Source organism: Tachysurus vachellii, chromosome 8, assembly GCF_030014155.1.
Source record: "Tachysurus vachellii isolate PV-2020 chromosome 8, HZAU_Pvac_v1, whole genome shotgun sequence".
NCBI classification, from domain to species: Eukaryota; Metazoa; Chordata; class Actinopteri; order Siluriformes; family Bagridae; genus Tachysurus; species Tachysurus vachellii.
The window spans coordinates 10,386,985-10,459,073 of record NC_083467.1 but is presented as its reverse complement, the minus strand read 5'-3'; the positions used below and the strand labels follow the sequence as shown (position 1 = coordinate 10,459,073).

General features: G+C 37.9%; 3 protein-coding genes across 11 annotated transcripts; 2 read left to right on the top strand and 1 right to left on the bottom strand.

Moving 5' to 3' along the window:
- Positions 1-13,654: 13,654 nt before the first annotated feature.
- On the bottom strand, positions 13,655-34,117 carry arhgef7a (Rho guanine nucleotide exchange factor (GEF) 7a). Of its 4 annotated transcripts, XM_060876211.1 has the most exons (22): positions 33,647-34,117; positions 30,980-31,063; positions 26,574-26,658; positions 26,200-26,333; positions 25,604-25,805; positions 25,405-25,493; positions 24,228-24,322; positions 24,018-24,113; positions 23,280-23,402; positions 23,048-23,186; positions 22,900-22,959; positions 21,927-22,073; positions 19,686-19,772; positions 19,509-19,587; positions 19,265-19,404; positions 18,483-18,704; positions 17,910-18,003; positions 17,737-17,826; positions 17,171-17,341; positions 15,562-15,661; positions 15,367-15,421; positions 13,655-15,271 (listed from the first exon to the last, which is right to left on the bottom strand). In XM_060876211.1, the coding sequence occupies exons 1-22, from the start codon at positions 33,809-33,811 to the stop codon at positions 15,149-15,151; spliced, it is 2,580 nt and encodes an 859-aa protein (XP_060732194.1). In that variant the 5' UTR covers positions 33,812-34,117; the 3' UTR covers positions 13,655-15,148. The 4 variants fall into 4 exon arrangements, 3 of the variants coding, with proteins under 3 accessions (XP_060732194.1, XP_060732192.1, XP_060732193.1); XM_060876209.1 differs by lacking the exon at positions 17,171-17,341 and having other exon boundaries at positions 33,647-34,116; XM_060876210.1 differs by lacking the exon at positions 17,171-17,341 and having other exon boundaries at positions 25,610-25,805; positions 33,647-34,116.
- Positions 34,118-37,292: 3,175 nt separating this feature from the next.
- On the top strand, positions 37,293-54,011 carry aff3 (AF4/FMR2 family, member 3). 3 transcript variants are annotated; one of them, XM_060876208.1, is made up of 19 exons: positions 37,293-37,427; positions 37,851-38,099; positions 43,271-43,348; positions 43,470-43,503; positions 43,675-43,723; positions 44,665-44,716; positions 45,897-45,934; positions 46,196-46,379; positions 47,950-49,917; positions 50,009-50,130; positions 50,447-50,582; positions 51,046-51,176; positions 51,290-51,353; positions 51,493-51,629; positions 51,729-51,800; positions 52,063-52,156; positions 52,320-52,369; positions 52,496-52,692; positions 53,263-54,011. In XM_060876208.1, exons 3-19 carry the CDS (start codon positions 43,274-43,276, stop codon positions 53,382-53,384), a joined length of 3,525 nt encoding a protein of 1,174 aa, XP_060732191.1. In that variant the 5' UTR covers positions 37,293-37,427; positions 37,851-38,099; positions 43,271-43,273; the 3' UTR covers positions 53,385-54,011. The 3 variants fall into 3 exon arrangements, with proteins under 3 accessions (XP_060732191.1, XP_060732189.1, XP_060732190.1); XM_060876206.1 differs by lacking the exon at positions 37,851-38,099 and having other exon boundaries at positions 37,358-37,427; XM_060876207.1 differs by lacking the exon at positions 37,293-37,427 and having other exon boundaries at positions 37,612-38,099.
- Positions 54,012-54,723: 712 nt separating this feature from the next.
- On the top strand, positions 54,724-68,108 carry mphosph8 (M-phase phosphoprotein 8). 4 transcript variants are annotated; one of them, XM_060876205.1, is made up of 14 exons: positions 54,729-54,938; positions 56,824-56,973; positions 57,142-58,173; positions 58,263-58,338; positions 60,350-60,796; positions 61,526-61,648; positions 61,763-61,851; positions 65,912-66,052; positions 66,207-66,293; positions 66,454-66,608; positions 66,709-66,866; positions 67,277-67,401; positions 67,541-67,624; positions 67,721-68,108. In XM_060876205.1, exons 1-14 carry the CDS (start codon positions 54,837-54,839, stop codon positions 67,760-67,762), a joined length of 2,811 nt encoding a protein of 936 aa, XP_060732188.1. In that variant the 5' UTR covers positions 54,729-54,836; the 3' UTR covers positions 67,763-68,108. The 4 variants fall into 4 exon arrangements, with proteins under 4 accessions (XP_060732186.1, XP_060732185.1, XP_060732188.1 ...); XM_060876204.1 differs by having other exon boundaries at positions 57,139-58,173; XM_060876203.1 differs by lacking the exons at positions 66,207-66,293; positions 66,454-66,608; positions 66,709-66,866; ... (1 more) ...; positions 67,541-67,624; positions 67,721-68,108 and adding an exon at positions 62,799-64,043 and having other exon boundaries at positions 54,724-54,938; positions 64,157-66,049.
- Positions 68,109-72,089: the final 3,981 nt, after the last annotated feature.

The window sequence follows — 72,089 nt, the reverse complement described above, 5'->3', positions numbered from 1 at the left end:
GCACTACCTCATGACAGGTAAGAAAAGAAAAGAGAGAAAAAGCAGGAGGGGAGACAGGGAAATTGATGCACCACATAGGATAATTATATCACTACAGAGCAGTTACACAGCATGGGGTGAATTTTTTTTAAATGGAAGACAGTCATAGAAAAAGCTAATGCATGTGGTAGGACGTGTAAACAAATATTTACATATTTATAATTAGGTAAAATAAAAGGTTTTATATTCATTAACTTTGCTGGAAGCCCAGATACAAATATGTATTCATGTATGCACAGATATCTTGAACAGAGACATGTATATAATATATAACATTTACTATTATGATATTTTAATACTTATAACATTATTCATTTTAGTCATCTTTTCTTTTAACAATTTCACTGTAAATTGTTTTTTTATTTTGCTGGCATATAATTTTGGTCATATAAAGCATTTAATTCAAGCAAAGAAAATACAAAAATTTCTGGCAACAGATCATAAACATTCCAAGCTTCAAATAAATACAAAAAAATAAGAAATAACATAATCTATAACCTATAAACTACATGCTTAATAATGTTCTATTTGTTTAGCCTTATTATTTTATAATGACATCTTTTTTTTTGCAGTGTACAGGTCAAACATAGACATGAAAATATCGACATGAATATATGCCAAAAATATCGTACAACTATATGACAGATTATATGTTCCATAATATATAAACTGCAAGCAAAACATTAAATTAATTGAAACGGAGTTTAGTGATACTTTAAACTCTATAAAAATAAAAATGAATACTTTTTAATCTTTAACATCAACTCAGCTGATTCAAATCAGATTTTTAGCATTATAAAAGTAAGAGTTTACTATACACACTGCACACATACACATTTAAAAAAAAAAGTTTAAATCTTCATTCTTTCTTGGCATATTCACTATTTACAGAGATTCGAACTAAACCCACCTGTACAGTATGCAGATCAGTCTGCAACTTCTTAGGGCAAATGAGTTTAAATACGTTACACCCTTTAAATGATTCATCTTGGTATTAAGAGTAAACCACATTTCACAGAGTCTCTAGTCTGAACACACTATTTCCATACTAAAAGTATGCAAAGTATTGCCAGTTTTAAGCATTAAGTTAGATTTGACATATTGCTGAACTTTTTCTCAATCTTCTAATGAAGTAGAGAAAGAGGCTTTAAACTAATAGGTGCACATCATGTAGCAGTGTGAGGAGAGGAGGAGAACACAGCCGCACAGCCTGTTTGCTTTTCCTGATTATTCTCATGTCATATTGACATCTGAAATGACAACTTCACGGGTTGACATAGATAGACAGGCAGCTCTGACAGCACTACAACTTTCAACAGATGTCGAGTTCCCTCAGTCCTTTGAAACCAACATGACTGACAGGCAACAAGTAGCAATGTGTTGTTCCATTCACAGAACTTACAAAGGAACAGGAACAATAGGATAAAACTGTCAGAACCCAAAAAGCTCCCCCAAAAAAGGAAAACATCTAGGGGTAGTAATCAAGGTAGCAAATGAGACAAAGGCAACAGCATATTTCGACAAGGCTACAGAAAGTGTTTATTATCGGTCCAAACGGGCAAGACACTTTTCTATAGTTAAAGATTTGTAGTTCTAGATAATGAGTTCTAAAAGACAAGATAGAAGGCTGCTGACCCCTGGATGACCTGTATTTCTTACATTTGAACAGAGATGTGGTCAATGCAAATACCACTCCCATGAGCTGTAACTCAAATGCTGACAGATAGACAGACAGACAGGCAGAGAACACAAGAGAGAGAGAGAGGAGAGAGAGAGAGAGAGAGAGAGCAGTATAAGAGGACAACATAATGTCTCAACCACAAACATACACCAGCATACACAAAAACATCAGCATGACCACAAGCTGAGTGACAAACCATTAAAAAGGAGGAAGATGTAGAACACAATCTCTAGTGTAATAAGGAAATAAGGTCTGTATGTGTAGAAGGATGAAGGACAGAGTGGCAGGGATCACTGAAGTGAGTAAGTGGGGGTACAGAGGACAAGAAAGCAGAGACAATTAACTTCCGATAAGAAAAGACAGGTGTGTTGGGGAAAACAGAATTCAATATGAAGGTGACGGTGGGAAAAGATGGATAAAAGAGGGAGTTGTGGGATTGAGAGATAGAGCTGATTTAAATGAAGATGGCCATGACTGTAAATGAGAGGCTCCTCTTGGGATTCCAACTAATTAAAGTGTCCTCTCTTGGAGAGACAGAGATCACATTGACAGGCAGCTGTTGGTAAATGCTCAGTGTCAGAGGGAATGTCCCACAATGCATTGCTTTCAGAGGGGCTCCGATCAGACCACTAATTACAGTCTGGCCCTGTCAATGTCATTTAGATTTGCTGCCACCGAAGCTGTAATGTGGCGTCAAAACCTCACAAGCAAGCAGGCACACGTACACACACACACACACACACACACACACACACACACACACACACACTCACACTATTCTGAATACAGGCACATTGACAGTAGTGTAGTGTACACAAGCGTTGTTCACCATGTTATGATTCTTCATCTTATTTTGCTGACCTTTGCATGGAGTGGGTTCAAAAGGACCTGCACACAATCTAGCCCAATCTCGCAGTGCTGCGCCAAGGGGGGAATTGGATCACCTCTGCACTGACCCAACCACACTGACGCCCCGCTCTCCGTGGCCTCTGGTGTTGGGGTGAGCGTTCGGGACGTCCAAACCTGACCCTGCATTTCACCCCACTCCTCTCGGCTGTCTCCTAAATTTCCATAAGTCCCTGTCACAGCCCATCTTTCTCTCTCTTACAAATACAAATAAAGATGACAGGCTACACCGTTATCTGTCTGCCTCAAATAAATGTTTGGGTAATTTGTAATATGTAGATGTGTATTTACTTGTGCATTACAGCCTTTTTACATTTCTTTTTACTTACAAAGCAGCTTAGTTTTTTTTTTAGCATCAAAAACTGTATTTCCCATGCTTTCCATTTATTCAGCTGTAATTAATTTTAGAAAATGAATTATAGATAAATATAGGGATAACATATAAGAAAGCAGGTCAGGTTTTTTTTTTGTTTTTTTTTACAGAATGGTGCATTTTAGAAGGCACGCCGCTGAGATGTTCATGCTTAAAGCACAGAGACAGAAATGACTGATCACACAGTCCTCGTTCAGTTTTCACTCAGTCTAAGAGTGATACTCCCCCATAACTACCAACAGAAAGAACCATCATACACACAGAAATAATTCTGTAATATTTATTTTGAATAGCGAGGACAGAATAAAGCAGCATGTGGTACAGGCAATACAGTAACCTTGGAGGTCAGAACACTGTTTTATTCTATATAAACAGCAAACCTTCCAGAATAACAGTGACCTAGAGAGAGAGGGAGAAAGAAGGGGTGGATGGGGAGACAAAGAGACACATCTTGAGTTAGGTATTCATTTAAATGCCTATGAATACAAGCTATTGATGAGAAATAGGCATCATTTTAAAAAGCCTGGCTAAAACCAATTCTATTTTAAAAACAATTACAGCTTTGAATTCATGTCCCATGTCTGAGGTTGTAGATGCTGTTCACCTCTCCATGGTTACTGTCCGGGAGTGTGGGGAGTAATTATGGGCCGTTTTAGGCGAGACCCCTGTATTTGTGTAGCAGGCCACAGTCTGTGCATCTGCATGCTACCATGGCTACCCCGGTGGTTTTGTCTTACCATGACCTGTATAATGAGTGTCACATTAGCAACACAACAAATCAAAACGCACAGCTGTCGGCCATATCGTGTCATCCGATTTTAATTAATATGATAAGTAATGCTTATTAGACAAGCCTGCTTCTCTATCACTTTTCAATTTGCAAAAATTTAGGCTGGGATAAATAAAAAGCTATGGGGGGTTTCTGTGAATAAAAATGAATATGAACTGATGTCACACACCATCCATTAAGCTTTATAAATAACGAACACATGCCAACATTAGCTCACATTCAGACCTTCCAGTCAAGTGAATCTTCCCGTTTCCTGTAAATCGGGAATTTTTGTTCATGGAGCAGGAAAAGTTTCTGCCGTTAATCGCTGCTCAATTTTTCTGGCTGACATCCTCACTTCTTTGAGGCAACGGAAATGCAATCACTGGCCTGTTTCACCTCCACATTGCCACCCAAACCTTGCCCTCTTGTAGTTGAGTAGAGAGTGAACCCCTACTGACTGAGGCATATGAGCTTATGAGACTCTTTCATTAAGCTAACATTGCTAATCAATGGAACATTCAGTGGGTTTCCTGTACCACCGCTTTTTCCCTGCTAGGTCTTAATTGGCCTATTCTCTGGTAACTAATATGAGTTCACTTCAGCAATTGCCAAAATCGTCTATATCATACATACAAAAAACATACAAACAGATGTGTTTCTCCATTCACATGTGTACACACACACACACACACACACACACACACACACACACACACACACATACAAGAGAAGAAACAGAGAGAGGAAAGAAAAAGGGAGTGCACAGCGGAAAAAAGCTTCTTATAAAACGGCATATTTTCTTAAACGACCTAATTGAATTTGATTGACTTAAAGAAACTGAGGGCCAGTGAAAATAACTACATCTGCACAAACAATAGAGAGAATATATGATCCAGAATAAGGACAAAAAAACCTTGAATCAAATTAAGGCCTCCTCAAAATTCGATTTCATTTGGTTGAGGGTTAGATTATGTTCTATAATAGAGGTAATTGTAAATGTGTTTTCAAGCTCCAGTGAATACCACCTATACACAAAAAAGAGAAATGCCTAGCAATGCCTACTTGAACACTGCTGAATGGAGAGAATAAACTTTAAGCCAGGTAGTGCAACAGATATCTACAGTAGCTGCTGATATCATGATATGATCTATAGAAGGCAGGTGTTATAAAAAACTAAACCGACAACATACATTTTTAAATAAAGCATCTGGTTCAAGTTATGTCCAGTTTACAACCACTAGACCATGCAAAAACAAATAAACAGCCAAATCCTGTAAATCATGATGACCGTGTCCTGGGGACAGTGATGACACATTTGTAAGTGTCATTCAATTGAGAAGAGCAGCACTTCTGCCGAAATAGACGCCATTACCAGCCTCTCCATGTAGCACTACTGACTTGGAGCATCCTCTCTGACAGGGCTGTGTGTGTGTGTGTGTGTTTTCTCTGACAGGTAGAGTGATAGCAGCACACACCTCCACCCCCTCTGTCAACAACACTCAGCACTCAAGAGCACACTAAAACACCACTGCAGATAAAGTACATAAATATTAGTGTAGCATAATGTGTGTGTGTGTGTGTGTGTGTGTGTGTGTGCGTGCGTGTGTGTGTGTGTGTGAGGTCCTAAATATGCTTGTGTGTAAAGGTGTGATATGGATGTTCTACAGAAAACCAGAACAAAACACATTCACTAAAATACAGCAGCACCTCGTTTCACTGTACTTAAGGTAACATACACACTCAATTGTTCACGTCTTTGACTGTGACACATCAGAGGATTGTCAAGAACGGCTTAGTTTTACGACAACCGAAACAGCATGTAATATCAGCACCTCTGTTACTGAAAAGTAGGTTTTGAATGCTTGTATTTATTTTGCATTCATTAGAAAAAATCAAAAATACAAATCTTTGCGACTATTGCAACACAGCTTTATAAATATATCAACCTTAGTTCCGATCACTATGACTTTCTCCACTCTTAATGCGTTCACAGTAAAGGTACACCTTTACCACGTATATCCAATCAGCCAATCGTGTAGCAGCAGCAAAATGCAACAAATCATGCAGATACAGTTCATGAGCTTCAGTTAATGTTCACTTTAAACATCAGAATGGGGAAATGGTTTGACTTTAACCCTGGTGTGGTTATTGGTACTAGACAGGTGGGTCTGAGTATTTCAGAAAATGATGACCTATGATTTTCACACACAACAGTCTCCAGAGTTTACACAAAATTGTAAAAAGTTAAACCTTGGGACCTTTGGACCATGATTTGGAGCTATGAATCCCTGTGGGTAGCTTCATCAGAGCCACTGACTGGCTTCAACAATCATCAGCATCATTAGAAATAAATAATTTTCTGTTATTTAAAATCAATTAAAAAGCAGATCACAGAAGTACATTTTACCGTAAAGAAAATATTTATTCAAATAAACTAATAGTTTTTCATTTCAAAATGAAATTCATAAAAAAAATTCATACTATCTAATTTTTTCCCTTCTCAGTAGTTTTAACACTATTTCCGAAAAGGAGAACACATTATGATAGCAAAAAACACAATTATTAATGTACTGGAATAATAATAGTGATGTTCCCCTCTTGATCTCTTGCAGACTGTCCTTGTAAGAAACAGTAATATAGTAATATTTTGGCATATTATGCGTATACATAATTATTCAGAATTCCTGTTTTGAGTTGCTCTGTAATATTTAAAAAAGCCCCAAAAATTACAATATATAATGCAGACTGAAATGAAAATATCATGAGATGAATTATAAATAGGTATGTACTACAATTGACAGTAACAGACACATCAGCATTAGATGCTCTCACTAAAGCATTCTAACATCAACATTTTCCTTGAAATACACACCAGCTACGATATTGAGTAAAACTCACAGAAAAAAATTCACAGAAAAAAAAAAGATCAGCAATCTCTCTGCCCCGCACGAACACACAAGGACAGTAGGTCTTGTCACTAATCACTAGAATTAGATAAAACAATGGAGGTTAATGGTCCATGTGGCCCAGCAGCACATGAAGAATCAAGATAAGAGTCAGGGCTCTGTATCATGGCCCTCAACAGAGCCATTACTCTCTCTTCCTATGAAAGAGAACAGAAGGGAATAGCAGTGGGACAATCGATGCAAAAGAGAAGCACTCCCTCACAGTTAAAGCTGCAAAACTTATTATAAAGTCGAAGGAAGAAAGGGCAAGGGTCTCGTTCTAAAACACAACCTTTTGTATCGCTGTCACCTTCTCCCTTGATGTATAATGGTCTATTACAAAAGTGTGAGGCCAATCTCTATTCAATTAGCCTATCAAATTCTTAATGGCCGGATCATGAATGGGTTATCAGCAATAGAGATAAAATGAATTTATAACCCTAATAATGATTCACAACAAAAGGGCTTGTTTGTGCTGAATGTCACAGTTTCTTTCATTGCAGTTAGGACTTTTACTTTAACGCAGAGCAAAAAATACAATGAAAACAAAATGTATTTATTTTATTGTAGACTGCTTCTTTCTTTGGTGGAGGTGGTTTGGAAACTAAGATCCAGCCTAGATTTGATTTAGCACCTGTGTGAGTTTAGTGTATCACACACATCCATTACATTTTAAATTCTGAATCTCAAAACACCAAGTACAGCTTTTCCCTGCTGAATAGGCTCAGAGTAAGAACAGGAAGGAATTTTTAAATAACAAGCCAAACTCTTCAGACTATGCATTAGAGCACATATGCATTATACCTAAGTAGACAAATGGATACTGGCATGCAAGCAAGCATACAAACAAAGCTAGAATTAAAATTCATATTCAGGCCACAGAACAGGATGTCCAAATTCTAAATGACAAATAGACTGTGACGACTAGAAAATAGCACGCAATTTCCTTTTCACTAAAGCAGCCAATACAATGTCTCAAAGATCGATACAAATGCACTGTGAGACTCTGACCATTACTCTGATTGAATCTCTGCTGTGATGCCCTCATATGACAGAAAACCAGGTACAGCACTCTACTCTATAGGCTGCGCAGATGGATTAATACAGTCTTAAAGCTAAAACTGATGGCCTGCCATCTCTGCCATTGGCCTCAATAGAGAGCGCCTGTCGCTGGAAATGTGTATTAGTTCTAAAAGAGCACTGGATAAGTAAATGAATAAGCAAGTAATCAAGTCAGAGATAAAGTGAAAGAGAGAAGACTGGCACGAACACACACTAAAACACATGATTGGTCCGAGGTCCTCCAGTAGACACGGAAAGTGAAAGGAAGTGGACAAAGAGGTGAATAAAGAATGCTTACTTAAAGGTGACATCTGGGCACCTGTCAATCAAGTACTCAATGGCGGAGCCTGAGAAAGGGCAAGGGGAGGGTGGGGTGTCATCATGGATACAGCTCAAGAAAAAAATTTAAAGCACAGCTTAAACTCAGATATTAACTTATTTAGAGGGTTGTTCTAGATGCCTAGTCAGCACTCCTGTGCATCACAGATTCCCAACCCATGTCTTGAAGTACCCCTGTCCTGCACATTTCAGTGTTTTCCCTGCTCTCTATATCTCTACACACATGCACGGTGTAATACAAGCACCACTTGTTGTAGAGCATGATAACAACATTTCTTCAGCTAACGAGGAAATGGTGAAGCTGGACAGCAAAGCACATAACCTTGGTTGCAGGAACACCCACAGGAGCTTTACTCTTACTCATCTTAAACTAGAGAAACAGAATTCAAACACACTCTTACACAATCAAGGACAATGGATTATGTGAAAACTGATAATGCTATTTATGTTTTTAAAGTACACTCAATTCCTGAAAGTGTTCCTGATTGGCCTTCTCTTCCTCTCGGACAGTGTATGCAATTTGCATTTACCTGAATTATTTTAAATGCTTTTTAATTATTTAAAATTGATTTACCTGTTATTGTGTCTATAGAATATTATCCAATGTTAGGACATATTTAATTTAATATTTAACCCAGTAAATGTGAGAGTGCAGACAAAGTCGATGTTAAACCCATTCTTAGGCATCATTTACAGAAAGCTTAGTAACCTTAACTAACAAACCCACTCAACAGTTTAGCAAATCATTTTTAAGCAAATCTTTCACATTACTGTAATTATTATTATATGAAAAAAAGGCAATCAATATGCCAAAGACAATCACCAGAATTTTGTCACCTCCATGAGCTTCATTCATACTTAAATCTACACAGTGGCATCAGCCAAAACGTAGGGCAAGTGGTAGCCTAGTGGTAAAGGTGTTGGGCTACCAACTGGAAGGTTGTGAGTTTGATCCCACCGTGCTGCCACTGTTGAGCCCCTGAGCAAGGCCCTTAATCCTATAATATCTCATAGTATAAATATTAGATAATGTAAGTAACTCTGGATAAGGGAAATGCTGGAAATGTAAAATGAACCGAGTCATTTAAAGGCAGAAGGTATGAAGTATACAAGATACAAAAAAAAGTTTACATAAGACAACTGCTATGTTTCCAATGCAAATGGATTTGCTGTAACACAGAGGGTTATCAGTATGGCCTGTGAGTTTTAGCTACACTTTTATTTTACTACGAGTTCAAAAGCGTCTTCAAATGAACAGCACTGTCCTATTGGTATGTACCAAAACTGGAAAAAATGTTTCAAGAGCGCCATCTAGTGTTCACTGTGCTCCAAGTAAACTTTATAGCAGAGGAAGTGATTAGTGGTACCGTTACTCACTTGTTACTGTTAAACGTTTCTTTCTGTCAGATTGTTAGGAAAATATGGGAAACACACATATTTCGTAGTTATGAGAAATGTTATTTAAAAAAGCTGCAAATTAATCACTTCTCAGTCTGTGAATATCTGCGTTTTTTTTTTGCAATAGTTGCCCGACGTTATATCCCCAGTACAACTCCGCCCTCTGCTGTCCAAATGTTAACACTACAACAAGTTTTCATTTTCTGCTTTGTGCCTCAAGTGTGTAATATAACACACACCCCCTTCAGATTATTTTTTCACAAGACACTTTTTAAGAAATTTCAGAGCCCTGATAAATCCATCTAAATAATCCGTCTGATCAGCTGCAATAACACTGGACTGTGGTTAAACAGGTAGACAATACATACTGAAAAAAAAGATCTCATAGGAATTGTAACGTTTCCCACTACAAATACCATAACAAAACATGAGCTGTTCCAGCAAAACCATTACTCAGTTTGTTTGTGGTATGATGCATTTTATAATGTGTTTGTGCACATCATTATATATTTATCATCAACCTCAAGAAACTACTGTAGAAACTTATAATAGGTCTAGATGTTTAAAGAAAGCCTAATGGTTGCCAAAGTTGCTTAATGTGTTTTAATCATCCTTAATGGTATGCACTGTTAATAACATGCTGACAACAGAATACATATAATCCCATTGTAGCCAATAAAACAATTACAAAATTATGGAGGATTACTGTTGTTTGATTGTTAGTTTTTCAGCAGGGGTTTTTGCTGGTTGGTAAGTTATTTTCTAACTCCCATATTACCTGTTTTAACTTGACAAAAGAAGCATTAAATGCTTGAGGATTTACTTAAGTTTTGTGTAATGCTACACAACACTAAGGTAATCCACTTTGGCCACCTATAATCTGCCAAAGGAAGATTAGAAGATTACAGCAAGGAATCTAGTAGATCATCTTCAGCAGCTGGTTAGTGCTTGTTGAAAGGACCGACTTTCCAAATTATAACTACTAGCATTAAAAATGCCCAAAGTGGATTTTTCAGCATGGAGAGCATCTTCAAGACTGGTCGACACATTGAGAAGAAGTAAGTGGAGTCTGTAGGTTTATTAGAACATCTTAGCCAGCATTAACTAAACTGCATTCAAGTATTTGAATCAATCCTAAATGAACAGAAAGATAATTATGCCAGGCTTCTGACTACAAAATGACAAAATTCTTTTCTTTAGCAGTACAGTCTGAGAATCCTGACTCGTATGTAAAAACACATGAAAAATAAATTTCTTTTAACTGGAAAATCAGTTGTAGTCCCTGTCGACCCCTGGTGTAGGTTATGAACAACGTGCAAACAATATTTCTGTGATTCAAAACTGACCACCTCAGTCATATAGACATATTATCAGTTACCGACTGACAGAAACCGCCATAAAAAAAAGTGAATGGTTCACAAGAATTATTAGCAAATGTCCATTACAATCAGTCCATTTTGCAATGAGTAAATACTCAGAATAAGCCTTTATCAGAAAAACAAATCACACTCACTTACTTGGCTGATTTATTGATGACATGTCATAGCTCCAAATGAGATTTATTTTCAAACAAAATATATCCACCCCAGAAATGGTCCTGAGAAGCTTCCTTCATCTTTAGTTGATGTATGTATTAGTAGCTGGCTTGTCAACAGAACCCACAACTAAGAATAAATTACTCCATATCAGCTGTTGGTATTGTTTAAAAAAAAAGTCAAATGCAGATGATATCAGTCTCAGGAGTAATGTCAGAAGATACAAAGAAGTGTCATTTCCTGAGTTGGGATTCTACTCGGTTTCCTCAAGCACCTTCTTATGTGAACAATACAGGAATTTTGACAAGACATAATTCCACTGACTTGAAAAAGCCGAAAGAAAGAAAAAGATGTTAGCAACTGTTTTTCATCTTGTTCATCAAGTAGTTCCATTAGTTGTTAAAATCCAAACACTCTGCTTTAGAAAACACATATCCTCAAGTTTGAATTCCATTTTCTTGCTTCTTTTTTTTTCTGTGATTCCTTTAAACCGTCTGTCCCTATGTTCCACCTGCGCTGTGATGACAGGCATCAGATATTCCCTCAGGATACCAGTCACTCTTTCCACCCCAGTAGTCGCATTAGAATCCCCTAGGGACGGCAGGCGAACATTTAAGAGACAAATCAAGCACATTATTCAAGTTTGTAAGGAAAAAATCCTGTCCTCTGACGCCAAGAAAAGGAGGGAGGAGAGTTAAACATAAGCTCCAAAGCATACACATTACTGAAATGTAAAAAAAATATATATATCTGTGAGAAGTAGGGAAAAAGAGAAATGCAGAGAGAAAAAACATCACATCAAGAAAGAAAATGGAAAAGATGTTAGAAAAAAATGGAAAGGATGAAAAGAAATAAGAGAAAATGAGACTGAGAGCTTAAGAAGTGAAGAGAAGCACTCACTGAGCAAGCTGTTTATAAAGTCCAGGAGTAATCCATCCCTCTTCTCTCCTCATGCACAGAGCCATAGTACTGCCTTCTAGCCTCTCCACAGCATGAATATATTACTATGCACACAATGACACTGCTTATTGTTTATGAATTACTGGCCTCCCCGCCAACAAAGGCTATTTTCATAAGAAAACTAATTCATTTCAGTTCCTATTTGATTAGAGGCAGAGGAAAAGAAGCCCTTTGGTCAAAGCCCCAGAGGACTGTTTTTATTCAGTCCTTTTCAATAGAGCTTTATTGCTCTTCTTTTCAAAGCTGACGGGGAAAGGCTTTTAGAGTTAAACATTGACGAAAAATTATTGGGCGGCTGTTTTTTGTGCAATAACAAACCCTTTCAAAAGGACACTGAGCTCTTATCCATCCATCCGTCCCTCACTCTCCTTTCTCTTTCTTTTTGGCAAATTGTAAAGCCTGGAAATTAATGACAGACAGTAGCAAAAGAGGGAGAGAGCAAAAGAGGAAGACAAGCTCAGCCACAATGCATGTCAAATCTAAATGATCACAAGCTACTGAATAGACCCAGGGGAAGAAAGGAAAAGACAGGGTCTTAGAAGTGTGTGTGCGGGTGTGTGCATAGGTTGGTCAAAAGCTAATTGATTCAATGTCCACAGAGTCCTGCTGTCCCTTTCACTCAGGTCTTCAAAGACAGCTATTATAGTTCACTGTCAGTAACATTGGAGGTATTAATACCTGAAACTTAAGAGTCAAATAGAGCAACATCACACTCTACAGGTGTTACTGACATTGTTCTCAACTGTCTGCTCCTCAGTCTATACCCTTAGTCGGTAGTAATACTAAGACTACAGCTCAAGACTTGAATGACAGCCAGAAAAATGATCCATTGCTATGAAAGAGAAGAGAACATATCACGCTGTTTCCTTTTTAATAATATACTTGTTATTTGGTGTAGAAGACAGTTGTCTTGTGAATAATACAAGCACTGAAAGCAACAATGCTGTCATCTAAACTGAATAAGATTTTAAAAAATCCAAAAGAATAGAAGTGAACAAAAAAAAAATTAAAAGGCCAACCTGGCATTTATCTGCAGGATTTATCTACACACTAAAGGATAAATCGGGATAAATCAGGGCTTCCATTTTATCAGGATGGCATTATGCCCCTTTGTATTTATGCAGGAATATTTAACAAGAGACAAAAGGTGACTTTCTCCTCATTCATCCACGAACAAGGCAATGCTGGCATTCTGAAAAGGCTGACATTTGAGCTTTTTGCCAACACCAGCAAAATTATATCCTTTCCATTGTAAATCAATGAAGTAGAATCATCGCCCACAAAGGGCCTAGATTGCCTTGTCAGTGTAATAGGTCCTGGTGTATGCTCAACCTTCATCCTGCACTGCTGTACAGGGAAAGAGACAAAGGCACAAAATCATCCTTATCATCGGTCTCACCATCATGAACTAAGTGTAGAAATTCCACTGGTTAAAACTCTGGTATTACTTTTAGACTCTTTTCTATATACTTTGTGGCTCATCAACGACACCAGATTGCAAAAATGTAATTGTTAAATAATCGGCGCTGAAGTATAGTACATTACTTTAAAAAAAAATGAATAAAGAGTGCAAATAAATCTTCAAAATAGTCACCAAGTCATTAGAAAACATTTTTATTTACAGAATGTAAAATACAAAACGGAGTCATATGGAGGTAAGGGTATTTAGTAAATACAGTGTTTTGATGAGGTAATTCCTGTCCTGACAGTCCTCAGAGTGCACTCATTAAAGATTAGTTGACCCATAAGTGCAGCTACAAGTAATTCAGAATCATGTTACAAGAGCTTTAGTACATTAGTAATATAGTGGTACCAACATTTTTACTACACTGTTAAAGATGAGAAGAAAACAACATTGCATTAACACATAACATGCCTGATAACTTTTTAAAAGTTCATCTGTATTCCTTATATAGTGAGCTTGTGGAAACCTAACAAAATTAGGCATTATAGGGTTAATTCCAGGTCACTTTTGAAACGAATGAAAATGAAAAATATTGAACATCTGGAATAAGTACATCAGCTCTGGATTATTTACAAATTAAAAATATGGAGCATTTCTAAACACAAATTTACAGTTAACACAATGTACAGCAGTAATATGTGCAATAGTCAGTGAGGTGTCATGCATCAGTATAGTAGCTGAGGTGAACCAGGAAGAGTTCGTGTACAATAACAGTCACTTCCCCTCTAGCATAGTTGCATGGTCATGTCAGCTGTAAGGGCCACATATTTCTTAAAATTGAATTACACCCCTTAGTGAATTTACATTATGAGTAAAGACTTGAAATCAACTATGTGGAGGTTAAAAGTTAAATAGGAATTGTTAGATACAATTAATTCATAACTAATTACAATCAAATTAGCAAGTATTTAATGTAATTGGTCAGAAATAAATGCTGAAGCAATGTAGAGATTGTCTGGCTGGGACTTATATATATTTTGGGATTGTCTCCTACTGCATATAGTTTTTGGATACAAGGCCAAATATGGACCTTTACCAAAGTGGTTACCACAGATTTGGAAGCACATAAATGTCTAGATTGTTTCCTGAAGCTATAAAATTTCTCTTCGATGTAACTAAGAGACCCAAATATCTTCTAGAATGACGATGCCCCTGTGCCCAAAGTGAGGATCATGAAGACACGGTGTGTTAAGCTTGGAGTAGAAGAGCTTAAGCCGTCTTCAAAGTGAACTGACCTCTACCCCAGTGAACACCTTTGGGATGAATTTGAACACGAAGGTCACCACAGGTCTTCTCACTTGACATCAGTGTCAGTGTCTCACTAACGCTCTTGTACCTGGATGAACATAAATCCCTACAGCCATGCTTGAAAGCTTTCACAGAAGAGTGGAGCCTATTAATATAGCAAGGGGAACTACATCTGGATTGGGCTGTTCAAAAAAGAGATCAGTCTGTTGGTAAGGTGTCTACAAACCTCTGGCCATAAGTACCTCCATGTTATGAACCACCTGCATGTCAGTTTCTTCAAAGACATGCAAATGTAGTAATTCCAAGATAATGAGCTAAGAGTGTTCATCTATATTTATATCAGAATTGGTTTCTAGATCACGGGAAAAATAAAATTTTAAATCCCCACAAATGCTACCAATCCTGTAAGAAGATTTTTCATGATCTCACAAATTAGTTTCATCCCAAGACTGGTCATTCATATTCTTTAGAACTTTCCGTACAATTCTCTCCAGATCTTTACGAGCTCGCTGCTCCTCTTCAAGGGATCGTTTAATTTTCTTACTGTCCTGTTGATTAATATAGTCACATGGCCACATCAGAATACATAACAAGGTAACTATCGTACCACAGAGAAAGGAACAGAAAAATGGGTCACACGTACCTGTTTAAGTTCTTGGATTTCATCTTTTAGTGAATAAACAACATCGTTGAGACTCCTAAGAGTTATAATAAGTTATTTCGTTATATTGTAATTTAATTTATTATACACAAATATAAATGGTCAATTTATGAATTTTCTCAATGTCAGAGAGATTTGTGAAAAATAGATGTTATATAGCAACACATGTACTCTTACCTCTCTTCCGTATCAGTCTGTCCATTGCTTTTGATTTCCTCCACAATTATCTTCTCCTCAGCAGATAGTATCAGGGCTGGAGCAGTGTCTCTCCTCTGTCCTGTTCCAAAAAAAGAAGTCCTGCAATTTGGTTTTCACACATCTCTATGTGAAAGACTGATCGGTACAAACAGTTAAAGAGACGCATGCTCTGAAACAGTGAGAGGATCTAGTTAAAAGAATTGTGCAGGAGACTGAAGTAAAAGTAAAACAGGTTAGTCATGCAGGAAAGAAATGTCAAGCCATATTCCAGTAACGGCTTCCAAGGGAATTAAATAATTAATAATAAATTACATAACATTTAAAATTTCCAAATTCCTGAAACCAATAATAAACATATATAAAGCCGTTAAGCAGAAAATTATAGTTCCCCAGAAAGGACAAAAATATTGACAAAAGTCTAACAAAGCCGATATTTATTGAAAATGTATATTACAGTGAGTGTTCTGTCATACTGGATTCTGTTTATATATATATATATATTTTTTTTTTTTGTGTGTGTAATGGACATATTAATTATATCTTATTTTTGAACCACGTAAACATCACTGACTTCTGAATTGTACAGGGAATCAGAATACCGGCACAGTACAACAGACAAAAGGGCAGCAAGTGTTTTACATTGTCCATTTTTTTTTTTCGCTTTGTTTTACCACAGAAGAGAACTTGGTCACAAGGATTACATCACAACATGAAGAGTTATATTCTTATTCATTGTTCAAGTACTTTTGTAACTGGCAATATGTATTTCTCTTCTGTCTGATAAACAAATTGTACATTAGAGATAAAAGGCTCATTTTAAACACTACAGGTACTCACAGAGCTTTAAATGAGTAACAAAGAACCACAAATCACAGACCTGGTTTTAAATTATAGTTCTGAAAGGGCATTAAAATTCAGCATATTTTGGTGATGTGTAGACATTATTATGAACATACATATAAAAATAAAAAATAAATTAAAATGCATGTACTGTAAAAGAAAAATAAATACATAAATAAAAGACAGAGGTACATCTGCTAATACTGTCCAAAGTACAGTAGGAACTTTCCTGTATTTTACCAAAGCATTTGAGTTCAACTCTTCTATTGTCTTGCATCCTAAAAAAATTGAACCTGGAATTTTTGTGTCTATGCTTTCCTTAGGTAAACCATAATACTTCACATTTCAAATATGACAATACTTAAATATTTACAAAAGGTTAGATCTTATCATTTCTAGTGGAACATGAAAATGTTTCAAAATTCCGTAAACAAATGTCCTTCTTCATTCTTACTGGTGAAATACTAGTTAAAGACAGAGAAAGGCCTATTCCCCAACTATCACATAAGGGGACACCAAAATAACAGGCAAAAAAGGTGTCAAGGCAACAAGGACCAATTTGGATAAGTGCACAAAGAGGACAAAGTGAGGTTTAATACAGGCAAGAAAAAAAAAGACAAAAATATAATAAATAAAATATAAATAAACATCAAAATAAATTAAATAAATAAAATAAAGTGAATGGAGTTAAATAGTACAAGTGAGGGAATTTAGTTCTGGTGGGAGATGTAGGAGCTGCAGCTCTTACGGGAAACCGGTCCCATCCTGTAAGAGTGAGCCGTCCATATACTCTCATAGTCCGAGTCCTCTGAAAGGTCCGAGCTGCCCTCGGGCCTAGAGATGCTGCTGCGACCACCCATACACTCAATGCTCGATTGATCCAACACATGGTTATGCATCAGATCAGTGCCCTGCCATGCTGAGGTGACCAGAGGAGACAGTCCAGAGACAGAGGAGGCACACCAGTCGTAGCAGGGGAGGACAGTCCAATAAAATGAATGAAAAGTGGGAGATTTCCCCCAAAACACAATAGCGGTACATGGAATGGCAAAATCAATATGAATAAAAAGTGTGTCAAGTTGGAGACATGGAAATGGAAACAGATAAAAAATGGTTATATGTGAATGAAGGATATTAAAAAAAATAGAAAGGGGTTAATGGTAAATAAATAAATGAATGATGTCGAAAAGAGTGAAGAGGAAAGAGAAAAAGAGGATATTGTTACCATAGTTCCAAGAGTGACTTTGTTAACATCAAAGAGACACAGTGTTCTGTAGCCTTACTCCTATGACAGATATACAGACTTAATCTTACTTGAGTTGAGTGTCTGTCGGGTTTTGGCACTCGTACAGTACGCCTCAATCACTTTCAGGATCTGAGCATCCTCTTCCAGTGCTACAGTACCTGTTACAGTTACAGAGTCATTACAAGTGTGTTACCACAGTAATGCTCATCCATCAGCAACAAGAACAAATCCATCAACTTACTTTTCCTCAATGCAAACTCCTCATCAGATGGCTTCCTTTCAGGTTTCCGTTTGGGCAGCAGCTTCTTCATACTTTTGGGGCTTTTACTGAGGTCCTGGAGCAGTGTAAAGAATGGAGAGGGTCATAAATACAAGAGGCAAATTTTAAAGAAAATCACATTTTCATATGGAAAAGAAGTTTTTTAAAAAAGAATTATAAGTATTGGGATCAGTATAAATTCTTTCAGACCTAATCAAGTCTATCCATTCACTCATTTTCTGTCCTGATTATCCTACACGGGCACATGGGGAATCTGGTGTCAATGCGGACACGGTATACAAGGTGAAAGACACCCTGGACATGTTGCCAAGGCACAATTACCCTCACACACCCATTCACACACTAAAGACAATTTTGAGATGCCAATCTTCCAGTCAAATCTCCTCATTCCTGACTAAACCCAGGGAAGAACACAAAGTACACAAGACTTTATATTGTGGTGCACAATACATATGATCAACCATCTGAAAATATGCCACCAATCCAATAAAATAATCAACAAGGACAGATGTCAAGACCCATACACAAACTGACCTCTTTATAGCAGAGGGCAGCTGATGGTCTGAGTGGGGGTGCCGGCCTCAGGCAACTCAGACTCCAAGGTTTCTGTGTTTTAGGAGGTTCTAGAGGCCCCCACATTACTGTGCTGTTTGGAGCTCCATGAGAGGAGGAATGAGGGAGAGTGTGGTAGACAGGAGCCACAGTCAGGCCTCGGCTCTCTGCATGCCTGGATGGAGTTAGAGGATGGGATGGAAGCTATAGAAGGAGGCAAAAAGATGTGTTACTATAAAGACAGGACAAACTATTACCATTTAAACTAAATCTGTATTGTTGCATAGCTGTAGTTTGTCCATACAATTGTCATGTTATCTGTCTGTAAATTTTGGCACCCTTTAACAAAATCTTGCTTCTGAACTTCAATTGGGTTATGGTGAAACAAGACTGACTTTTTTTTAAAACTATGCATACAGTTAGCCTGTTTGGTTTAAAAATAAAGCTACATACAATGAAACGCACTAGATAGTTGATGGTAGGTCAACTGGCAAGTACCAGGATAACTTGGCACCAAATCTGGTAAAATCTGGCTTGATTGCCTTAAGACAATACGTTCGAAAACAAACTTAATTTTTTTAGGAGGTTATGAGTTTGCCATTGGTTCTCTAAAATAATAACCTAAACATCTATCCAAATCCACATTTGTACAGGAAATTACAAAGACAGTCCACATGAAACCAAACCTATGAAACCTTCTGATTCGGGAAGTGCAAGTATATTTTTTTGGTGATACTTAGCCTAATGAAAGCCCTGAAACTTACCGTGTGACAGGGGACAGTGAGTGGCTTCATGCTTGGAGCAGTCATGCTGGTATGTTTGGTCTGGCGCTTCAGGTGCTCCAGCCAGTCCTGTTGATCATGCTTATTAAAGCAAATAACCTGCATCCTCTCAAACATACAACCTGCAGGGAAGAAACACAGACACTAAACAAACCAACCCAATTCATTCACTTCTGTGCTGTTCGTTGTTAGTAAAAATGTCAAAATTTAAGTCGTCTTTTTTTACCTGAGAGCTCAAAAGCATTTTTGTGGCTTTCGCAGTCCTCTAAAGGAGTTATTGCCATTCCACTCAAAGGCAGCTTGCCCTGTGAAAAACAAATTGGACACTTTAATGTCTGACAGCAGGGCTGGAAATGCCATCCTGCTTATTTACACTAGGACAGAATGGTGACCATAGTCTGACCTGATAGATGAAGCCACTCATCCTTGGGCTGGCGGAGAGGATAAGCAAAACATGATGGAAAAGCATGAGGTACCGTTCATTCCTTTCCTGAAAAACACACATCAGTGCCTTAAATACACAATTTAGTGCCAAGGTTTGTATACTATTGGGTAAAGAAAATAGCACTATAACATTTATAACAAAGCAGATATTTACTATGTTTGGTTTTACAGATTCCTTCTTTATTACATCTAAAATAGTGAATCAATTAGTGTACATTAAAACATTGATAACCATAAAATAAAATAAACCATTTCACTTCAAAAGTATGACATCCCTGACTAAATGTGATAAATATTCTCTAAGAACATAAAAGCCCATCCTTTACTTCAATAATTCCCTCTAATTTATAGCTTTTGAATCCTCTCAGTTGTAACAATTCATCTATCACCTTTTTTTTCCACCAAGGTAAAATAGTTCATACACATATTTACACACAACTGTATGAATAGATGATAATCTGCTGACTCAGTGCCAGTTATTGAGGTACCATTCAGGACAGGAAGTTTTGAACAGCATTTATGTAACAATATTCTATGCATTTTTTTCTCATCGTAAAGGTACACTACACAGTACGGATAAAAGCTTGTGGACACTTGACCATCATATTAATGACAACAACAACCAAACAGAAGATTTCAGTATTCCCAAAAAAGGTTAACCACCATTTAAAAAGGTGGAGAAAAAAAATAACCACACCCTTCCTATTTTGAGTAATAAGCAGCAAGATATGAACAAGATATGAATAATTACCTGATCAGGAATGGGATAATATTTATAAAAGGCCATGTGCAAGCCTTTTGAAATTCACTATCTTAGAGCGAGAAGGATATTTATTTATTTATTAATTCATTCATTCATTACAAATTGAGAGCTTTTAAGACACTTCCCTGGTTTGGGTGCCCCAACAAAATCAGTCCAAGTTCAGACTGTTTAATGCTTAGAAAGCTAAAGACATTATGTGACTTACACGCCTCTGTAAAAAAAACTGCTTTGAGGGGAGGGTGAATAAAAAAAGGTTTTTCTCTCCAAAAAGAATATGCCAGCATGGACCAGGTTTAAAAATTTGCACCATAACAAACCAGAAAAGTTCTGAAACGACGTCATTTGGACTGGTGAATCGAAAGCTGAGATGTTTCTGGTGATACACCACACAATGTACATGATGACCAAACATATCATACCACACTTTCAAGCATGGTGGTAGAGGGTTGATTAAATGCACTTGTTTTTCAGCCACAGGACCTTGTAGTCATCAAGACAATGATGACTCCACTTTATAATTAAATATTCTGGAGACAAATGCGAGGGCATTTGTTCAGCAGCTTAAGCTGGACCAAAAATGGGTCATGCAACAGGACTCTAAGCACAAACACACCAGTAAATCAACATCTGAATGGCTAAAGAAGAAAATCAAGGTGCCGGAATGGCCATGGGAATACCCCACTGAAATGCTACTGAAGGACCTTAAAAGGCGAACATTCACTCAGATCATTTTTTCCCCAAATGATCTGAGAGATTGACAAAATCCTATATAAATCTTTACTTCACGTTCTTTTTGTTAAAGGTGGTTCCACGTGTTACTGAGTTATAGACTGTGCTTATTTATTGACCATCTGCTTTCTGAATGTTTTTTTATGGGTGGTATGGAAGATTAAATGTTGAAATCTTATGTGTGTTTTCTTTTTTTTCACCTGATGTTATTTGTTTGTTTATAAAAACTGGCGATGAACATTATTTATGCCCTGATTAATAAAAACACATAGTTAAAGGTGGGTGTACTTTCTTTTTCTCCTGACTGATGCTTGCTGAGCATTTAGTTCCATGACCATTAATACAGAGCTGGTTCCTACTTTACTTGAGCTCTTCCACTCCAGCCTTGGCAAACCATGTCTTCCTGAGCCTTGCTTTGTGCACTGAAGTCAAAGAATGACAGCTGTGTTGATATTCTGTACAACAGCATGATTGTTATGTACAGATAACTTTGAGTAATTGCCTGACTGACATTTCAGACACAATATGACAAGTAGAGTGATACAAAAAGTGAATGTACCTGTGCTGTCGTACTAAATATCAGCACTCTTGAAAGGCAACTTGTCCAATCAAATTAGCAGACTGGAACTTGTATAATATATTGCATACTAATGCCTAATACACGAACGCAAATAACTCCCATCTTCTAAGAAATGAAGTGAGTCTCACCTCACAGCCTTGGTTCTGTACCATGGCCTGGCTCATGTAGATCACAGAGCCAAAAGTCTTGATGTCTTCACCCTCCCACAAACGAATGGATTCTGTGAGAATTTGCAGCTCCAGCTCCTTCCGTTTCCGCACCTCTTGACACTGGGCCTGTAACCACAGAAACATCAGGTGGAAAAATGGTTACCACTGATATGTTCCACGCCTAAGAGATAATGCAGTGTGACATGACAGTAGACACGACACACTAAAATTTTGTAGCACATAACTAGACCCTGGACATACGTGTATAATCCATCACAATACTAATTAGAGCAATATACAGTGATCAGTCATAACATTTAATTAGGTTTTATGTTATGGCTGAGAGACACGCTTTTTTATTTGGCACCACGAGTTAGCAGCAGACCCATTGAGTCATTTAATTTGCAAGGTGGATCAGATTTGTTTGTCTCTCACAGCCCAAAAAAAATCCCCATACACAGCAAGTTATGGTGCACTGTGTATTCTGACGCCTTTCTATCAGAGCCAGCATTAACTTTAACAGCAATTCATGCAACAGTAGCCCTTCTATGAGATCAGACCCCACAGGCTAGCCTTCATGCCCCACGTGCTTCAGTGGACCTTGACCCTGCCACTAGTTGCCCTTCCTTGACCACATAGGTACGCTGGTACGTTTTAACCACTGCATACCAGGAACATCCCACAAAATTTACAGTTTTGGAGATGCTATGACCCAGTCATCTAGCCATCACAATCAGTCCCTTGTCAGAGTTGTTTGGATCCTTATGCTTGCCTATTTTTTCCTGCTTACAAACAACTTCAAGTTCTCTTACTGCCGAATATATTGCACCCTGTGACAGGAGCCACTAAAAAGATCAGTTTTATTTCATTTCATCCTTCAGTGATTTTAAGAAGCATTCTATTTTAATTATATAAACAAAAATAATTAAAAGCAATTAGAATTCTAACTTACAGAAAGGTTCTTGAATGCGATCATGCACTTTTGAATTTCAGTCCGATCTGGGTGACCCTCCTGAGAACAAAACAGAGACATTGTTAACTGCTTGTTAATTTAATTCAGATTTACATATTCAAAAGGATGCTTGGAGTTATTTTACTACCTCCATATGTCTCTCCAGTTCTTTCAGCAAAGTTGGGTATTTGTCAAGCCTCATGAAAGGTTTGCTAAGGCCTGTGGTCAGAGTGAGAATGCCCGGTGAACTTGCTCCTCTACTCTCCATGAAGTCTCCTAGCTCCTCACTATGAGGCAAACAAATGCTCAGAGTCAGTGCTATTTTATAACTTACAGTGAAATGATTACATATAAAGTCAGGACAGATTGTAGTGGCATACCTGTGATCAGTGAGAATGTTAACAGCTGATGGATGGTTTGAGCAGTAACCTGTATACAGTGCTCTCATTTTGGGCATAAGGTTTAAAAAAAAGCTCCCTACTTTCTGCTGTAGCTCTGGAAGTCTGAAACAGCAATGTCAGAAAACAAATTAAACAGACTACAAAAATAAATGATTATCCATTCTCATAGTTTCTTGCTTCTCATTACAAACTTCTCTAAAACAGAGCAGGGAGTAATTATCAGTTATAGAGACAACAGAAATATTGAGTTATCATAGTAGCAAAAACATACTTTACTCATAATGTCACCTTGTTTTAGAGGAATATTAAATCTTCATCTAAAGTGAAGACGCAACTGCTGTTTTTTATCATTTGTGCAATTATTTGACTTCCTAAAAGTACATTTTCTCCTCTTTCTCTAATAGGATTGTTTTTGTCTAATTTTAGAAATTCTAGCTGGATTATAACATTTTAATTTATTCTGACATTTAGTCATTTCAGTGACAAACTCTACAGAATTCCCAATCCAACAGATGCGTTTCCTGACCACAGTATCCATCTTACTGTGTCATACATTATAAAGACAGACACCATAGTCTTTACATGCTGTTTTCTACGAGTCTTCCAATAGTCAGTATACTGCATCTATACATTTAATCAAGAATTAGTCATAATACTGACAGACATCATTATGAAGTGGAACTGAGAACAGAGTAGTCTGATATTAACAGTACTAACTTAGTGCAGTCTTCTAGTGACTGGACAAGAGTTTGTTGGAAGGTACTGATTTCCTCCAGGTTGCCCATGATGACACTGATGTCTGCAGAGCTAAGTCTAAAGTAGAATGAGAAATAAGCAAATGTGTTACGGTAAAATCAACGATGGTAAGATTACGGAACAGCTTCTACTGTCCATATGTATGTCATTTACAAAAATAAAAAGACTCACTTTTCTGTGTTCTGAAGTGGCCTCAGGTAGTTGGTCAGAAGATTCTGAAGCTCCTTTGAGTACTCGGTCTCCGTTTCTAAAATGTTTTGTAGCACCTGGTGAAACAGAGGTAGGCCAGACAAAATTAAACTGATGTTAACCTACCATTGCAAGACATCAAGCTAAGACAATAAGCTAAAAATTCTTTGCAATATTTCTTTTTTAAAGTCTGGAAACAACAGTATTGTCTTAATTCTCTCTGCTCTCACAAAAATGTCTATTTACACAGAAAAAAAGTAAGAAGACATAATTCACAGAACAAGATATCTACACTTAAAGCAATCATATTCATGCCCAAATATCCTTCGTTTGTCCACAATATGTTGATCATTTTCATATTTGACACATATAAGCATTAACATTCAGCTTGCTTACATGTAAAATATACACCATGACTGAAAATGAGGAATAATATTTTATAAATCATGAGGTGGAATGTTTCATAATCGTTATTTAATATTATAAAAATAAACAGTGTGACTGCAGGCAACATAGCGACAGCTTTTTCAGAACAACTATATAAAAATATCTAGACAAACTGTGCCAAGCTTGCAGGCATACCCAGTGTGTTAGCTCTAGTAGAGCCATGTCAGCAGGACCTAAAGAACGTTATCTCTGGTGTCCTCTGCTAATGAGAACATCATGTACTAAGAATAATCAGAAAAAAAAAACAGACATAAATTTCTCTCTGTCCTTACTTTTTAATCACATCAATAAACAAAAACTGTCAAATAGATTCCCTGTTTGCTGAACAGGAAATAATGAAGAATTCTAAATGTACATATGCTGCTTGATTTCCATTTATTATCTAGTTCAGTACTCACATTAAATAAAGAGATGCCACACTTACTTTCTACAATAACAAGAAGCAGAAATGAATTAAAATGTCAAAGGGGGAAAAAAAAGTCTGAGTCTGACAGAACTAGGGCACTCTTACATAAATGTTCTTCATATCTCTCAGACAAATGAAACTTCACATTCAGAAATGGCCAGTGATCATGTCATCTCCAAAAATGACTCCTCAACAACCAAGATATCTTGAGGTTTTATCGGTTACTGTGTTGCAGATGTAAACATTTAGTCAAATGAAAACATACACCTTTAAAGGTTTGCAAGTTACTGAGCTACAAAATCTCACCAGGTTGTAGTAGGTTTTGCTCAGGGCAGTGGTGTCAAATCCTTTAGGGGGGCTTTTAAGTGTTCCAGATTTGGGGGAAACTTGTTTGTCTGTGACAGAGAGGAAGAAAAAAAAATTCAATGTTACACACACACACACACTAAAGTCCTTGAATGAGAATTAAAGAATTGCATTTTGTTTCTACATAACTGACACTTGCCACAACCTTTGACCTCTCTGACATAGTTGCTTGGAAACCACCCAGTCCTTCCGTTGAGGTTGCCCTCCCACCATCCTCCCTCCTCTGTACGGGTTACGGTGATGATGTCACCCTTGGTGAAGGAGAGCTCATCCTCGTTGGTCTGCTGGAAGTTGAAGCGAGCCTTCACCACCAACTGGCTGTTACTGTTCTCAGTCATATCCTACAACAGGAAATATCACATCATACAGGCAAAATTTGCATGAACTTAGTAATCAGAATGAACACGCACAAACAAAAAAATTAGCCTTTTTTGACCCCTGACCACAAACTGATGTGAGATTACATGTAAATCAATCTCACAATAGGATGAACACTTTTCTGTCACACTAGTGGAAAGCACTCCAAATCCCACATAATCTGGGTGAGTAGAACAACACTAAATATGAACCTGATGGATAACTTTAAAAAAAAAATAAATAAACTGAAATTCTGAATGAACAAGGAACCTGTATGTGCATATGCTTGTTTTTTTTTTTTTTATCCAATTCAACAGTATGCAATTTAGCAAACAGGGGTCACTGTACGTTGCTGCCTTAGTATACAATCATACCCACCAGGCTTCGGAACTGGTTATGAAGGAGTTTGGACGATCGGCCCAGTGAGGTCTGCGAGACCAGAGATTCAAAGGACTTGATGCGATGGGCAGTAGAGTGACGAGTGCATACAGAATCACTGCCAATGCCAATATCTGGTCCGGTGCAAGCAAACAAACAAACAAAAAAAGTGGTCCAGGCAGAGTAAAAACTGCTAAATAAAGTACAATGTACAATTTACCTAACAATGATGGACAGGTTTTGTTTAATATTGATGATGATAACTTAATGTTTAAATACAGAATGTTTTCGGAATGATGGGGAATTTAGCAAATATGAGGAAATGACAATCTGATAATATACTTGCATTTGCTTCAGTAGAGTGTAAAACCCACCTGCAGTCACTTTGTTGAGTGCCACTAATGTGGTGAGAACTTTGCTGAAGTTCTGGCCTTGCAGTAGATCTCCTGCCTCAAATGGCTAAAGAGGCAGAAAAGAGATGAAAAACACAATTAATGTGAGCTATATTCATGTCATTCAAAACTGATCACACTAAGTACATACATACACATCACTCTAATTACATCTCTATATTGGCTATGTTTTAGGAAGTGTGCATTGGGAAGCTCAATTCTGAAAACAGTATGATAAATAACCTAGAACCACTATCAATATACAGTATGTCACACTACATGTCAGGAATGTGAGGTAAATTTCTGACCTGCTCCTTAAATTTATATAGAGTAGATTTCAATTTGACACAATTTCTAATTAATTTTACATAACCTAGAGAACATTAAATAGCAACTACTTTTATATCATCCCACTTGCTACAGTATAATATTACTTATAGAATCACACACACACACACACACACACACACACACACACACACACACACACACACACACACACACACACACACACACACACACACACACACACACACACACACACACACACACACACACACACACACACACACACACACACACACACACACTTTCAGATTTATTCCAAAATCATAAAGTGCCGGATAAATGTAGAAAATAAATATTACACACAATAATTGAGAAAAAAAATCCACTCAATAATTAGGAGAAACTTTATTGATCTTTTTTTCTACTGATAATTATACTCTCAAAAAATATTTTTTAAAACTACATATAAATAATTTTCTCTCAAAGGTATGTTTTAAAAATCTTTGCTGTCCTTAAGGAATATGACCAATACTAAAGTGGGATGGATGGATGAGAAAGTCAGAGCTCCATTCAGGAAGTAGCTGCAAAAGCTGTATGTCACGTCAAAAGCTTGATTGTGCAGTTTGTGCAAAACAAATCAGGAAAGGTTTAATGGGAAATGTGGAGTTTGTCAGTCTCGTCTTCAATCAGCTCACTCTAGCTGATGCATCTGTATCATTGCTTTTACACACACCCTTCTGTCATTCAATGTGGCGTTCTGGACCTGGTAGTACGGATTCAAACGGATCTCGGATCTCCTACCTTATAAAGTTAATGTGATATTTTAAATCTCATGTAATGTTACCTGATGAAGTGGAAAGCAACACCCGGTTTGAGAGGAAGAGCAAAATCATAATACGCCCGAGTGTAAGTTCCACTGACGGTAAAATGCAGGAATCAAATGCACTGTCTACTGATTTCATATCTTCACCAATAAGGGAACTGGATGAAGCAGCAGTGTTACTGTTTCAGTGTATATTTGTTAATAGTGTATGATTCTGCCTGTGTGTGCATGCATTGTTTTTTTACTCTAGTTGCATTAGTTACATTAGAGTAATTAACCTCCTGTCATCAGCCTGATCCATGAATTTACCTTTAAATTGTACTGCGCCAAAACATACAGGAACTGATGTGATGCAGTGCTGCAGAAAGGAGCTGTCATAAGACACTACAATCATAACCAAAGGAACAAGCACATTCATTCTAGCAAGCGGGGTAAATAACAATTCAGCAAATAGTATAGCTGATATGAGAAAAACGATAGTTACTGCAAAGTTACTGCAGTCTGAACAGTTATGAACAAATAATTAATGAATAAATAGCTATGAGCATCAAATTAACCAGTCAGACAGATTATTAGACTCCACCAATACTCTGTATGCACCAGACAACTAAATCAGGGTGTGATACAATCTGGGGTTCAGTCTATATTGGGAACATCTGGACAAAAAAACTAGCATGCAACTGAGTGCTTGCATCACTACAATGAAATTGTTTGAATTGTTCTACACTTTTCCTTTTGACTAAGATATCAGTATAGTGTTAGATATTCTCCAAAAACATTCAAAAAGGACTGTTTTGCAACCTCTGTAAAACAAAAAATATGACTCTACATAAAGAAAACTAAATGTCTCTATAAGCCGAAAGTGTAGTAACTACACAGAAAACTGAAGATCTACATATATACACTTTAGTTTTTCTTCATACACAAGAAGCATAAATCCGTTGAGTTTAATCAGGGGATTTCTCCACAAAGAGTATCTCCATATGCCAAGCTTGTTTCAACAAGCCTGAATAATTTCCATCAATTTTAGTTCCACAAAGAAAGCTAATCTTAAGCCTTGCTCAGTTACTGAGGCAACATATGCATTTGGATAAACCTCCTCTCTAGCAGTATAATTTTGAAGCATTGTCCAGAGCTTGTTTTTTGTTTGCTTTTTTAGCAATTCTACTAGACAGATTGCATAAATGTCATGGTTTCAACATTCTGCTATGTCACCTAGTAAATTTTATTACATTATGTCACATGACGTAGCCTAAAGCTTTATCAAGAATAAAAAAAAAATAAAATCAAAGAAGCAGATTAATATCTAATGTTTAATATTTGGATATAGATATAAAGATTTAAATTTAGCTATAATAGTCACAAGGCCAGAAACAGAACTTGTTCCTTTGAAGAACTTGACAGTGATGTCTCCACCAAGTCTAGTCCTTTCAGATATTTGACCTTGCTGAGGTCTTGACCCTGTTTGGATCAATTATAAAATCTAATCTGTTCATCTTCTGGTTACTATGATAACTTCATATAAATACTACAGACATTCAATTACTCATTCTTGAGACAACGAGAATCTCAGAGAGATGCACAGATGTTCAACCCTAGAATTAATGCAACCAATTTGTAGCAAAGCAATTAAAATATATAAAATGTAAATCATATAAGGAATACAACACAGCAGGCTGTACACAAATAACCAACAATGTAGTGATATGACCTGCAAGTGTGTTGGACGATCTCCTGACAGATCTGCCTTAAACAATATGTAATTTTGTTCATTTTATGATAATTTGAGGATAATGATAAAGATATGCCCGAAAAAATTAATTATAGTATAGAATCTAGCAGACAAACTTGGTAGGTTTGAAGGCAACGGACAATGAGATTGAGATAATATTCCTAGATTATTCAAACCACTGCTAACAGTGTGAACAGACCATGATTGGGGAATCAGTAGCCATGTGGAAATCTTATAGTGAGCCGTGATCGAACACAACAATGATGCAGGCAGAATACGCTAGCTTCTCAAAAACAGCGTTCATCCTGGACAAAGAGGGGCTTGTGTGTATATGACCCAGCTGGCCACGAGCAATGCCAGGACACTGCAACGTGTCAGCACTCTACATGTGTGGAGAATCCTGCAGCATCCCACACAATACACAGTTTTATAATGCACATTTATAGTTCACATGAAAGAAACAAAAGCAGAAAACTGACAGATCATGTGCAGTCATAAACTAATAATCAAAAGCATCTCTATCAAAAGCAAACCGGAAAAAAAATTGTCGTTAAAAAACTCATTAAATATTTACAATCTGCTTTTTTGTCACGACACAGTTAAGAGGTGAGCCAGTGACGGACGAAACCCCCGTCTTCTATATGGGCTGTTTCCAAACCCATCTGGCTTTATAATAAATGCGCATAATTCAGCATGCTGCAATCTGGCCCTTTGTATTCTCACTTAATGAAATATATAAGCGCATATGTTCTATAAACAATGGGGAAAGAGTTTCACCTGGCAAACTATAAGTATAATCCATCACATAAAGTAATGCAATGGACATCTTACATAGTTAAAAAGCTGTCAGTCTAACCACATATGTGTGGAATAAAAATAATTGTGTAATATCTGCAGCAGTGTATAACATTGTTTACTTAGTAACCTGTATGCAGAGCAAAGAACATCTCCTGTTGATGTACTTATTTACTAATAATGTTTACTAACGTCTTTCAAATATTCTATACATAAATAATCCAACAACCAAACGTGTGGTGTTAGTATAGCGACAAAACCAAAATCAGTATGGAAAAAGCCATTTTTCAAGCTGATATCACTCATAAATCTGTGATCTGGCATTATTCATTTTCTGTAGTTCTTTTATAACTAAAATCACAGTCATAAATGATGAGATTTACAAGTAGGTAACAAAATTGCTTTCTGAGCATGAATCATCCCAGCAAGCACAAAGCATCACATGAATGAACACTGCACGACTATCCATCTTTCATCAGTATGTTGTATGAATGTATGGAAAGTTTCATTTGTAAATTTCTTAATTAGTGAAGCTTTTTCATAGCAGCCAAGCAATTTATTTGGCGCTCAGTTCATAGCTGTGCCTCCTACTGTTAAACTCCGTCCACAAGACTCCTTTGTTGATTGTTTTTCTACACACCGCTATTTATTATTATTATTATTAACCATAACGTTTGCCGTTTCAGCACCAAAACCTCCCTGACCGTTAAGCCGAAATGGAGCTGTTATTGTGTCCCTTAATCAACTCACCTCGACACGGAACGCAGCACAGCCTTTCAGAAACTCCTTTATGTTGCTCAGACACTCGCTGTCGTTTTTGGGCTCCAGAAAAACCTGGAGAAAGAAGAAAAGAACAAGGAGAGAGAGCCAGGAGTGCGACTTTCTCCCTCTTCAGCTGGTGGAGATCTGGAGCGAAGCGCACATTCAATAGTCTGTTCCTCATGAGTGTCCAGGGAAGAGCGTACAAATTATAGCGTCATAATCTCAAATAAATGCCTACTCTAGGAAGTGAGGACAGATATCCGGAAATGACGCTATAGTTTGGAGTCAGGACGCATACATTGTTTATCGGGCGCGCAAAACAAAACGAGTGCATTGATCCAGTCTGGTTTAGAAGCCTCATGACATTATGTTGAGACATGTTTATTTTCAGACTTCATACAGGGAGAAAAAACTAATAAAATATGTTGTAGGAATGGTTTTATGGCGTTTATAGTATAGATAACGTGTTAGTGTTTTATCAGTCAAGTTTCTTAAATGAAGTTATGCATGAATTTTGTCATGATTAAAAGTGTATCAAGAAACAATCTATAATGTTATACATTGGATATATTCCAGCTATAATTATAACATAAATGAATGTAAAACATTAAAATAAAAAAAAAATACTTTCTTGCCCCTTAACTCTTAACTAATACTATAAAATGTGCAATAATTATATTCAGTGCCGCGGTGGGTTTCCTCATCCTTTCCACCCTTTGTTATAACTTATATTTGATTATTTCCTTATAGTATTTTTTCTTATTTTATTTATCACCGTTAACCTCTTTAAACTGCTGTCCCATTTCCCATTGTATGTTTCATAAAAGAGCTCACAAGCGCCCTCTATGCGCAATTATTACGCCCTTAATCCGAGTCCACATCAACGGTCTCTAAAAAAAGTGGTCTCTGATTATTTGCAAGGACCCAGTCGTGGTGTGTTGAGAGTGAAAGCTAGACAAGCCACATGCATGAAAGTTAAAGTCAACAGTGGCAAAAATAATCATAATAATACTGAAAGAGTAATGGGCCACAATCTTACCAATGAAGTTTGTTCACTCTTAGACAGAGGTGTAACCCAACAATTTAAACCAATGTCTCCTACTCAGCATGCTTTTGTGCTCAGAAGAAGGGCTACAATGTCTAACAATGCTAGATTTAAGTTTGATGAACTGTTTTAAAGACCTTCCCTATACCATAAGGTTATCATGTAATTCATGATACAGGACTGGTTCACCTTGGTGGTTTGCAGAATGAATGCAATTGTTTCCATGAGAGGTTCTACGGTGTCTCCAAGTGTAAGTCCTCACTGATATTGTTATGACAGTCAGTTATTAGCATTATGATGGCAGATGGTTAGCTGTTCTGAGGGCAGCTCATATACTGGAGGTGTACGAAAGCTCAGATGAGTGGCATCTGCTTTTAATAAGAAACCCCAAAGGTCCATATTGAAGGTACACGTGCAAGATGTCAGTCAACATCACACACAGTCACTCTACAAAACACACCAGTGGACTGGAACAGAAAATATGCCATATCCTGTCCGATATCAAGCCGACATTTCAGATTCTAACAGTTTTAATAGGCAATAACTGAGTCAACTACTGAATGATTTTTACCAGCATTTTCATTTTGCCTGAATAAATGGCTCATTCTACCATACTAATAATGTGTTTTATCATTATTTTTCATTATAACTGACAAAATCAGTGACTTAATAAAAAAATGTATGCATACCTGTAGGCAATTGATGCTGTCAGACAAAAAAGATTAAATCTACATCCCTTAAAGTGTTCTTTGGTTGTCAATTGGGAATATTTAAAGGTTTTATGTAGAACAACAATGAACAACATTTCAGATGGGCTCCAAGTGGAACCCTTATCAAGTGGAACCTAACAACCTTTATCTAGCAGTTATTTTTTTTCTTTAAAGCTTAGATAATTTGCCAAATAGAGGACCAATGAATCTGACTGTCCCCGTGCAGGGCTTTGTCTAAATTTTAGTGTAAAGTACAGCAGTGGGCTTTATGAAATATTAACAAGGTGTCAGTTTCTTATAATGTGCACAGATATCACCTTCAAAATACTTAAAATTGCACAGAGTATTTTAATAGTCCACCTGTGACATTTACATTTATGTTTATAGCATTTAGCATTAAATTGGTGTTGATCTGCTTTTGGTAGGTTGTTATTAAATGTTTAATGACAGTAAATACACATATAGTCCAGCTCTTATTTTATTGTGAAATTGCAATCCATGACAGTTTTTTTTTTATAAATGTGGAATAGTGCTGAATGTCTTTTCATAAATAAAATGTGATCATATAGCCTATATATTCTAGATTGCCTTTTATACCTTTCACAGATGACCTAGGGCGAAGTCAATACAGGCCTGTTTCTCTCCAGAAGAGACTAATATAAGGGTAAACACGCAGGCCTGCACAATACGATTTTAACACAATTTGCGCAGGTTCTATCCGTGCGCAGCATTCGGTCATATCTGGTGCTGAATATTAAATATTTGATGTATTAAAAGTATTGCGTTTATCCCCGGTTTAATGGTTTAATATCATAGGCGCCTGCTGGAAATAGGCTGTATCGTGTTGTAAAATAAAACACAATGTGATTGATCTTTTATAGCGGGCATCACGGCGCTTACTTGTTCGGTTGTACAGGGGCGCAGACGCTCGATCAGCCTGCAGAGCACGACGCCGTCCTTCAGCGCGCACTGCAGAAACGCGGCCGGATCCGACACGCTCTTCTTTGGCGACTCCATAACACCGAGCGTTATGAGCCATGTAACCGTTTGTTCTGCCGGATTCATGGTCAAATCCTGCGAATACCCTTGTTCCCAGACGTTAGTATAAAGGGAAAACAATTAAAGGAGCGGTTATAGGCCGGCCGTTGAATTAAGCACCACCATTTTCCGTGCAGCCGCGAATGTTGCGCATCGCGTAGTCTGTCCCTGCCTCTGTCCTTCTGAGCTCTGTAAAGCTTTTCTAAATGTCATTAAACGTCGTGGCTGTCAAAACGCCTTCACCAGGCACACAAAACCCTCCACCTGCCTCGTCTGCGACTTCACCTTCTGGCAAATGACATCACTAACGGCCGTGTGTGCGTGTGTGTGTGCGTGTGTGTGTGAGCGCACCTATTTGCATGTTCACAGAGTCGGATTTACATTATATGTACATGGGCATGACAAAAACATCCGGGTTTTATTGTACGGTAGGTCTAGGATATCCCATAAAGGGTCTGATGAATAAAAAACGATTAGTCTATTGCCTACAATATGCAATAATATTCCGCATCTAGTGTGCACGGCGTTGAGCAAAATATACTATAGGCTCCATTTCTTTCTTCTTATAGCTATTTCTTCAGGTTACCTGACGGAGGCGCTATTTAACCTTCAATATCAGCTTGAGTGCATGCAGGCATACAGAAGATACCATCTTTAAAAAATAATTTCCATATCTCAAATTCATTAAAGCTGAACAATATCGCCATAACAATAAAGGGACTGTTTGAACTTGTATAGTTTTTGTTACAGTCTGTGAAAATGTAAATCCTGAGAAATCAAGAGGTTTTATTAATATTTATGAATACCCATCACTAATCACTGTTTAGGCCCTTGTGAATTCATGATTTATTGTTGGCATATTGTTGGCATTTTCTCTGTTTCCATTTCCGGTAGTCCATCAGACAATGATTATTTTAGCTGATTTATTCTATCCAGCTGATGGAGATTCAAATCTGAAAGTCACTTTTATTGGAATCTGTGGTAAAAGCAGACCAGAAACTCTATCTATGACACACTTTTAATGTCCATGCTCCATGGCATCACCTAACCAGATACCTGGAGGAATCTAAATTCCCATTGGGTCACCATGGATACTGGTAGAGGTTCAGGACTCTCAGGGGTGTTAGGTTAAGAGAGCCTGCACTCCTGTGGATGGAAGTGCAGAGTAGCAGGTATTAACAGGCATACAATGGGAATAATCATAATCCCCTAGGTCAATCAGCAGGAGTAGTAACCAAGGAAGCTCCTGCCAAGACTTCCTCCTACAATATTCCCTACATGATCGCTTTCAAATTCAATGTTTACCTTTGCTTCTAACATCATATTTGACTCCTCTTTAAGTCTCCCTCTTTAAGCTCATTTATTAAACTTTTAACTGCCTTATGATTCATCTGAATGTAATATTAGCATGTTTCAATGATGAATGCTGGAATGTACTTTGGTTATATACAAGAATCTTTATCTCTGCAGTGAGTGAAAGAGAGAGAAAGAGAGAGAGAGAGAGAGAGAGAGATAAAGAGAGAGAGAGAGTATGTAAGACACTATGAGGTTTGTGAAATCATTGTTATTGATTTTTATTACTTCTTTATAGATGAGTTCCTCTATTGATTTATAATGTTTTTGATTTATGCATGTATCACACTCCTTCACCCTCATGTGTATGAGATGTAATAATGCCATAACTCAAGATATCATGTTAAGATTTGATATATGAACAAACCATTAGGCATCATTAATCGCAAAGCCTTTGCTAACACACTGTCTCTAGTGCACCATGTAAATCCACTTTGCATTCAAATGAGCTTCTGTTTTCAACTCTCATATCTAAAATGTTTCCCTTCTTTTTGCCTCTATCTCTTTCTTGCTCTCCCTCTCTCTCTGTCTTTCTCAATCATTGTTCTCTCTTAAGCTCTCTATTTCTACTTCTTGTATTCTCTATACACTGTTATGCACTCTCGCTCTCTGTCTTTCTATTACCCAATACCCACAGATGCAGATTCTTAGTTTCAGTCATTATTTTTCTGTCCAGGTGTGTCTCTTTTCTTTGACCTCTAAGGTCACAAGTTGCACATGCTCTATCTGAATTGTGAAACCATGACAAAGAGAGGGGAGTGAAGAATAGAAACACAGCTGCACAAATGGGTTAATGCTTGGCTTTAAAAAAAATCACTTAGTAACTGTGTACTGCAGATGAGCTCTATCAGTCTCTAACACATTACCACAGTAAAAATAGTAATTCTGATGTTTCTCACTCACTCACTCATTTTCTACCGCTTATCCGATCTACCTCGGGTCACGGGGAGCCTGTGCCTATCTCAGGCGTCATCGGGCATCAAGGCAGGATACACCCTGGACGGAGTGCCAACCCATCGCAGGGCACACACACTCTCATTCACTCACGCAATCACACACTACAGACAATTTTCCAGAGATGCCAATCAACCTACCATGCATGTCTTTGGACCGAGGGAGGAAACCGGAGTACCCGGAGGAAACCCCCAAGGCACGCGGAGAACATGCAAACTCCACACACACAAGGTGGAGGCGGGAATCTAACCCCCAACCCTGGAGGTGTGAGGCGAATGTGCTAACCACTAAGCCACCGTGCCTCCCAATTCTGATATTTAATTGAGTGTATTTAAATGTCACTACTCTTAACAGTTTTAAAGTGAAACAGTATAAATTGCATTACCTGGGCACCCAAGTAATAGAATTATGATGATCAAAGCTAGCAACACATTTGAGCAGACATATAGCAAATGTATAAAGCAAAAGAGAAGCTTGGGGGTAGCACTGTGTCTGTTGACATTAATGTGAACCTTAAAGCAAAGTGTGATCCAGTTTTGTCTTATTGCTTCGGAGAACAATCATTACAAAAACAAGGGCATGCATAATATCCATAATATCAATGTTAAATGCTCCACATTTTATTCCTCCTTATTCTGGTTACTTTTCTTATTAATTTAAGATGTGCATGTCGTACTGATATCAGGCAACAACCATCCAGATAATGTGAGAACTGTAAGTCCATTTTCATGTAGGTGAAATTACAAGTAACACATGCAAGTCCAGGTTACTTAGGATGCTCAGTTTCAAGCATTTATCCAGGAATCTGTTTTGTGAATCCATTTAAATGTCTACACTAACAAGTACAACCAAGGGACCTTATTAAGGTGTGTGGTCGTTTAGTAAAAAAGGCTCCTTGAGACATATTTCTAGGAGACAAGAAAGACTAAAAATATCTTCCAGGGATCATTTAAAGAATGTAGGTTTACAGTGCAAACTGCTAAAACACGCCTTCTAATAGATCTTTCCGTACACCATGGTGACTGTTCACACTCAGACCCGTTACAGCTGTGACACAGCCGCTGCACAGGGACTCAGTGGAGTGTATCTGTGGCCCTGCCCACGCGCTCCCCGGGCTCCTAGTGTGTGTGTGTGTGTGTGTGTGTGTGTGTGTGTGGCGTGCGTGCGTGCGCCCGCGTGACCCGCTAACTCTGTTTACAGCGTCGAAGCGAAGCGCACAAACACCGTGATGGATTACTGAAAGGACTAAAAAAGCAGCATGTCTTCTGTGTTTTTTTTTTTTTTTAAAAAGAGGAAATAAGTAGGAATTTTTTGCATGCTTCAGTACTCATCACATGTAAGCGAGAAGTTTTAATTCATTCTCTTTTTTTGCTGTTTTTGTTGTTGTTTATGTCCTAGAATATTTCCTATTTTAGAATATTTCATTAGTTGTTTTTTTTACTGAATCAGCTTTAAAATCATATTTCATCCAGAGCATAAAAGCTTTTAGACATCTAAGTTGTTGCCTCATTACAGATTGCACCACGTTAGTATTAATGTTCAGTGGTGTTTTGTATGTGTTGGGACAGTACCGGTGTTGGAATAGCAGTGTTTACCGCAGTTTTGTCAGTTGAAGACGTTTTCCGGTTGAAGGTGCGCTGAACGCAGTTCTTGTGTTTTCGGTTTTGCTCTGTGGCAGCGCGCGCAGACGATTAGGTGAAGTTTGAGATATTCAAATGTAAACATTCAAACTGATACTTCCTCTGCTATGTCACTGCAGAGCTGGTGCACTCCGTCAACCAAATCTCTCTGCGTCCCAGTATGGCTCTCAAGCTGTCTCTGTGCCCCGTTTGGAGAGGCCGGTGAAGCGCCGAGTAGGTTTTGGAATCGTAGGGCACTTAACGTGTAGAGTTTCCACAGACTGATGTCGGGAACTGGATATGCAAACACATCAGCACCTGCTTGGAGGAAGAAGAGTTAGAAGCATCGTGGAAAGTTGGTTCATCACAGAGCAGATCTGTTTGCATGAGTAAGTGATCAAATCACCAACATCAGTGAAACGCATAAGTGGGCTATGTCTCTCTCTCTCTCTCTCTCTCTCTCTCTCTCTCTCTCTCTCTTTCTCTCTCTCTCTGTACAGTCTTCTACTCACAGCAGATGAGTCATTCTGGCAGACAGGAAAACATGTAGAGAGGTGGATAAAGGCAGCTGTTGGGTGTGTTGGGAGACAGTAGATTGAAAGGAGTGTGTGGTACTTATGTGTGATGAGATGAAAGGACATGGGATACTTCATACTTGGTTTAACTTCATTTAGCTTATCATGCTAATCATCGGGAGAAAGAGAGAAAGAGAGCGAGACTTGTTTTTATGTGTCACACTATAAGTAGGCCTACACATTGTCTAAAAAAATGATTCACCGGTTAGTTATTTAGTGTGTTAATGATAGGCACACAGCCTAGCCTCATGCTACTGTTCATGCACTTGTTAATGTTTATTTTTATTTTCAACACCTACTACGAAGAGAATAACAACACATAGCCTTTATTCTTAACTACTCCTCAAGTAATTTCTACCAATATAGGGGACACTTGTAGTGGTATCTTGGACCACTCCTCCATGATCATTGCAAAACATGGATTTTTAGATGCTCTCAGTAAGGACTTCTTTCCTACACCATTTACAAATAAATTGTTGTTAGAAATTCAGTTGTGCAATTCTTTTTATTCATTTGGTGTGGGTGGTCCAATCCCTAGCAAACTCCAACATATGTTAAACTCTGTCATGACCCTTCATTCTTATTTCTTTCTTATAACTATTATACAGATCAACATCTATCTGTTTTTTTTGTGCTGAGAATTCTTAGTTTTTTCCCCCATGCAACTGGATGACAGAGGGATTATAAATGTGTATAGCTTCAAAGTTTTACCCCATCCCTGAAATTGTCTCTATCTCAACTAGAACAGTCTACACAGGAGTCCATCCTGAAGCCCCACCCTCAGCATGCTTCCCAGGGCTCACCTATGTGTGACCTGCTAGTGCTGTTTAACATTGAAAGGTAACTGCCAGGAATAATAGTTACAGCAAGTGCAAGATGATGAGTTGGAGATGACCGCGACAGCTGTGCTTAGACTTGGAACTTGGAGGTCATTTCAATGGGAAGGAATGCAATACATTAATGTCTTTCACTGGTTTTAGACGGGAAAGTAAACAGCACTATACTAATAATTAGGGTTTTTTAAACTATCAAATATGTTTAAATATATATATATATATTGTTAAATCATATCATACCACTCCAAAATACTTTTAACTACAGAAGCTACTGCCATTTCTTCAGTCATGTTTGTTTAGAACTTAATGTTGCACAAGGGCTTGTGGGAGTTGAGTGGGAGAGGAAAACATCAAGTTTCCAAATGATAATTACAATGTAATATAAGTTCATTCTAACTACAGACACATGCATACTGAGTACAATATAGTAAGCAGTAAAACTTAAATGATTGAGTGCTGACAATGAACCCATATTATTGCTGTAGTAAACATGTTTTATGAAACTTTTAAGACTTTGTGAATCGTAAATTACTACAACTCTTACTTATAGGGTAGTTGCTAGTGCAATTTGAATTCTTTATAGGCAGTCTCAGTAAAACAGGCAGGACATTGAAGAGGCTTATAGAGAAAGCATTTGCATTAAAAATACCTAAGATTGATATTTAGAGTGTGAGTATTGCACTTCTGACCAAGATAAAATGGTTACTTCAATTATTTTAAGTTAATGGACTTTTTGTTAGACACTTCTAACAGTCTCTTTTGTCTAGGTGACCAAAAAAGTGTCTGTCTTGTAGAATACTAAATGTAGTAACTTGTTAGTTGTACTACGGTACAGTATCTAGCAGCCAAAGATACTTTTAAATTTATTTATTTATTTATTTATTTTTAAAGAGTTCATATCTCATCATAGCTTGAGTCTGTAGTGAAAACTACGAGGCCCTTGCTAGTGAGGGAAAAATAAAATCTAGCTATTAGTTAACATAAATTACATGAATAAAATCTAAGATCGTAAAGGGACTACTGTGAAAACTGTATTCTACACCAAATGAGAGAGGCATGTTTGCATACTGACTGTGATTGGCCCATGACTGCAATCAGCATGCAATGGAAGCAAGATACAGGCCACATCCCAAACTGCATCACTCTTTATTTTAAGTAACTACTCAAATTTGGAACACCAACTGTCTATAAAACATTCATTTAAAATACAACTTTGACCATACTTCTTCAATCACTGAGCTTGATATTATCTAGCTAAGTTACCAGAAAAAGCCTCAGCTACTATTGATAAACCTGGAGCCTGCTTATAAATATTTATGACAATTTGTTAGTCTCACTAAAAACAGACTGGGAATTTGAGAAGTGCATAAAGAGAACTATTAATTTAAAAATAAATAAATAAATAAATAAATAAATAAATAAGCATGATATTTAATGCACCCTGTGATGGAATAGCATCCCATTCAGCATGTGTCTCTGCTTTGTGCAGTGTTTCTTGGATAGGCTCCAATTTTGTCCCTGCAAACCAGGATGAAGCAGTTATTGAAGAGTAATGAGAAGAGATATGAATGAATGAATGAATGAATGAAAGAATGAATGAACAAACGAACGAATGAATGAATGAAATAATGATATTCAAAGTGAAAATCAACTGACATATATACATAGTTTATTCTTCTAAGTAGATGGTAATATACTTCATGGCATGGTAATATATTTTAAAAGCTGGTTTTGCTGATGATTGCCTTTGCTAATTCTATATTTGAATTAAAGTGATGTCCTTCTTGAATTATATGCCATGAGCTTAATTGTGTTAAGCTTAAATTTGATGTACACTGTACACTCCACTTGCTGTAATCTCATAGCATTCTGTAGCATATGAAAGGCTAAATATGTGTGTTAGAATGCATGAGTGCTGCAATTTTAGTTCTTGCTGTGGTTGTTCATTGTGGTTCTTGCACTCAGCTGCAGCCCACCAGCACTCACCTGCATGCAGTCACACTATCTACTGTTTAGCTATGTGTGAGAGAGTTTGTGGGTTATTCTGTATTTTTAGTTTATGAATGTTTCTAAATTAGGCTTATTTCCTTAATCACGTTAGGGAACATCATTCTCTCTCCACACAAGATTCTCATAGTGCTAGAGTTTGATTAAAAAGAACGTTTCTCAATGGCATATGTGTAGGCAGGTGTAGTTTCCTATTCCACAACATTAACTGTCTCTACTCAGCTTTGATGTGTAAATCTGTCTCCAGAACGGCAAGTTCAAATTAAACTGGAAGATGAACAAAACCATGGGTGATTTTTGTGTAAACAGTCATACTTCATAAATACAGCACATAGGAGCAGCCTCACCTGGGAAGCCTTGTTGTTAGAACAGAGGGACAAGCCGGTCCTTAGTGACTGAGAGAGAGCAGAGAGATACAACAATGCCAGAGGACAAGTGGAAAGAGGAAAGCTTGTACTCCACTGGGAGGAGTGTGTTTGTGTGAAAGATGCTTTGAACAAAAGCTAGCAAAGGTAGGTGGAAATGAGTTGTCTTAACTGGGATCAATATTAAGTTTTCCATTTAATTGAGGAGTGTCCTTGGCAAGTGGTTTTCTTTTAAAGGAATATCACATAGCTGGATTTAACGAGCATTAGGATACTCTCTGTGACTAACGTCAGTATTTAGAAAGGTGGATACACATCTGGATACACATCTGTATCCTTTCTTGGTAAATACAACAACTCTAACCTGCTGCTTGTCATAGTAAGTGTTTCTACTGTTAGATGTCAAGTATGTGACACAGATAGGATTCTATACTGTTCTATCCTAATGTCTGCACTATCACACATCCTAATCTGTTCCTCTGACAAGCTACCACTGTCAAAGAAGATAAAGCTTGACCTTTTCTCCAAACTACTTCCTGTACACACACACACACACACACACATACACACACAGAGCATTGCATAATATATGCGAGAAACAGATGATGCAATACACAGTTTTGAGCTATATTTGCTCAAAACTGAGACAGACATTCTGATTTTTAACAACGCACAGAAACATTCTTATGCTGCACAACTTATTTAGCAAGTGAAGATATCCTGAATAAAAAAAGGTGTTCCTTCCCATTAAAAAATTATTATTTAACAATAATAATACTGTATATCAATAATAATATTTCTAGAAACGTGTACACATTTCAAAATTAAAATGGTCTTGAAGCTAATGTTGCTTCTTTCTAGTTATAAACACTTAGAATAAGTTTATCTGCCAATAAGCTTCTAAAAAAACTTAAGACATCTTACCAATCTTATTATTTCATTGCTAATAGATTGTTTACATGGAGATGTGATTGACACCATTTAATATACATAAAGCCACGTAGTGTATCAAAATGACAGATTTCTTGTAGTTGTTTTTTTTATTTGTGGCTGTGAATGCTCTGTTGTATTTGCTGTTAATTTTTGATAACGCCTGTGTTTCCTGAGTCTTAGAGGAACTAGTACATAGGCAGGATAACAAAAGAGAGAGTACTTCTTCAACTTGTACGATCTGTTGCTCTATATCCATAAAAATTGTATGTGTATCAGTTGTTTATATACAGTAACAAGAAGCTTTTTTGTTGGGAATCACTTCATTGCCACTCTGTATCTGTGACTGCTTAATGCTGCAAATGAAATTGAACCAGAAGTAGGTGTGTTATTACTGTACATTTTTGTTATTTAAATATTGCGGAATATTATGTGTCCTTGTCATATCTGAATTGTTATCTGTTCAATCAAATTATGAATCAATATTCCTTACATAACAACAAAGATATATGTGCTAAAAAAATTTTTACAACCCTTCTTTCCTTATATGAGGACAGTTCCAATCACCAACACCCTGCTCAAACTGATAAAATGCCCTGGATTGTACAGTAGTTTAAACAACCTGGTATGGCCTCTAGTGGCCAACAATCATAATGACAATGTGTAAATGAACCAGAGTCGAGATATAACAGAAAACTGAAACAGAAACCTAAAATGTCAGTAGGCCATGTCTGTCACCTCAGACAGCAAAACTCTTGCATTTCCACTCTGCATGTATTTCACACAGAGTCTTTAAATCTATCTGACCTCTCCCACTTAACTTTTGACCTCTTCTCTCCCCCATCAGGACATGACCCATTCCTGGCCTTCCCAGCAGCCCCCAGGTGGAGGGGGGACAGAACGTTTCCTGTACTCAAATTCAAAAGTGAGTATAAGTGATATTATCACATACCTTGCCTAGGGGGATCCACACCTTCTTTCCTGACAGCATGGTGTTTGTGTAACTACCTAGTAAGCTAATTGTATGTTTTATCTGCTTGCTGCAGGACGGAAAACGCAACAGCACTCAGCAAAAGCAAGGTAATGCTTCATGTAGCTACTATTTATTGTATGCCTGAATTTTTTTTTATGGGTGTGTATTAATGTAGATTAATGAAATGGACAAGCTTTAACAGTTTTTTTGTTGTTGTTATGCACTTGCATGTTCATATGCTTTACTTTTCTCATACAGTCTTTTGTTCTCTTTCTCAGTAAGGAATGATGCACCTATAAGGATGCCACGTGTGGCCCCTCACAAGTCGTAAGTGGGACACATGACACCTATTCTGGCAGTGTATCCACACACTAGCACTAAATGTCTGGATTGCCTCTGACTATTATTTAGTGCACACACACATTTATGTATGTATTAGAACAGCCCAGAGCCTTAACCACTTGAGCCTACCATCGCTATATTTAGGATATACAGTATTACTATCTATTAGAGGACCTTCTTATTACCACCTAATTAAATCTATGCTTCCAAACCTAAATTAAACCTCAGTAAAACTTTCCCTGCTGCTTTGGTTACTGCCAAGATACCAAGATATAAAAACATGCCCCCACCCATTCTCACTTGGTGGATTAACTGGTCTGTGTGGATTTCTAATAGACTGGCAGTTGTATTCTGAATGGATTAAAATATATAGTCATAATACATAAAATACAGCCTTATAGACAGATGGGAAGGGAAAGAGGCAGCTTGAGACCAGGTTGAGTTCATTTGGAAGGTTAAAGTATGTTGGAATGTGGTAGCTTAGTGATTAAGGTGTTGGTTTACCAATTGGAAGGTTGTGAGTTTGATTCCCATGTCCACCAGTCTGCCACTGCTGGGCCCCTTAAGCAAGGCCAGCACAAGTTGCTCTGAATAAGGGCATCTGCCTAATGCTGGAAATATAAATGTATGCTTTATCCTCCCCAGCTCTGACAGGCTTCATCAAGTACATAAACCTCATGGAGTTATTAAAGAAGAGATTATCATAAGCAGAATGATCCTACTGTACTTACACACAACAACCAATCCACAATGCCAATTAAAGTCTGAAGGGAGTGTTTTTGTGTGTGTTTTGGGATGGTACTCAACATCCACGCTCTAAGGTTATAATTGTTCTTTTTCATGCTTTTTCATGCTGGTTAACACACACACACACACACACCCAGGTACAGATTCTTGTCTAACCACTTGTTATTTTGCCTTTTCAGCATGCTTGCTGATGACCTGAAACTCAGTAGTGATGAGGATGACAGTGATAAGGTATGGGTGCTTTTCAGAAGCCTCTAGAACATATTAGTTGAGTTGTGTTTATGTATCTGTGGGCCAATATGTATCCATTGGTGCTCTGGAGTGACAATTGCCTCACTTTTCATTGCTGTTTTCTTATGCAACAACATGCACACAGGCAAATACAGAGTTATCATTTTTTAGGAGAACCTTTCAGCAGTCCAGTTGTTTATTTATTTATTTATTTATTTATTTATTTATTTATTGTTGCATAAAAATGGTAGAAATAGACGTACTGACTTTTGATCATATCCAATATAAATTTCTTAAGCAAATGGACACTCACACAAAAAATATGAGTTGATGACAAAAAATAAGAATGATGTAACAGCCACTTTCCTCACTTTAATTGTAGAAAATTTTCTTAACTGGTAGAAAATTAACTGGAGTCACAATACCAAGTTACATTTGTTCCAGTTTATGCTGGTTTTGCTTTTGACTGTGCAGTGGCTCAGTGTCTGGCCAAGTAATGTGGCATTAATACTTTCTCTTTTTTAGTGCATGATTACAAATTAGTTGTTCCAATTATTACTTGATGAGCAAGTGTAATAGAAAAAAATAAATAAGTTAGAAGAGTGAGTGTGTCTGTTTTCCCTCAACATGTACAGGGTCAATAACAGTTCAGATGCAGTAATTTTATGAACTGTCTGTGAGACACAAATAGTGTCCTTTGGGTGGACATGCATAAGATCTGACTCAAATGCACTTTGACACGCATGTTTAACTCTTTTCCTTGAACTAGTTCTTGGGGAGTGGCTTTGACTTCCTCTCATTTTTTATTTAAGACTGCTTTCAGCTTGTAACAACATGGATAATTATTTTTAAAGCAGAGTTATTAACTCCAGTTGTTCTGGGGTGTGGAAGACCCAGTGTGTGTGTGTGTGTACACCAGGTGGGGGTGAAGGCTTTAGGGTTATTTTATAATAATTAGACAAGTTTGTGTTAGAATAGTTGTGTGTACGCCTTTAAGCTTTGGACTCTTCACATATGAGTCATAACATCTTGAATCATTGTCATATTATGCTCCAAGTTGTGACCTTTCTATTAGTTGACCTTTTGTTGATCCTAATGTGCTATGATTAATGTTATGTTGGCTCAGGGCTTAGGAAAATGTGAAGTAAAATATTTCAATTTTTTTAAATATATTTTTAAGGGACCTCACCAAATTGATTCATGGACTGAAAATCACAAGTAAGTGTTCATGTATTCTGTTCTTGTGTATTTAAACTTGGATGTTAAGTACAATTTTAATTATAGTATATAATCTTTATTCTTAAGTCCAATCTAATATGACGAATCATTCACTCTGAATGTGCATAGCACAGTTCGCATAGATTTTAAAAACCCAGCATGTTTGTTTGTGAATACTTGAATACATTTTCATAAACCTGATATGCATAATGGTTCATTACTCATGCCTGTGTATATGTGTATGTGGGTGTTGAATAACAGTCTGTCAGGGCAGCACACACACACACATGGCAGGAGGGCAAGACATTCCAGCTCGGGCTCCTCAGGATCTGATTCCTCTAGTGAGTCTGGCAGCAGTAGCCAGCGGTCACGCAGCCCAAGCCCAGAAGCACAGACTCAACCTGAGATCCCCAGCCAGCCCCTGCCTCTTACCTTCAGCAAAGAGGTACTTTTACAATTTTGTTTTTTTCTTCCTTTGTCTTCTCTGTTTGTTCTGTGGACTGACCAGCAAAAGTTATTTTGTGTTGGAAGAATAGATGGTGGTGAGTGGAGGAGGAAGAACTTGGAGAAGTGAGTAGGGTATGAGGAATGTGAGTAAGGGGGGTGAGGGGCTGCAGGCCGCTGAGAATTTCGAGTTTCAGTGTCATGTCAAAATGTGGAGTCTTCTTGGGCTAAATAGGTGCAGAATACAGGAAAAATCCCAATTGTATTGGATAAATGAATTGTGTTAAGTAATGGATTGGAGAGTAGAAAAGGTGATTAAAGTGATCATAATTTCTGTCAGGTGAGTAAAGTCTGTTAGCATTTGTCACTCAAAGCCAAAGTGTATCGTTGTACGGTTCAGGTCATTATTTTGCAATGAGGGAGAGTTAATTGTCAGAGGGGGTGGGGAAGACAGAAGGGTCTGCTACCCTGCATGCTCCAGGAACAGAGACCTGCACCAGTGTATGAATGAAAGTGCCTGTGTGACATAGCTACATGCTCAACATGCTGTATACGGGAGCCCTTGGTGCAGAGAGGAGGGGACGCCATGTGTTTTTCATCTATATGCAGCTATAGAGTGTCTCTGAGGAGGAAAACTTGGAAACAACGTGCAGTTCCAGGTAGAGGGTAGTTGGAGAGGACGGGTGGGGGAGAGAGGGCACAAGAGATGTAGTGTCTTCTCTGGAAAAAGAGCGAGGGATAAGGAAGGGGGGATGTTTGAGTAGAGCAGTGGATGTTTAAATTAGCTCAGGTCAGCCACCAAAGGAAAGCAGGGAAAGTAGACTGCCCTCATTCCTATGTATGACTGCAAGTGAGTATTGTCCCATTATACACATTTAGAGTAATTGCTATTTTATTGTTCACACAGTTTTAGATCAAATATTACGGATATCATTTTATTTGTTGTTATAAAAGTGAGCTTTGTCTTTTTGTGTATGGAAAAAATGAATTTCATGTTCAAATGTTTGTAGGATAAAGTCTTTTTTAAATAATGCTTATTCAATGTCTTGGTACTTAAATGGTAAGGTAAGGAATAGATGGATGATGTTTATGCCCCATTATCAAGATACTCATGTTCTCTTTCTGTCTCTTTCCCTGTATATCTGGTATCAGCTGTTTTCTTCAGATCCATTTCTATCAATAAGTTTAAAGTTTCTGTTTTGACTCAGAGCTCTCTTTAAACCTCTCTCTCAGGTCACTGAGTCCATGCTCTTGTGTCAACAGTTTCATTTTAGACCATTCCTGTCACTCGCATTGTGCCAAACAATTTGCCCCTTAACAAATGTACAATTGTACTGTGGTTATGTTTTTCTGAAACGTTTCATGCAGCATCAGTCGGATGTGACATTACTAAACTAAATCAACTATCAAAATACCTTAAGGATATTTTATCATCATTTCAACAACATCATTTCAGTGTCATTTTGTTATAACAATTAAATTTTAAGATTTAAAGTATGATTTTATATTCAAACTAGTATTTATACTCTTGTTGTTTTGTGAACTGAATGTTTGTCTTGATTTGTTTTCAGAATAAAGGTTCATCCCTGACACACTGGCAGCTGGACAAGTGGCTTGAGAAAGTACATAAAACTCAACAGTCAGATCACGACCCAGGAGGTCACAGCTCTGGTGCAGGCTTCGATTCTGAAAGAGGACCATCTCCAGGAAGATACTGGGACAGAGATTCAGGCCTTGGAACAAGAGGAAGCTACAGCCCAAGCCAGAGCCCTGTCCCCAGCCCTAAGTTTGACTACAGCCCAAGGCATAGTCATCAATCTAGTCCAGGATATAGCCCTTATCCAAGCCCAGGAATTAGCCCTGTGCCAAGTCCAGTGCCCAGTGTTTGTCCAAGCCCAGGAACTAGCCTAAGAATAAGTCGAAGTCCCAGTCCTTTACCTCTTCACCCACCCAAAAGCCCTAGCCCTAACCTCACCTCTGCTCCTGCCTCTCCAAGAATCACTTCTCATTCTCAGGTTCACCTGGAAAGCTCAAGGCTTGCTGCACAGGCTACATTTACTTCCAGTCCTGTGCATCCACCTAAGGTCAGACAATGGTTGCCACCAGACCGTAATGCTCAACGTATTAATGACTCTAGACAGAAAGATTCTAGACAAACTGCCCTTCCACAGCATCATTCCAAACACAACTCAACTCACAAAGAGACTCCACACAAACAAAAATCCCAAAGCAGTGAATCTAGATCAAAATCCCGCACTAGTCCTACTTCAAATCACTCGCAGTCAAGCTCCAGGTCCAACCTCAGCCCCAAAACAAAGGCTAGGCACTTGTCTTCCACTAATTGTAGCACTGAGCGTAGACACAGACCCAGTGATCATAAGAGCAAATTGAGTCACAGTTTAAATTCCAAACCGAAGCCTAGCCCCACACCCAAACCTAAGGCTGTGACTGAGACAAACTCGGTCCAGAGTTCTAGCTCTAGGCCATCACCTTGGTCTGCTCCAGAGATTTCAGCTAGGTCCCACTCAAAACCTCAAAACTCAAGACTTAGCACCAGCACAAAATCAGACACAAAATCCAGAGAGGAAGTTGTACCCAGCACTAGGACTTCTCAGAAGGATCAAAAGCCAAGGGGTCAAGAGCCAGATTTGCATAGCCGAGGTAAGGCCCAGGGAAGAGCCCTGGTCCAAATTACAGAAACTCAAAGTCACAGGAGACTGGCGGAGGAGCAGCTAATAAGGCAACGCTGGGTCCGAAGTTCTGAGGAAGAGGAGGAGGAAGAGGACAGGAGAAAAGCTCAAGGAGAAAGAGAAAAGAAAAGGAGGAGGAGGAAGGAGCACAATGCTGAATGGCAGGCGGTACAGCCCAAGCAGAGACCCCACACCAATAGTCAGCATCAGCTGCGAACTGAATGCAGTGGGCCTGAGCAGGAGGTCAAGAAGTGGAAGAAGAGGAGGAGGAGCAGTGAAGAACACTCCTCCAATCCTGGAGTTGTAGACTCCAACCCTTCTCCTCCATTGTCCCCACCTTCGCCTACTCCTGTTGTCCAGCCCACACGTCGGCCTTTTACCTCTTCTTCCTCTTCTTCCTCCTCTTCCTCCTCCTCATCTTCCTCAGAATCAGACTCTGAGCCTAGTCCGCCCCCAAATGTTGCTAAAGTTCCTGCAGACTCTACATCCAATCAGAGACCTGCACCAAAGCAAAGGCATCAGGAGCAACGTCGACCTTCGGAGTTGAGATCAAATGATGCTTCTCCAGATGAAGGACAACAGCGTTCGGGCAGACACAAACTCTACACACTGGTGCCATTTGGTCGTACAGAGAAATCCACTGCTGTCTCTCATCGAGGACTGAGGAATCTGGTAGTCAAGATAGACCTGTCACTTCTGGCCAGAGTCCCTAACACAAGTGAGGTCCCACGCAGGGGGTCTTCATCTTCATCATCCTCTTCATCTTCTGCGAAAGTTAAAGAAAAGATCTCTATGAGACATCAGTACTACCAAGACCACGGACCTGGAGATGCCAAAAGCAAACGGAAGGTTAGAATAAACGTACATTGAAAAATTAGAATAATACAAAGAAATAAAAGCTATTACCATCTCTTTGACACGTGCCAATGTGTTCATCTAGGCTGAGAATGGAGAGGCTCAAAGGGAAAGTAAGAGAAGCCATGTTCACTCTGAAAAGCTCCCAGTTTCCACACACTCAGCTGACACTGAAAAGAAAGAGGCTCAGTCCAACAGGCAGAATGAGTATGTGTGATAAACAAACACAAATTTTATATAGAAGATGCAATGATGTGCATATCACATGTATAAAAATTCTCAGAACATTTTGTATCATTATTGATTATATTGATTATCAGTAAACTGTAAACGTGATTCGGTAAATGGTGTAATTAAGATTCTTATTGTATTCATTTATTTGACAATTTAGTTGTGTCAAAATCCATTGGAAGAAATCCTAAAAAAGCATATGCCAATACTGAAAACACTGAAAGAAAAAGCTGCCAGCTTACTGTGTATTAAGTTGAACCACACCTGAAGAATTCTTTATTTAAATACACAGCAAACATGTGGATTATATTTACACCAAGAAGCTACTGTCCCCACTCTCTCCTCCATCCGCTTCAAAGATGCAGCATTCAGACCAGCAACATACAATCCCACCAAGAGACAGAGACTCCACCGTGAAAAAATCACAGGTACACAAAGCACTTTGACCCTTGATGGTTTTACTAACCTTGACTAACATCTGGTTGGTGCTTAAGTGGTGTATACTATATATATTATGTATATTATATATATATGTATTTTACTAAATAAATGATCCTTCCACACTTAGGTGTGTGGGGTCAGTAGTCAGAGCACATTTTGCCACACTTTACTCATGTCTCTATGGCATCCCAGGCTCTGTACTGTAAGAGCAAAACACATATCATTTAGACCACCAACATCAAACCGATCAGGAAAAGAAGTCATCCCCGTATGTTGTCTGCCAATTCAGGAAGCTCTCTCTCACTTCCAATTATTTAAACATTCTAGCATAAACAGCATATGTCTGTGTTTTTTGGGTGTGGCTATTGAGTGGACCATGATGTAATTAGCTGTATTTAATTGAATTTTTCAACACATAGCTTCAGCTAGTACCTTTCTACCTTGTTGTAGATACAGAAACCTCTCCCCAAGATTGAAGCAGAGTGTGCTGGAGTGTCAGAAAACACACAGCCCTCTTCGGGAACCTGGGCTCCATCTGCAAAGGAACTGTCCTACAGACGAACTGTGCCTTACACTGATGTGTGAGTTATCAATATGATCTGTTTTACTCTAGGTATTGATGTCAGTAGTAATATCCACTAAATACCTAGCCAAAGAGTTCAGAAAGCACTCTTCTACGTTTTTTTTATTTTAGCTCACACCATGCAGAGTACTACATGCATGAAGCTAAAAGATTGAAGCATCGAGCTGATGCTATGGTATGTTTGCAAAACAGACACTGTGACCACTATATGACAATAGATAAAATAAGCTTTGCCATTTAAGATGTCTGACCATTCATTTAACATTGCACCATTTAATTTATTTGTCCTAACCTGTTATTCATATTGCCGTCAGGTGGATAAACTAGGTAAAGCTTTGAATTATGTGGATGCTGCTTTGTCCTTCATGGAGTGTGGCAAGGCCATGGAAGAAGGCCCTTTGGAATCTAAGTCCCCTTATACCATGTATGCAGAAACTGTGGAACTCATAAGGTAATTAATTGCATCGTCATCACACATTATTCACCATCACACATCAACACAGCTGTCTGTCTACTGTCAATACACATGATATATTTTTGTCTTTGGTAGATATGCTATGAGACTAAAGAGCCACACAGGCCCTGGAGTCAGGCAGGAGGACAAGCAGTTGGCTGTACTTTGGTAAATATGACTCTGTAACCATCCTGATCTATCTGTGCCATGTTTTTATATTGACTAGAAACAACACCACCTATCCAGAGTGACGGTTCCTACATGTCTTTCTCTGAAGTGCATCATTACCAGCCATCTAGTATCTAACTACCTTAAAAGGCCGATCCAGATTGAATCCTTACTTACTACTTGTGAAACTATGAAAGACAGAAAATATATTATTGTGTAGCCATCTCAATGTGTAACAAACTTTTATGTGTCTGGATTGTAGTTTCCGCTGTCTTGCTCTTCTATATTGGCAAATGTTCAGATTGAAAAAAGACTATGCCCTAAAATACTCCAAAGCTCTGACAGACTACTTCAAGGTAGGTGCTAGCACATGGAATCATTCCACAAATCTAATGCATAATTATTTAAGTTGCTAAGAGAAATCCTCTGTTACTTAATTATTAAACTAATAATCACCTTAAAGGCTGTTCGCTACCTTCAGTTGCATCTATCCTGATTTTCTTGTACCTGGTCTTACAGACTTTACCAAAAGTGCCTCATACACCACCTCCCTGGAGCGATGGCACAAAGTATGGTTTTAATTATCCTGGATATTACATATATAAACAGAGGCTTCATTTAGACACGAAAATCATACTAAGTACGCTGTGTGTTTGTGTGCTTGTATGGGTGTGCTTGGGTGTGTGTTTCTCCAGGGGAAATGTGCCTCCAACTTGTATATCCCCTGTTGGATTAACTGGGTCCCAAGCTGTCGGCTCTATCACCTACCCTTTCATCAACATTCCCCAGCGCATCCACCAGATGGCAGCAAATCATCTCAATATCACCAACAGTGTGCTGTACAGTTATGAATACTGGGAAGTAGCTGACAACTTGGCCAAGGAAAACAAAGGTGAGTGAAACATAACTGATAGTACAGCACACTCTATAGACAAGATATTCTACCAATCACACAATATTTTTTGATTATTAAGTGAACAGCCATTTAATGTGTTTTGTTTCATCACCCCTACCATTCAAAAATCTAACACTAATCAGCACACAAAGATTGTAATATCACTCAAAAAATTATGGCACTGTTTTTGTACATGTGGTATCTTAAAAAATATGTATTATATATATATTTTTTTAAATAAACTATTTAAAAATGCTATTATTAATACTTTTTAATAATTAAGCAAAAATAAATCACTTAAGATAAACTAGTAATATACTACTGAGTTGCTATTTCATAGGTATACCTACACCCACCAGCATTCTTTGGGAGGCATGATAGTAAACTTACATTTCAGAGTGAAAAATAAGAATAACAACAGTAATAATAATCATTATATTATGTATTATTTATTAAGTGGCAACATCTACAAACATTCTTGTTCCAGTGCGTACTACATATACATAAATTCCAATTTGTTTATTATTTCTTTCTGTTTGTCTGTTTTGTCTCTTTCTTTGTATCTAGAGTTCTTTAACTACCTGAACACACTGACCGGACCTCTGACCCTACACAGCAGCATGGCTCATGTTGTCCAGTACACAAGACAGGGGCTACAGTGGATACGGATCAGTGCCAATTTGTCCTAGCTTTCAGACACAGTCACCACATTGTTGGCTCCAATGTATTACACACTGTAACCTAAACCACCATTCAGCTTTTACCAACCAGCCACTTACCTTTACATTTACCTTTAACTTGTTTTAAGAATCCATTTGTCTATTTGTAAAATAATCCACTTTTACGATATTACCGGACCTAAGAGTCTCTTGTGAAGAAGTTAAATGAAATGCTATTTTTTTTTCTTGACAGCATTAAGTCATCAGGGAAACCTTGTGTCTTTATAAGATAACAGCCCACAATTAAAGGACACAGAATTAGATATTTCTAAGGCTTTTTTGTGGAGATGTTGTCCCATGAGAAAGTATGAATATCTGTAGCAACGTTCCATAGGCATACTTCAGTACAAAGAGCGTTATTTTGCCAAATGTGCCACATTTTTATAAAATGTGGTGAAGAAACAATTTTTCAATTGCAATACTATGTGGAATGATGTGGATTAAAAATAGTGAAGTGTTTTATTTCAATAGCTCTTGGCATTGGCCAGCATATGTATGCAAACAGGACACTTTTTGTTATCATATTTTTGTATTTGTATGATGTCCTTAATGCACTGTGAATGTTGTTAACATTTTTTTTAAATGACTTTTATAAAGCTTTGTGTAGTAGTGTCTGTTTTTGTGCAGTAGTGTCCCATTGTATGATACATAGTGCTGCTGCAAGTCATAATATTGCCATCAAAATCTAAAGGAAAATTATCTGAAAAATTATCTGAAAAGTCTAAAGTGCATTTTATATATATATATATATATATATATATATATATATATATATATATATATATATATATATATATATACACACATATAATGAGACTTGGTTCTATATATATAATTTAGACTACACCTAAATGTCTTTATCTGACTACAAAATGGTGCTAAATTGATCAAATATATTATTTTGAGCTCTAATAATTGAGACAATTGCGTCATAAAAACAAGCTTATGAATATATACCTGTGATTTGCCTCACAGACATCAATGATTAAGTGACAATGTCTAAAAAAGTATGTGCACGTCATAATCTAGGTTAAAACCCTGTGGATCTCACTGGTGAGTTCGGTTTTACTCATTAGGTCGCTCATAAACTAGGAGTGTGTCTCTCAGGGATGAGAGTCATTGGTGATGCTGGGCAGCGTCTCCACGCCCACAGAGGGTCGTACACTGTCTGCCACCCCCCACCCCCCCGTCTGCCAACACCACCACCCCCACCCCCCCGTCTGCCACGCCTCCACTGTCTGCCCCGCCCCTCTACTGTCTGCCCGCCCCGCCCAGGCTGCGCGCACCCACGTCCACATTAACCAGAACAGCTCCTGCTGCTCTCCAGTGGAGTTTGCACGTTAAGGCGAGGTCTTTTCGTTCAATGCTGTTTATGTAGCAAGTTAAGGAGTATAGTTTTTTTTTTTACTTCTTTACCTACAAATGGATTCCTGTGCCGAGAGAGCGGACCCTGGGGACAGCGAACAGGATGAAGAAGAGGATGTATACGAAGTGGAAAGGATTATTGACATGCGAGTGGAAGATGTGAGTACTAGCTAGTCGGCTAGTCCCTATCATGCTAGCTAGGATGCCATCTTGTTAGCTGGCGCAGCAGCTGTTTTAACACTATACGCGATTAGATCATTCAGTTACGCGTAACATTTTTGTGCTGAAATTGTGCAGATAAACGAGCAATGTGAAGAGGTTGAGTTTTCAGTGACCAGACCTGCTAATTGTTGCTACACTTGCTCAGTTAGCTTAGCTAAACTGGGCTAACTTTACTAGCGTTAGCTAAAGGCTAGCTTTAAGGGTCATTCTGTGCTGGCTGACTTTAGCAAACAATGTAACAGCAGATTGTTATGGAAACAACTGTAGTGTCTATTTTTGGTTCTTTGTCCGTGCTTCTTTGCGTAGTATAAATAACTAAACGTTACTTAAAAACTCAGCGTTGTTTTTGTTTGTTTTTGAGGGGGTCAGAATTTAAAGTAGAGAAAAGTAAAATATTTATTCGTCTTCTGTGTTGTTGCTGCAGGGATTAGTTAAGAGACCGGTTGTCGATCATTGCTCGATAATACACGGGGTGAATGTTTGCAACACTCTTTCTAAAGATTTTGTGTCCTCATCGTGTTTGTTTTCGGCTTGAAAAGAGATTACCAGTGAGTGGACAAACCTGAAGTGTTGTGTTAAAATGCTAGCTGATTGCTCCAGGCCTGTGTCCTATAGCAGCAGGTCCTGTTCTTACTTGTATTGTAAGTGAGAGAAGAGTAAGAGCGTTTGCTGAAGATGTAAGAGATGTTTCACTTATCGTATGTGTTCATGAGCCGTGCTACTTTGGTGCTTTAGAGCCATGTGATGTGCCAGGTGGGCTCCAGAGAGAGTAAAATCCAATAGTTTGTACACAGCACTAATACGAGTCCTCACTACTACTTGTAGTACTAGTGTACACTCTTTCCTATTGAACTATTGCCTATTCACTGACTCTGTGTGTTTGTGTGCGTGACACAGGTCTGTGTTTGCTTTAATGCAAATTAGGTTGCAGACAAAAGCAAGGAGATATGTAAGAAGCTAACTTTGATGTATTGTGATTTAGTATTGTAAAATGATCCAGAGCTGCTAATGTCTGAATACTAAAATATACTCCTAAACAGTTACTATACAAATACAATACAAAATACAAATACTTTTTAGTTACTGACATGTCACATAGATAGCTGCTTATGCTTGTTGTCATCAATCCAGTCATCTCTAAACAAAGTGGGTGAGGTATAAAACAGGAGATAGCCGCTAAGGATAACCATTCTGCCTTTCCGGATTCGAAGGGTTGACTGTGGCTACAGATTTGGCATTATGTGACTGAACCACACAGAAACACACAATTCACTTAGTTTTTACTTTCTTTGTTTATAAGACATTAATTCCCAAAGTCAGTTCCACGTGTGTATAAAAATAAATAAGCTCAGAATGTAAACATCTAACTTTAATGAGAGGGTAGATCTTGGGGCTTTCTTTTGCTGATTAAAAGATGAGACCGAGTGCTGTTATTACAGGAAAAACTTTGAAGCACCAGGGAAAAGATAAGCAGTAAGAGGAAGCCATGGTGCAACTGACAGAAAAGCAGGCCCACACACTCTGATCCAAATGAATGCAGATCTTTGTGTTCAAGCTGTAGTGATTATTCAAGTGCTGCCCTGAAACATCGGCAGAGAGACGAGTAGTCCAACTGGTTACTGTTACTAAGCAACATTGCGAATGGTGAACATCCATGGCGTTCACCCGTGTCACATAATGTGTAATATTTATTGCCTATTAAACATGTTGTGCAACTTGTTTCTTTTATCATGTAGAATATAAAAACGAATGTTGCTTCTGTGTGTTTTTTAAATGCTTGTGATTTTAGTTAAACAACTCTGCCTTTGATTTTTCTTTTCAGGGAGAGATTCTATACCGTGTGAGGTGGAAGAACTATTCATCAGATGATGACACCTGGGAGCCCAAAGCTCACCTGGAGGATTGTAGTGAGGTGCTGCTGGCTTATGAGAGGTCTCTGGCTGAGAAGAAACTTAAGAAAGACCCCAGCATGGTGAGACTATAATATAAGAGATTTTCCAACACATCCCAAAAAAATGTTGCACTATTTAATTCATGACAAAATGTTACACTAAAGGAAAGATCTGTTGCATATTAAAATGTGACTAAGAGACTTGATATTTTGTGAACAGAGTAATATCTCTTAATTTTTTCTCAGAAGCTGCCTATGAAGAGTGAACTGTTTGATGCAAACTCTGAGAGTGACAGCGATAAAGATAAACTAAAAGAATCCCCTAGTAAGAAAAAGAAAAAAAAGAAAAAACATGTAGAGGATTCTGAGGATGAGAAGTCTGAAAAGGACAAGAAGAAAAAGAAAAAGAAGGAGAAATGGAAGGAGGACAAACCATTGCCTGCTCCTGAGTCTGATGAAGAAGAGGAAAGAGTTCCTACACTACCACCTACTAAGAAAGATAAGCCCACAGATTCCAAGAAGCGAATTATTGAAAAGGAAGATGATGAGAACGATGAAGCTCCTGCAAAGAAACACAAAAAAGAAATAAAAGTTAAAGAAGGAGGGAAGCAAAAGAAAGAAATTGTTGATGAAAGGAAGAAAAAAAAGGCAAAGTCAAAAAAAGAGATCGAGTCCTCTGGTGATGAGACAGACAAGAGTGATGCACCGTCAGAATTATACACCGATGACACTTCTTCAACAGGAAACCTCAGTGTCACAGCAAAACCTACAACTGCCAAAACCACAGAGAAGTCCTCTCGGAGTGAAAGTGGGAGTGATCATTCCAAGGCAAAACAGAAGAAGAACAAATCTGAACTGAAGCTGCAAGGTTTCAAAGACTTGGTTCAGGACAAGAACCCCAAAAAGACAGACAATTCTGCTCTGCTGCTCAGAGAGAGTGGTCTAAACAAGTTGAAGAGCCTGACTAGCAGTAAGAGCAGCAGCAAGTCATCTCGCAGTGAGGATGAGCCTGACTCCAGTGATGCCGGGGCTACAGCAAAAGCAAAAAGCAAGCCTAAAGGTCTGGACACGAACTCTGCTCCTCAAAAGGATTTGTCTGCATCTTCATCCTCTACAGTTTTAGCCACTCCCAGCAAGCCAAGAGAGGAGGAGCAGCTGAAGGAGCAAAAGGAAGAAACTGGAGAGAAGGGTGCTGCACCTAATAATCTCTTTGAGAAGTTTTTGCTCAACTGTGAGGCCAAGGATCGTGTGCCCAGGAAACAGGCAGCTCACACACCAAAGGTGCGGGGTAGTTATTTATTTAGTTGTTAATAAATGTGCTTAGCATCATTAATTTTACATTTATTTTTTGTTTTTGTATCACATTGCAGAGTTCAGTAAAGCCTGACAAAAAAGCGAGAAAGGAATCTCCAGTGCAGAAGACTGAGTTTGATAAGGCAAAGGAGGGTAAGTGACAAATTCCTCAAACATTAAACATATGTACTAGGTAATTCTTTTTTTAAACACCGGGTCACATTTGGTGGTGCAATGGGTCACACTCTTGTGCTTTACAGCACAATGAACGCACGCAGTCAAACATTCTTCAAAGCATTGGGTATTGCATTTCATTTGGCCTCCAGACAAAACAAAAGCTAGACATTTGTAAACATTTCACACTTGTGATATGCATTTGCCTAGCAGGGGTCAACATCTGATCTACCAACATGGCTACACACAGTCAAACACACTTCAAAGCATTCAGACAAAACAAAAGCTATGAGATGCTTTTACCCAATAGGGGACGAGATAACAATAAACAAAAAAAACCCTGAATTTATAGCATCCTTGGGGCGTTTCACATTTCACCCTCCTTTGTTGTCTTTGGGTAAATTTGTACCCATGTAAAAAGGATTTATTTCAGGGTTTTTCCTACATTGAAAATTTTTTTGGCGGCCGCCAAAACGATTTTTTGTCCCGTCAAAGCCTTATTTGATCTTTAATTGGGTTTTGTGAGTGAAGCAGGCTACTGACGGAGTGACGGAGAGAACAAGCACAGCGCCCCCCCACCCCCGCACGGGCACTCTCCGTCTTCAGTTCTGTCTTTGCTCTCTCCCTCGCATCAAAATCAACTGATCCTAAAGGTCGGAAGACTGAATCCATGTTTCACGTGGTGCGTTCTTATAATATTTTTGCTGAATTACCGCTGGGTGTGAATTGCAGTCAAAAAAAAGTTGCCTTATCTTCTCTTACAGATTGTGACAAGCATTCCGCACATGCAGCTGACATAACCTTAAATAAACACAAAACAAAATCTATCCAGTGTGTGTTTGTGTGTGTGTGTTGACAAATCTTTCGCAATGTCCTAACAGCCAGGATTCCCATACGACACGTCCTCTAAAGTCCGATTCGTGACCTAATGACTCCTTGGAGCCGATTCATTATAATGAATGATTAAAGCAGTTAGTCTGCCCGTCAGTGTCTGATTAGGTGTATAACAAATCGTTACTTCTTAGAAGAACATACACATCTGAAATGAGAAAGTAAGTGTGCTTACCCCATTTAGCAAGAGTGTTTAGTAAAATTTAGCCTTAATAATCCACAGTATGTATAGGCCTATGACTATGTGTAGTAAATTACTTATAAAATCATTTAGTTTAAAGTTAGACTAGATAAGATGAAACTAGATCAAAGCACAAAGTGAGCTGTTGCTAGCTAGCTGCTAATTGTATTAAATTTTATATGGTAAAAAATTACCCTATTACACCTTTTAATGCTACGTTTTTAATGCTACTTTTTAATTGATATGATTATACTTAAATGAAAAAGGACCAACATTTAGACGTATGCTGCAAGGTGCCTGTGGATGGGCCCCATCAGGATGAAGTCGACTACAGAGATGTTGTAAAAAGCTTCTACAGTGTTAATAAAAAGAGACGAGTTAAATGTTCGTCTGCAGGCTGTGATATTTGTAAATAGATAAATTGTGATACCGTTGACATTTCTAATATACTTTGGTATCGATGGTGTTTTCATGTAAAATAAGTTGTAATCGCTTTCTTTTACTATCTAGCCTGACAGCGATTGTTTTTTCATGAATAAATAGGATAAGAAAAAATCACAAACTGTTTCTTTGTATTTATTTTAAATTTAACATTTATTGTCAATATTGCGGCTTGCGGATCATGTGGGTACTAGGGTACTCTTTGCCGTGTGTGGATGACCATGTCGGTCAGCCACCACCGAAGACCGATTTTGACCCAGGAAAAACCCTGTATTTGTCTTGGGTTAACTTGGGTTTTCTTTCATATACTTGCCTGAAAATGACAAGTATGGTTCCATACTAATGCTCTTTGCAGTCTACAGGGATTAATGGTAAAATTAATTACTATGTTTGTTGAATTATGTGTTTTATAAATGAATTTTATAGCATCTGTGAATTTTTTTTTTAAACTTATCTTTTGTTACTACTCACTTCCAGGCACTATTGCCATGGAGGCAGATGAAAGACAAGAAAAGAGCGCACAGGAGGCAGAAAAGAGTGACCGGTCAAATGAACCAGTGGCCAAGATGAAGGAGGATGTACAGCGTGAGCAGAAAGAAGAAGAGCAGCGAAGAAGGAAAGAAAGACTTGAAGAGGAGGAGGAGAAAAAGAGGAAGGAGAAGCTTGAGGAGTCTCAGAGAGAACGAAAGGGTAAAATGGAAGAGGCACAGAAAGAGAGACAGAGACTGGCAGAGGATGTCCGATTAGATTGGTTGGACAGGAGACCTGCAGTGGAGGCTATGGCATCTACTGAGTCGACCGAAGACTTGAGGTGGAAGGAGAGAAGAAGGAAAAGGAGGGAAGACAGCGAGTCTCGCCTCCTTGTCACTTGCGATGACAATCAGGACTCTCAAGACCCCCTGGAACGCTCTGAAAAAACACCTGGTGTGTATCGACAGTTGTTACATCAACATTTTTATAATTATGGAAGTTTTACCCACTTCTTTTGTTCTCTTTAACCTTTTCGTATTGAGATGTATCTAAATAGAATATGTACAAATAATGCTTTTAAAATAAGGGGCACTGTCTCAGTGAGACTCAAACTATTAGGGTTGGGCAATATGACCTCATATCATGTGAAATAATACACTCTAATAATAATTATAGTAAATAGAACAATGGGTGGCTCGATGGTGCAATGGGTAGCATTTGCCCCCTCACAGCTGCATGGTCCACACGGGTTACTCTCAGATTCCTTCCACTCCCAAAACATGCCTGTATGTGGATTGGCCATGCTAATATATGCTCCTAGAGTTTCATAGAGTCCATAAACAGGATAAAGTCGTTATTGAAATAAATGCTTTTTGTATTTACAATTTAAAGATTGAATGCACCATTTTAACATCAGCTCTGCTGCTTCCAAGCAATTTGTTTGTAGACATAAGCAGCTCTACAATCTATGTACGTATAGTACTGTATATGGATTGTTACATACTGACTCATTTTCAGTGTAAATCTGAGTAATCTTCTCATGTACATAAAATTTTCTTGAGCTTGAGAGCTTAGACTTTCAAAGTCAAACTTCTGTTTGTATGAATATCCTGATGCTGCACAGTACATTGTGAATTTTGTGCATGTCTGGCCATGATTCATTTCTGTGGCTTTGTGTAACAGACAGGGGTCCGCCTTCTCTCAATCTTGGAGTTGAGCTGAATCTAGACTGGATGACACTGGAAGACTTTCAAAAACACTTGAATGGAGAGGATGAAAATCTCTCCCCCCTATCGTTAACTCCCAGTGAGTTTTACGCACACCCCACTCCACACCACCACAGAACTGTCAGATACATATTTGAACTCTTTTTCCGTACCTTTTACTCTGTTTCTTTTGTTGATTGTTTTGTAAACACAGCTGAGTTGCGGGATGCTGTAAAAAATGGGAATTATATGGCTGTGAAACGTGCACTCAGTTCCAAAGAGGACTATAACCTGGACCAGCAGGTAAGACAGCATGTCGACAGCCTTCTAGATTTTATGACAAATTTTAATCCTTATTCATGTCTGATTTAGTAAGTATGCACATGCGAACAAAATACTGAAATGTCAAACATGGATCCATACTTTGGTCTTTGCAGGTAAAATTAATTATTTCTATTTTTGTTGAATTATGTGTTTTATAAATGAATTTTATAGCATCTGTGGTCTTCCCAGCAACAATTTGACCGGGTCACATTTAGTGGTGCAATGGGACACACTCTTGCGCTCTTCAGAGCATCGGGTATTGCATTTCATTTGGCTTCCAGACAAAACAAAAGCTACACATTTGTAAACATTTCACACTTGTGATATGCATTTGTCTAGCAGGGGTCAACATCTGATCTACCAACATGGCTACACAGTCAAACACACTTCAAAGCATTCAGACAAAACAAAAGCTATGAGATGCTTTTGCCCAATTGGGGACAAGATAACAATAAACAACAAAAAAAACCCTGAATTTATAGCATCCTTAGGGCGTTTCACATTTCACCCTCCTCTGTTGTCTTTGGGTAAATTTGTACCCGTGTAAAAGGATTTATTTGTCTTGGGGTTTCTTTCATATACTTGCCTGAAAATGACAAGTATGGTTCCATACTATGCTCTTTGCAGTCTACAGGGATTAATGGTAAAATTAATTACTATGTTTGTTGAATTATGTGTTTTATAAATGAATTTTATAGCATCTGTGGTCTTCCCAGCAGCAGTTTGCAATGGGTCACACTCTTGCGCTTTGCAGCACAATGAACATTCCTCCACACACACACACACACAAACACTCTTCAAAGCATTGGGCATTGCATTTAACATAACAATAAACAAAAACAAAACCCTGAATTTATAGCATACTTTGGGCATTTCACATTTTACTCTGAGACAGCAAAATGAAGAGAACCTACACTGCCTTACAGGCTGTTGACCTCATTTTTGGCCCTGTGGAGGAAGACAGCGATGAGGCAGACCATGCAGAAGAGGAGGAGGAAGTGTCAGAGGAAGAAAATATCACAGAAAATGATGATTTTGTTCCAACTGACGAGGAGGAATCAAGTGACGAAGAGGAGCCTCCTGAAACTGGAGATATTTTCCAATCCAAAGATGGAAATATTCTCTGGTCCGCCATTCCTCCAAGCAACCGACGCAATATTTTGGGGGCAGCACAGGAGAGGAACCCCCGTGGGCCAACAAAGTATGCTATCACTCGTGCTGTTAGCATAAAGTCAACCTTTGAGTTGTTTATATCAGAGGAAATTCAAAAGATAGTGCTAGTAATGACTAACAAGGAGGGATGTCGTGTGTATGGTGACAGCTGGAGGAAATTAGATAAAATAGATTTACAGGGATATCTAGGACTTTTAATTCTTGCTGGGGTCTACAGGTCCAGTAAAGAGGTTACATCCAGCCTATGGCATGCTCAGACTGGGAGGGCAATTTTTTGTGCCACCATGCCGCTGAAGACATTCAACCTCATTTCGAGAGTCATACGTTTTGATGATCACAACACCAGATCAGCACGCCGTGACAGGGACAAACTGGCTGCCATTCGACAGGTCTGGGATAAGTGGGTGTGTCGCCTGCAGCGTATGTATAATCCCGGCACTGATGTGGCCGTGGATAAGTGCCTGATCTCTTTCAAAGGGCGATGTGGATTCAAACAGTATATGGCAAATAAACCTGACCGTTATGGAATCAAAATATGGGTAGTCTGCGATTCCCAGACTAGCTACGCCTGGAACATGCAGGTGTACACCGGCAAACCTGTGGAGGGCCAGCCGGAAAAGAATCTGGGCCAGTGTGTGATTCTCGAGGTGACCAAGGGTCTTCAGGGACACATCATCACTTGTGACCACTACTTCACATCCTATGTTCTTGGCCAGGAGCTGCTAAGCAGGAAGCTGGCCATGGTGGGAACCATAAGAAAGAACAAACCAGAGCTTCCCCCTGCACTGCTGGCAACAAGAGACAGAGCCAGATTGTCCTCCCAGTTTGCGTTTACTGACACTCATACGCTTGTCTCCTACTGCCCCAAAAAGAGAAGGAATGTGCTTCTTATGAGCACTTTGCATCAGGACACTAAAGTTGGCACCACAGAAGATAAAAAGCCCCAGATAATCCTCGACTACAACAAGAACAAGGGGGTAGTCGACAACCTCGACAAGGTATTGCACCTTTTCATGTAATATTTATTCAACCGGGTCAATGCATTGCACACTTGTGTAAGAAAATATAAATTTAATTTTCACTCATTTTTTTTTTGTTACTATTGTTGCAGGTCACCAGTGTTTACAGTTGTAAACGACTGACAGCCCATTGGCCCATCACTGTGTTTTACAAGATGCTTGATGTGTCTGCATACAACTCCTTTGTGCTGTGGAGAGAGATAAACCCAAACTGGAACCAGGGGAAGTGCCACAAGAGGAGGCTATTCCTTGAGGAGCTTGGAAGAGAACTCGTGACACCTCTAATAAAACGGCGCCAGCCTCTTCCCCGCACGCCAGCCTCTGCTAGCATTGTCAGGGAAGTCCAGAAGGGTGCATCGACCTCTGCATGTTTACCCAAAAGGAGGAGGTGCATATTTTGCACAAATGGCAACAAAACCAGCACCAGGTGCCAGAAATGCAATGTGCATATTTGCAAAGCTCACAGCATCATAACCTGCCAGTCATGCAAATGAAGACACAGAGACACAGTTTCTGTTCATTGTATTTTTATTCAGTTCAAAAATTTGTATTTTATAAGTTCAAAATGGTTTGGAAATAAAATACATGTTGTGTTTTGTAAATCATATTTATTTGTTCTCTTTGACCCTTGGATATTCTGGCTAATGTTTGACACAGCAGTCAGCAGTTATCCAAAATAATTTGTAATAATTTCTGCATATTTTACTCAAACACATGGCATAATTTCATCAGATAAGGTTTATTGTTCACAAATTAAGAAGTTTTATTTATATGAAATCATGCCATGTTTTTGAGGTGTGTGTGTGTGTGTGGCCCCCGTGTTGGTTGATCAGATGCTGCCTCCTGCTTGGCAAAGGGCATATCACAAGTGTAAAATGTTCACAAATGTATAGCTGATCACACAGAATGGTGTGATCATTTTACACTTTATGCTTTATAAGCAGAACAGACCGGGTCAATTTGACCCCGGTCTGAGATATTCCATCTACTTATGTGCCTCTGATCAGAACCATTGTAAAAAATAATTCAGAATTTCCGTTCTTTTTTTTTTTTTTTTTTTGTGTTTTTTTTTGTTTGTTTTTTTAACTCAAATATCTGACTAAAAAGGTGAAACAAAAAAAAAATAGGTCATTCTTTATAAGCTGACAAACACACTGGGACAGTTTGCCCCAGGAGGTCAAAGAGTGCATATTAAATGGAAAGGACTATAAAGTCTAGGTCACAAAAGTATAAGTCTGTGTCAGAAAAGAGCCTGCTGTATTTGGGGGGGGAAAAAATGTTTTGTTTCTCAGCCTACACAAACCAAGCATAAACAAGCCTGTTATGTTGCAGTCTTCATAGGCTTCTGAGGGACAGTAAGAGAGGTTTCTAAGAGTTCATGCAATGTACAGTGTTATAGAGTAGAAAAAGTAGAAATTCATTTATGGTGAGTGGACTACACATGCTCTGATCCTTGCCATGCATTTTTTTTTACAATGTATTATTGTCATGTCTATCAACAAACTGTGTAAATAAGAATAGCTTTTTTTCAGAGAAATTTGTAAATAGTTTTATGTTTATAATATCACTGAAAAAAAATACTCTGTGATGAGTTACTATTTGTACCTGAAAGTGTAATTCGTTAACTTCTGAAGCCATTCTGAAAAGCTAGCTGTATATCTGTCTATTCTAATTGTATTGTGTTCGGGTTGCATTTGACTTCATTTTGTGTAATGTCAGCTACGGAAAGCTAATATCATTGCATTATGAGCTGTCATTTTGAGAAGAAAAAAAACCAGTTTAATTTTAGATCAACTGCGTACCTTTTGTCGTCTCTTTTTGGGTGTCTGTGCATGTGTCCCCAAAAGGACTCTGGTGGTATGTCTCTGTCCATGCTGGCCGCCGCAGGTGGACAGGATGATATCCTTCGGCTGCTGATTAAGAAAGGAGTAAAGGTTAATGGACAGCAAAAGAACGGCACCACAGCCCTCATGCATGCTGCTGATAAGGTAATTATTGCTTTGCTGCTAAAACTGTTCTTCAGCTGTTCTTCTGCTTTACACTCACCACAGAAGACATCTGTTCTTGTCTTTCACTGTGTCTTACAGTCATATGGGGTAAAAAGAAGGTCTGCAATAACCTCATAATTATCTCTCCCTTTAGAATTGCCTCACCACTGTGGCCATTCTTCTTGAGGCAGGATCTTGTTTAAATGCCCAGACACCGGGCGGGGAGACGGCTCTCATGAAGGTATGGATCAGAAAGAGCAAGGGAGACTCATTCCTTCAGTTATTTGAGTGAGATCTCTGCTGATAAATTAGTTGTTTTCCTTACACTTTGGGTGTTTTGCCTATCTCCTCCTGCTTTTATGAATGAGTACGTTCACATCTATTAATGTTGGCCTTATTAGGCATGTAAAAGAGGAAATGCAGATGTAGTGCGCCTCCTACTGGAGTATGGAGCTGACTGCAACATCCTCTCCAAGCACAAAACAACAGCATTGCACTTTGCCAAACTCAGCAACAACATGATGGTGTATGACCTCATCAAAGACCACATCCAGATGTGAGTGTTTATAAAAACAAAAAAATATCTATTACATTTAGATTTTCAGACAACCTCTGAAATTTACATCGGTGGATGCTGTTTTGATTGTAATTTCAAGGTTGTCAACAGTGGCAGAGGAGACAATCAGAGCATATTTTGAGACGCGTTTGGCTCTGCTTGAGCCTGTGTTTCCTCTGGCCTGTCATCGCCTGTGTGAGGGACCAGATTTCTCACTGGAATTCAGTTACAAACCCCCACAGCACACACCTGGAGAAGGTAGTACACATCACGCTGGAGTCAAAGAGATGGCAACACCATAAGCAGTAACGTTTTTAAATCAGAAAACACTTTAATGGACATTTTTAATAAGGTTTCCCCTGGAAGACTGCTAGAATTTGTATCACAGATTCAACTTAAAGATTGTATATGAATGTCATCATTACTGCTGTTATTGTTACATATGTATGGTTTTGATTGTAAATGTATTGAAATGATGTTGCAATCATTATTATTGAGGTTAGTTATTATTAGTAGTAGTATTACTAATATTAGTATTTTGTTTTTATGTATAATGTTGATTTTTGCGATGAATATAGTAATTGCTGCTGATATGGTATTAAACCACAAATAAGTAAACATTATTCTAGCACTGAGGCAGTAGTGAAAAATTTTGTTTCTTCTGTCAGGATCTGGTATACTTCTCTTCATATTCCATGCTAACTTCATGACTGAGATCACAGCCAGGCTCTGTGGGCCCTGTAGCGTACATGCTGTCATCCTTAATGACAAGTTTCAGCTGCCTATCTTCCTTGTAAGTCACTTTATTTACAATATAGATCTCTTTTAGGTTTTTCTTGTTTTGCCGTTTTAGCTCTGAAAACTGAATTATTTTAACAGCTAATTACTTTAAATATCTGCGGTCCATCTAATTGTGTTTTTTCCCTTGACAGGATAGCCACTTTATTTATTCCTTCAGCCCTGTACAAGGATCCAACAAACTATTTATTCGCCTAGCCGAGTCACCCACAGCTAAGGTGAATATATTACAGATCTGCCAGACACACCAACATGCAGAGCCTCTTAAGAAAAATGTTTTTAACCCGAGACTTTGCCTTAATGTGTTTCCACAGGTTAAACTTCTCATTGGTGCATATAGAGTCCAACTACAGTGATGCCTAACCTTTGATTCGAGGTCAACGTTCAGCTGAAATTGTTAATAAGAGTCAGAGTAATTTCCTAAGCCTGTCCTTCATGTGTTGCTAATCATGCCAAGAAGAAGAGATGGGTCATGTTCAGTTGAGTGGCTTGGAAATAAAGACCCAAATACACTAGCCAGTCTTTTACTGCAGACATTGTGAACACAGTGTGAATCCAAGATACACATTCATCAAAGTGTTGTGTGTTTTATGAGTTTTACAGGATTTGTTGTTGTTTTTTGTTTGATCTTGCAGACACGGTCAAAACGAATCTTGCTTGTAAAGTTTTTCCTTGTTTTAAATACAATAATTTATCACTCCAGATTTATCCATAGTTTTTTTTTATTATTATTATTATTTTATTGTCTTTTCACCTTGTGTGAGTTTGTGTTTAAAAGAGAGTTAGTATGTGTGAACAGTTGTTCTTGCTATTACGTAGGTTTTGTCTTTGTGGGACCAAGATGAGACTGGACCTTTTTTAAACACCAGAGTTAGTTCCCTTCCTGTTGCTTTCCCATTTAACTGTTTTACTCTGTAGTCAGATCTCTGGGGCAAACTGTGACTGTAGGATCATTTGTGCATGAATGAAGTATGATTTTTCCAACAGTACAGGGGAACTATTGTCTAAGCGGATGTGTGTGTTTCGGGTGTCTGTTTTAAGGGCTAGTATCTGCTCAGAGGCTGGAGGAACCAAGTCTAATGATGCCTTTTGTCTTACCTCCATCTTTCAGTAGGTTTGTAATGATCATTTGTATTCACTGATAAATTCTTATGCATACACCTTTTTTCAGTGTATTTGGTTAGCCGTTTAAACTGCTAACTTTTTATTAGGGACATATGACTAGTTATTTTGGTGGTTGAAATGAATGCGGAGAATCTAATCTATCTGCAGGGGCGATTATCACATGATTGTTATAGATTAAGATCACAATTAGACTAGGTTATATTGGGAGTTTACAACCAGAATTGAGTTACTATACCAGGGAAGTGCTTGACAACATGTTTATTTTTTCCCCCATCTGTTAAGAGTCATTTTATGACTGGTTTTTGTTTGCTACCACATACTGTGTGATAAATGGAAGAGTGACAGAATGCACACAGCTTGGCTTCCTCTTCAAATAAACTGTACATATGTTTCCATGTCATTTGAAAAAGGAAAACTTGTTTGTATTTAATCTAAAGTATTAATTTAACAGTCACTCAGTGGTGCTGAAATGAATGATGTTTTTTCGATAAGTATGACCTGGCTCTTATTCTGAGCATAACTATGTTATGTAACTTTTAAGGTTTTGAAATCATGTTGAATGTCTCCTATTTTTATCTAGGCATATACATAGGATATTGGTTACTATGTGTAAGTAAAAACTCTGTTAACCGTCGAACAAATACAAACCTCCGAATACTTTCATATAAATAATGCAACTACACAAAGCTTATATTTATGGAAGTACAGACAGTCATCTTGAACTTATAAACTTCTCTTTCGTACCAGAGATTCACTGATACACTGGACTTCTAGCCAATACCCAAATACATCAATAATAATAACTCAGCCACTTTTTGTCAGGTCTGTGCAATACCAAATAAATTAGAGCCACTTGCTATATTCCACCTTAATATTCTAGGTATCACAAGTGGAGTATTTAGTGTGTAAATTTTTATTTCTGTCTCTTAAACCAGGCTAGGTGAAAAATAATATACTAAAAAAATTAATGGTGTACCATCATCCAGAGGCATACGTTGAGTTCATTCAATATCCTGATAAAGCATTAGAAAGAGGGGGAGAACAGCTAAATAAAATGGCTTCTAATATAGTCCTAATCTTAAACTATAATCATGGGATTCCTGAATTTGAACAACATAAACAATGAAATTCAGCTTGCCCTTGTAAAAAAAAAAAAAATGGCACAAATCTACCTCTGTGTCAATTTTGATTAATATGATCAACGTTCATTGTGCAGTATATACTTTCTAAAAAAAAAGAAGGTGAATACTGAACACCAAAACACATACCTACTTACCCACAAAAAAAAAACAACTAAAATTGTTTTCTTTGTGTGGTGCATTGTGCATGAATGTTTGCTAAATTAGTTTCTAAAATGACAACGCATTGTTACACTAGTCTTACATGAAATGTCTGACCATATTACAGCAGGTGAAAAGATGCAAAAGAGGATGCTACTTTACTGAACATCTTGTATACCTGCTCATTTATCAAATCAGCCACTCATGGGGCAGCAATGGAGATCAAACCTTTAAATGTCATCCGAAACACATTTATACTTTTAAAATGAAAGATTATTCTGGTCAACACACACACAAATCAAATTAGCTTCCATTTCATTTGTCATTTTAATCGGCTCCGAATCGACTCCCTGTATCTATTTAAAGTTATTGTGTATACAGCTTTTACTAGCAATTAGTCCACTTAGATATATAAACCATGGATAAAATGATATGAATTTTCTTAACAATTAATTACAAGTACATAATTTCTGCTCCTTGGTGTCCACAAATCATTTTAAGGAAGTCGATACTATAATTAAATAATAATCCCTATTAACACATATGTATTTTTAAATCATCTCCACGTTTGGCGAGGATATAACTGTTTAATTAATTACACTATATGTAAGTAATCCTTCAACAAATCGACTCCATCATTCAATACAGTGAGATGAAAGATCGTAAGTCAGCCGTCACGCGAAACGTGCAGCAACGTGAACGCGCCCCGAGCATGAGCGCAGCTACGTGAACGCGCCCCGAACATGAGTCACGGCGCTGTCAAAATAAAAGCTCCTCAAGATACTAGTGACAATTATTATTGGATACCTAGATGTGTTGCTCAATGACATACTGTAACCTGTTTAAACGAAAACGAAGACTATGAGAAGAGTTGCACATATACAGGAGAGAGGATAATATAACAGCATTATCTAGTCCGTCAGATTATGCCACATAAACGGTAGGATACTTTTATTTCTATTTAAAAAAACACACACACACAAGTAAATATATATATATATATATATATATATATATATATATATATATATATATATATATATATATATATATATATATACACACACACAATTGAGCCATGGCTATAGATATATACATATATATAAATACACACACACACACAACGTGCGTTCTTTGATCATGCTGAACTCGATTCAGGCTTGTTGAAATTTGCTCTAGTGAAACTCAGCTTATTAACCCTGACATAAACATTGGTGAGAGGTTTCTAACCCGTCTTCGAAAAAACATTAAGGTATGTGCACGTGACACAGGGCCATGGATAACCAGACACTACTCAGTGAGCTCGTTGAATCCTAGTTCATTTTATTACATTTCTGTTTTTTGGATGAGGTATATTTTGGACACATTTGTTACAGTTGTGATGTGCAGTGGAATTCAATCCTTTTTACACTTTCAATCCTACAACATTCACAGTCACACTTTTTACTGTATTATGTGTGTTGTTATTGTGTTATTGTGTTAGTGTCATTGTGTTAGTGTTGTGTTATTGTGTGTGTGTTATTGTGTTAGTGTTATGTGTTATTGTGTTAGTCTTGTGTTATTATGTGTTACTGTGTGTTGTTATTGTGTTATGTGTTATTGTGTTAGTGTTATGTGTTATTGTGTTAGTGTTACTGTGTTACTGTGTTACTGTGTTACTGTGTTAGTGTTGTGTTGTTATTGTGCTAGTGTTGTTGTGTTATTGTGTTAGTGTTATTGTGTAAGTTTTATGTGTTATTGTGTTAGTGTTATTGTGTTGTGTTATTGTGTTAGAGTTATTGTGTTAGTGTTATTGTGTTGTTGTGTTAGTGTTATTGTGTTGTTAGTGTTGTTGTGTTAGTGTTGTTGTGTTGTTAGTGTTATTGTGTTGTTGTGTTATTGTGTTGTGGTAGTGTTATTGTGTTGTTGTGTTAGTGTTATTGTGTTGTTAGTGTTGTTGTGTTGTTAGTGTTATTGTGTTGTTGTGTTGTTAGTGTTATTGTGTTGTTGTGTTGTTAGTGTTATTGTGTTATTGTGTTGTTAGTGTTGTTATTGTGTTGTTGTGTTATTGTGTTGTGTTAGTGTTATTGTGTTGTTGTGTTGTTGTGTTGTTAGTGTTGTTAGTGTTATTGTGTTGTTGTGTTGTTGTGTTGTTAGTGTTGTTAGTGTTGTTGTGTTGTGTTATTGTGTTGTGTTTGTGTTATTGTTATTGTGTGTTGTTATTGTGTTAGTGTTATTGTGTGTTGTTATTGTGTTAGTGTTATTGTGTGTATTTTCTGAGCAGGTGATCAGGTACATT

Excerpts from the sequence above, each read along its gene's own strand:
- arhgef7a (XM_060876211.1), bottom strand. The coding sequence starts at position 33,811 with ATGAATCCGGCAGAACAAACGGTTACATGGCTCATAACGCTCGGTGTT. Across the intron at positions 22,074-22,899 it reads TCGCATTCAAGAACCTTTCT|GCCCAGTGTCAAGAGGTGCG; the intron begins GTAAGTTAGAAT and ends CTGTGGTTACAG. Across the intron at positions 19,405-19,508 it reads AAATGCTTTTGAGCTCTCAG|GTTGTATGTTTGAGAGGATG; the intron begins GTAAAAAAAGAC and ends TCTTCCCTGCAG.
- aff3 (XM_060876206.1), top strand. The coding sequence starts at position 37,407 with ATGCTTCAGTACTCATCACAT. Across the intron at positions 51,630-51,728 it reads GAAACTGTGGAACTCATAAG|ATATGCTATGAGACTAAAGA; the intron begins GTAATTAATTGC and ends TGTCTTTGGTAG. Across the intron at positions 52,370-52,495 it reads CCCTGGAGCGATGGCACAAA|GGGAAATGTGCCTCCAACTT; the intron begins GTATGGTTTTAA and ends GTGTTTCTCCAG.
- mphosph8 (XM_060876202.1), top strand. The coding sequence starts at position 54,837 with ATGGATTCCTGTGCCGAGAGAGCGGACCCTGGGGACAGCGAACAGGAT. Across the intron at positions 54,939-56,823 it reads TTGACATGCGAGTGGAAGAT|GGAGAGATTCTATACCGTGT; the intron begins GTGAGTACTAGC and ends TTTTCTTTTCAG. Across the intron at positions 64,044-64,156 it reads TAGTCGACAACCTCGACAAG|GTCACCAGTGTTTACAGTTG; the intron begins GTATTGCACCTT and ends CTATTGTTGCAG.